Genomic DNA, 72,089 nt, shown 5'->3' with positions numbered 1-72,089 from the left:
TCTTGGGCTAAGAATGATGGACAATTCAAATGAAAAAAACATTGTAAATAATCTAATGAGTGCATATGACAAAGTGGGTTCTAAATCAAACACCAAAGATAGTGTTAGGATTAACCTTAGACATAAATAGTAGTTACATGCAAATATAACCAATATCAAAAAATAGTAGATTGCACATAAGAGAACACAAGACACTAAGATTTAACATCATTCAGCCAATCCCTAGGCTACGTCTACCAACAACAAGTCTAATATTATTATGATCCAATGATTACAACCTAATTACAATATGTAATCCCTTATAGCTTAATACCACCACAAGAACCAATTTTTGCATCACACATCATGAAAATTCCTAACCCTAAGCCTTTTTATACAATATTTTTGCCACTTACAAAATTAGGGCTAGAATAATAGAAAAATAGTAGCCCCAAGACCCCGTAAGGGCACTGCCCCTTGACCCCATCTTAGGGGCGCTTCCCCCAAACCCCTGTAGACATAATCTAGAGGGAAACTAGGCTAAATAAACATTTGAGTTTGATTAGGCTCCACATCACAATAGATAGTAATATCATAAGATGCATACTTACATTGAAAATAGTAAGTACCCAAATGAAGAAAGATCGACTCATGAGAAAGACAAGAAAACCACTGAAAAATTGGTAGAGGTAGTCTAAGGAGAGCCATGGTAAGGTGTAAGAGATTGGAAGATTTAACAAAAAATGAGTTATGGACATTTAACGGTAGACTACTACAAAAGGATAAAGAAATTAGTGAACTTTGGAATAATTAATTAAAGATTTTTGGACAAATAACACGTGTGTTTCCCTTAATCAAAGAGATGTTGTAAGAAAGAGGATTGGTAGCTGAAATTGTGACCCACATGTGAAATATTTTTTGGACACAACTTAGACACATTTTTTTTGCAAAATTTATTGGTATGTTTCCTCAAATTTGAATAAGTAAAAGATTTTTTGAGATGGACCATTTTATGTGAAGATAAATCACACATGTACAACTTGTTGTTGTAGGATACACATTGAATTTTCTAACCATTTTGATGTTTTTATGCATATATGTGTGCTTTTGCATTCTAAGTTTGTTTTGGAGGATTGTGACATGAATGATCCACCTAGATCTTCAAGGGAAATCATATCCAAAACTTTATGTGAAATAGGGGACAGTCATCAGTTTTACAAGATGCCATACTTGGATGGTACATGCTTATTTTATGGTTCTTTACAACTTTTGTCAACTTATGAACATATGGATAGTACACATACAATTGGAAATTGAATAGTAGATTACAAAAAATATAAGACAGTGACATATGCTCTAAAAGATGGGAAATTGGGAAAAATATGTGATTTAGTCATTGAAAGGATTCTAATATATGAGTTCATGAAGATTTTTTGTGAAAATATTATTTAAAAATATGCAAGACATACACATAGATGGTTGGATTTGCAATTCAAGTTGTACAAGGATACATTTTCATAGGGTACCATTTTTTTGGTTGTAGACTTCACAGAGAACTACACACTACAACCACAAAATGAAGTCCAAGCAAAGTATTATACTTCTCAATAGGTTTCCATATTTTTTCACATAGCATTCATGTGCATTTACCTACAACTACAGAGAATGATAGGAAGATATTGAGGGAGTACTATTTTTACATCAGCAATGATCGATCACATTCTATTGAGTTTGTACATGGTTATTTTAAACTATTTTTATGGGGATTTTCCTAACAAGGGTATACCATATCGCTAGCACATTATTTGGTCATACAATTGTGCATATCAATTCAAAAATGCATGGATGTTCTACTAGTTGAGCAAGATGCATAGGTTGTCTAGAATTGAATATATGTGGAATTTTGTAAAGGTTGGTAAAGAGTCTTAGCTCATGAAGAACTAAAAATAAATGGACCAATATTAAAAAATACAAAATCCATTGTCTAGTGGTGTAATGCTACAATGGGTCCAAGTAAGAAAGGTGAGTTAATGATTCATAGATTTTTTTGGTTGATAGATAATACTAACATTGCGCCATATGAAGATTGTTGCACTCTAACAAGATCAAGTGAGTTGCACTCTTTTAGAAGTTTTGATGTAGGTTCATAGAGTATCCACACACAAAAAATGGCATACTATTTTCCATCATGTGCAGAGGAAAATTGGGATGAGTGTGAGTCAATTGAATGGGTGGACAAATGGGATTTATGGGTTTTGGACCCAATTAACATCTATCATCCCCCACAAGCACTAGAAATGGTAGAGATGGATTCATACATTGAATTTGACCACTTGTCTAATCTAGTGCAACCTGGTAATATATATATCTTTGTAAATTCAATATGTAACTTTATAATTGCTAAATTAATGACCACGTTTTGTACATTTATCACTACATGCCATGTTTTTGTTGTTATTGCACCTAAAGATGATGAAGAAGGGATAGATTTTAATATTTGTGTCATTATGTCCAGGCCAAAAAAAATTGTATTACGTGATAATAGATGGTGAAGGTTTATAGTACCATATAGATGTGGTGGTTGTAATCAGCACATGGCTTAGACGATATTCTATGAAGAACCCTAACTTGTGGTTATTTGAGGATTGGCAATTAGATAAGAAGATTCTTCATTATTATAACCTTGTTGTCATGTCAAATATCTTCTTGATAAAATATGGTGGAAAACCACATAATAAGACTCTTTGGAAGGTTCACAAATCTGACCACGAGGCTATACTCTAGACACTAAAATGTAGAGTAGATCTAGTTGGTTCATTAGGTTAAATAAAATTAAAAAAAATGGAATCCTAAGGTAAAATGTTGTTAGGTTTGGGAAACTAAGCTATTTGGTTACCTAATAGGTCCTAGGAATCCTAACTAGGGTCCTGGAATGGTCTTAGATGGATCCATTCGATCAAAAGATGTAAAGACCAAAAGTTGTTCAAAAGTTGCAAAGTTGCTTGAGCAACTTTTACAATTTTTGTAAAAAGTTTCAAATGATAGTTTTGGAATTTGTAACTATACATGGTTGGGTATTTGAGAATAGGGAAACATGTTTTGGAAGGTTAGAAGGTTTTCAACATGGTTAAGCACTCAAATTATTAGGTTGGTCAAAAGTTTCTCAATGATCCAACATTTGTTCAATAGGATAACTAAGGTATTTGGTTACCTTATAGGTCCTAAGAATCTTAACTATGGTCCTAGAATAGTCCTAAATGGAACCATTTGACCAAAATATGTAAAGAGCCAAAATTTCTCAAAAGTTGCTAATGGAGGTTTGAGAAGTTGTAACTACCCATGTTTTTGTATATGAGCATGGGAAACATATTTTGGAAGGTTATAAGGTTTCCATTAAGTTTTCACACTCCTTTCCAATGAAGTTGCAATTTTGAGCAACGTTTACAACTTTTGGAATTTTGCACAAAAAGTGCAAAATTTACAAAGTTTACTAGATATCACTTCTAGGACTTTGAAAAGGTTACAAATTATTTTAAAAACAACTAAAAAAACCTAACCCTAGGCTATCTTGACCAAAAACTCTAAACAACCCAATTTTTCCTAGTTAGCAACTTTTGCTCGTATCTTGCACAAAGTGGCCTAGGCATACATATCTTGCTCATATCACTCTCAAAATTTATTGTGGCATCAAAATGTCTACTCCAATAGCTCCAAGTGGTTAGGTAAACCTTGGTCAAAACCTCATCCCATCCCATTGATTGCTTGAATGTTCTCAAGCATGCCAAACTAAATTGACTCTAAGAGTCATTAAATGTCATAGGGCATCAATTTTTGATGGGGCAAATGTCAAAGCTCATGCAAGGTATAGATACAATTTTAGGTGCTACAAGATCATTTTTCTAACACCTACAATAACCTCTCTCTCCTTTTGGAGATTGAATTCCATTTTGATTTTGTGGCTCCATCTCAAGTGGTGTTGAAACTTGTAGTGTTGGCTAGTACAAAGTTGCCAAGTACTGAATCTCTCTAACCATTCATCATGGGCTTGACCTATCTATTCCATTAGCTATGGGTGGCCAGGTAAACCCTAGTTCAAAGCTCATCCCATCTTGTTGATCACTTGAATTTTCTTGGGCATGCTGAGCTAAATTGACCCTAAGAGTTACTAAATGGAAAAAGGCAAAGATCTTTGATGGGGCATATCTCTGAGCTCGTGCAAAGTATGGATAAAATTTTGGGTGCTATAAGATTATGTTTTTGAATCCTACTATAACATTTCTCTCTTTTTTGAGATTGGATTCTATTTTGATTTTGCGGCCCAATCTTGGATGATGTTAAAACTTGTAGTATTGGCAAGTACAAAGTCACTAACTATTGAACCTCTCTAACCATTAATTATAAATTAAAATATCTATTTTGTTATCTTCATGTTGCTAAGTCAACCCTAGTACAAATCTCATCCTATCCTATTGGCCACTCAAACATTCTTGAGCATGTCGAGCTAAATTGACTCTAAGAGTCATTAAATGACATAAGGCATCAATCTTTGACAGGGGATATCTCGAAGCTCGTGCAAAGTATTGATGCAATTTTGGGTGCTACAAGATCATGTTTCTAACTCCTAGAATAACCACTCTCTCTTTTTTGATATTGGATTCCATTTTGATTTTGTGGCCCCGAGTGATGCAAATACTTGTAGTGTTGGCCAGTACAGAGTTGCTAACTGCTAAATCTCTCTAACTGTTCATCGTGTGATAGACTATCTATTCCATTAGCTTTGGGTGGCTAGGTAAACCCTAGTTCCAATCTCTTCCCATCATCTTGACCACTCAAAATTTCTTGGGCATGCCAAACCAAATTGACCCTAAGAGTCACTAAATGCCATAGGGTAGCAATCTTTGATGGCGCATATCTTAGAGCTCGTGTGAATTATGGATGCAATTTTGGGTGCTACATGATCATGTTCCTAACAGCTACAATAACCTCTCTCTCTTTTTGGAGAATATATTTCATTTTTGATTTTTTGGCCCCATCTTAGGTAATGTTGAAACTTTTAGTGTTGGCTACTACAACATTGACAACTATTAAATCTCTCTAACCATTTTTCATGGGATCAAAATTTATATTTTATTAGCTCTAGGTAACTGGGTAAACCCTAGTTCAAAGCTTATTGCATCCCATTTAATGCTCAAATTTTCTCATGCGCTCCATGCCAAATTGACCCTAAGAGTCATTAAATGGCTTAAACAAAAATATTTGATGGGGCATATCTTAGAGCTCATGCAAAGTATGGATGCAATTTTAGGTGCTACAAGATCATGTTGTTGATTCCTATAATAAACTCTCTTTCTTTTTAGAGTTTGGATTCCATTTTGATTTTGCAGCCCCATCTTGGTTGATGTTGAAACTTGTAGTGTTGTCTAGTACAAAGTTGCCAACTATTGAATCTCTCTAACCATTCAACGTGGGATCAAATTATCTATTCCATTAGCTCTAGATGGCTAGATAAATCCTAGTCTCAACCTTTTCTCATCCTGTTGACCACTTAAACATTCTTGAGCATGCCAAGTTGAATTGACTTGAAGAGTCATTAAATGGTATAATGCAATGATCTTTGATGGGGCATATCTCAGAACTCATGCAAAGTATGGATACAATTATTGGTGCTATAGGTTTGTGTTGTCAACTCCTACAATAACCTCTCTCTCTTTATGGAGATTAGATTTTATTTTGATTCTATAGTCCCATCTTAGGTGATGTTGAAACTTGTAGTATTGGCCAGTACAAACTCGCCAACTATTGCATCTCTCTAACCATTCGTCATGGGATTGAACTATCTATTTGAAATTAGTTCCAAGTGGCTAAGTAAACCCTAGTTCCAAGCTTGTCCCATCCTACTAACTGCTCAAACATTCCTGGGCACACCAAAGTGAATTGACCCTAAGTGTCACTAAAAACCATAGGTCAGCAATCTCTGACAAGGCATATTTTAGAGCTCGTAAAAAGTATGGATGAAATTCTGGGTGATAAAGGATTTTATTTCCAACACCTATAATAACCTCTTTCTCTTTTTGGAGATTAGATCTAGTTTTGATTTTGTGGCCCCATTTTGGGTAATGTTGAAACTTGTTGTGTTGGCTAGTATAAAGTTGCCAACTATTGAATCTCTCTAACCATTCATCATGGGGTCAAACTATCTTATCTATTATCTCTAGTTGGTTAAGTAAACTTTAGTGCCAAGCTTGTCCCATCCTATTGACTACTCAAACATTCTCAGACACATCAAACTGAATTGACCCTAAGAGTCATTAAATGGTATAAGACAATGATCTTTGATGGGGCATATCTTAGAGCTTGTATAAAGTATGGATGCAATTCAACAAGCTATATGATTGTGTTTTTGACACCTAAAATAACCTCTCTCTCTCTCTCTCTCTCTCTCTCTCTTTGGATATTGGATTCCCTTTTGATTTTGCAGCCCCATCTCTGTTTATACTAAAACTTGTAGTGTTGGCCAGTAAAAGGTTGCCAACTATTGAATCTCTCTAACTATTTTTTGTGGGATCAAAATGTTCATTTTGTTAGCTCTAGGTGGCTGGATAAACCCTAGTTCTAATCTCAAACCATCCTATTGACTACTCAAATGCTCTTGGGCATGCCAAACTGATTTGACCCTAAGAGTCACTAAATGTCATAGGGTAGTGATATTTGATGGTGCATATCTCAAAGCTCATGCAAGGTATGGTTGTAATTATGCATGCTACAAGATTGTGTTTTAGACACCTAAAATAACTCTCTCTCTCTCTCTCTCTCTCTCTCTCTCTCTCTCTCTCTCTCTCTCTCTCTCTCTCTCTCTCTCTCTCTCTCTCTGTCTGGAGTTTGTATTCTATTTTGATTTTTCTACCCCATCTCAGGTGATGCTAAAACTTGTGGTGTAGGGCACCTAGGTGGCAACTAGATATGTCATCTCATTCAATGATGGAGACTCATGATAGAATGTAAAGGTGGGATCATGCACCTGATCTTGAACATGTTATTTTGTTATGGTAATAAGGCAATCATTTTTTTTAAGGTCAAGGAACTTAAGGTCACTTATAAACCCAAGTTGCCTTAGTCCTAAGGATTTTTTCTTTTTTTGTTGTTTTTGTTAATAAGTTAACTAAATAAGTATTTTGAGATTCATTACACTTTATATAGCTTCTATGTGTTACAAAAAACCACTTGGTTAAGTTCTATGAAGGGTTTGTGCAAAAATTGCATTTTGCAATAAAAGATGCTTACAATTTTTTGTCAATTTTAGCAATTTTTTGGAAAACATTGAAATTAACATTGTAACCAATCAAATCAACAAATTTTTAATACCAAATATATGGATTTTATAAGAATTTCCTAAGGTTATGGTAGGTATATTAAGATTCCTAAGTTTCATAGTTTTCTTAGATGATCTAAGGGGTTAATGAATGTGCCCTAGTGTGAAAATATGGTTTTTTTAGTCCTTAAAATGTTGGTTTTGTGTATAGGGCTTGGAGTTGGTGATACAAGTAGATATTAATTTCTTGTTCCTTTTACCAAACTTTTTCCAAGCCTTCCAAACATATTGATTTCATTCCCTTAGGACTCTTCCAAGGATAGAGACTAGGTGGTTGGCCTATTCTTCATGCCAAACTCACCCATTCAAAATATCTCTACCTAAACCTTCACAAACTCAACCAACTATCTCACATAATACAAAACACCTCCAATACCTTACACCCTCTAGGATATTTCACAACACCATGCTCCAAATTACTCCCAAAGGCTTAACTCACTACCAATAAAGTGATTTTCAAACATTCATAAGGTTCTATACACCTTAGTAGGCTCCAAACACCATTACAAGTAAATTGACCAAATGAGGGCACTTCCTTGTAGCCCTAGCTTGGAATTTAGGTAAGAAATCAAAATCTTCTAATCACTTATCAATATTAAACTCTAAAATATAAACTCTCAAATATCTCAAATCTTCAATACTCCATTACCTTATCAAGCCCTTTCCAACTACTGACTTTCGAGCTCCTAGTCATTGAGTAGAAGGAAAATTCTTCAAACCCTTGTCTCCATGAGGGTTTCATTACTGATTACGGTAACTCTCTTCCAAAATCCATTATCTTATTTATTCCCCTCTTCCAAGAGGTTCCTTAACATCTTATGAATGTATAGAAACCTTCCAACACACATGCAAACTCTAACAAAAAATAAATGATTTATTATAAAAATTCACACCATACTTTGTATTTTTCTTCTTTACACCTCTTCCCCTTATCTTCTACATGAGATTATATTTTTTATACCATAAAATGACCTTTCACCTCCTCTAAGAGCTCATCGAAGATGGACAACCTTACATCTTCTACAATTTGTCATTTTTGCAAAAAATGTTGACAACAACTTTTTTTGACAATCTTACATTTTTGCACATTTTGCATTTTATACTTTCACATGCATTTTTTGTAATCAAAGGGCTGAAATTGTGAAAATAGTAAGGATAAAGTTGCTAATGAAGCCATCATTTTTGCAAAATAGCATGATGAATAATCAATATATTGTGTTTGTGTCACCAAGGCAAGGCAAAACTTGGGTGAACATGAAATTGATTGGTTCATGTGGAGCCAAGGTACCTCAAATAAGGAAGCCACTAGAGATTGGCACAATGCTGATCATTCCATTAGTCCAAGACAGAGTTGAAGAATTGAAGATTGCAATTAGGCCTCTAAGAAAGATAGTAGAGATTAGAATAATTTGGGACAAGATGAAGGAGATGAAGGACAATTGTTGGACAAGGTGGCAAGCAAGTGAACAAGGAGGCAACATCAACACTAGACAAAGTCCTAATAGCAAACTCAAGGGACTTGAGTTTTTCTCAAAAATGGGAGTATGGTACATGAGTACCCTGACCATCTCCTTGGAGTTTGGAGTCATAATTAGTAGGTTATGGTGTCATGATAGGTTAGGGAATTAGTTTTTTAAATTCATATATTTAGTGTTAAATTAAGCAATGTGGGTCAAAGTAAGTTAAAAGTGGAAAAATGTCATAGAAGGCCATAAATGGAGTGTAATGAAGTGTTAAAATGTCATGTTGAGATTTTGTACCTATGTAGGGTGTCTAGAAATTATGAAAAATCATAAAATGCAAATATGTGCAAAAAAATGTAAAATTGTCAAAAAGTTGCGATCAACAAATTTTCACAAAAAAATGACAAGTTTTGGAAGGTGAATAATCATCCATCTTGGTTGACCTCTTAGAGGAGGTAAAAATTCATGTGTTTTTATAAGAACAATACATTGTCATGTAGAAGATAGAGAAGAAGAAAGGTGGAGTAGAAAAGTGTTGATTATGATGTATAACTTTGTATAATACAAGTCTATTTTGTTTTTGTGAAAATCAACATATACTGGTATATGAGCTATAGTCTTAGTATATTATCCTTTGTCTCAAGGTGTTGGTGATTATTAAGTTCTTTTTATATGGAAAGGACTCTTTTTTGATGTCAAACTTGTATGTATGATCATTGAGTTATTGTCAAATATCATTACTCCCTATTTTAGAATAGCAAACCCATACTTTGTTAGAATTAAACACCACTTTAGTTGCATGTTATCACTAAATAGAGTTAGTGGAAGATGTTAAGGATCTTCTTGGTTGTCTTAATAGCCATCTCATGGGTTTGAAACATAATCACTTCCCTTTGTGAATAGTTGGCCAAAAATCAGAAAATTACATGTTATTGCAAAGAAAATATAGTTTGGTAAAAGCACAAACCTATGTCACCCTGCTACAAAGGAAAAGGCTAACAAAAGTATAATTGTTCACCTTTAATGACATAAAATTGGTATTATTATTTAGAATTTGTAAATGAAGTAAATGAATGAAATGTTTAGAAATGGAAGAAGTTTAGGATTATAATTTTTAATTATTATTTGGAATAAGAAATGATATATTTTCCTATTTTTTAATGATAACTTTTTAGTTGTTGAAAAATGCTGGAAATCAGGGGTCTAGTTCCCACCACAAACTACATTGAAATAAAATTATATACCTTTGATCTCATATTATGTTATAGATAACATATGTAGCTATAACAATCAAAAATAAAAAAATTTGGCTTTACACCTATATTTTCTCTTTTTTAACGATTCAAACTTCTACTTATTCAAATCAATAGTTTTCATCTCCCACCACATTTTTCAAAATTATTCTATTGCAACCAAAAGAAAACTTATAGATTCTGAAAGAGGACTCTCTCGTCTAGAAAATCATAAAATTTTTAATTTTTATTGATTTGATTTAATATTTTTTTCTTTCTCAAAATTGACATCTTCCCGAGTGTTAAAATGCGTACTTGTAGAATTTTTTAATTACAAAATACTATATCTAATTAAAAAACTATGAACTCTAGATGTGAATATTCTTGAATTTGAGCTCAATAAAATGATGTTTATATGTTATTAAAAAAAGATTATAAAAAATAGTAACAATTATTGAAACATTAGTTTTCTAAAATAATTGTATTTCTTTGGTAATTGGATACTAACTAGTATAAAACATGCATTTAATAGACATTTTCAATTGGAAAATTGTGAGACCACATAATACTTAGCTAGAATAAATTTATCAAGATCATTTTTTTGAAAAAAATTTATTTTTAGATAGAAATACTCAAATTCAATTAGTTTGATAAGTCAGCCTGAAAGGTGACACAACTTTGTACTTTTACCCAATGAATTATCAAATAAGAATGTAGCATAGGTTGGTGTATGATGTGCATGCATGTTGGAAGATTGTTTTCACTCATAGGATGTTGAAGAATCTCTTGGAAGGAAGGAATATATAAGAGACTAAATTTTGTTAGATAGTTATCTTATTCAACAAAGAAACCCTCAATATAACAAGGGTTTGGAGGTTTCTGTATCTCCTCAATAGTTATGACTTCGAAAGTTAGAAGTTTGTAAGTTAGTAAGTTAAAACTATAAAAAAGGTTCATTTTTTATTTTTATTTGAAATTTTAATGAGTTGGGAGTTAGAAGGTATGTTTTAGGCCTATTTGACTAGACTTAGGCCTGCAAGTTACATGCTTTATTAAATAGTTGGGAGTTTATGTTTTTGGAATTTAGTCAAGCTTAGTATTTAGTATCTTAATCCCTCATTGTTTTTGGCAGTCTTTTGGAGAGATTTTGATTTCCTACCTTAAAATCCCAAAGGTAGGGCTACAAGAAAGATCCTCTTTAGGTTTATTTGTGAGAATTGAAGTTTTGAGGCCGACTAAGGTGTATAGCACCTTATGAATGTTGAAACTGCTTAAATGGAAATGAATTAAGCCTTTTGGAAGCTTATTAGGGTATGGTGTTTTGAAAGATCCTAGAGGGTTTAAGATAGTGGAGGTGTTTAGTATTGTGAGAGGTAGTTAGTTGAGTTTGTAAAGTTTTAGGTAGAGACATTTGGAATAGGTGAGGGTGGCATAAGGAATAGGCCAACCACTTGGTCTCTGGCCTTGGAAGAGTCTAGAGGGACTGACGGTAATATGTTTGGTAGGCTTGGAAGAAGCCTAGTATTGAGAGTTTGGTAATAAGAATATAGTATCAACACCTCCTTCCTGCATTAGTATCCAAATACCTATTTTCTTTTCCAGGTTCAATGGAGATAAACAAAGTTGTCTGAAAACCACAAAAAGGGCTACAAGGGAAATTAGACCTATTAAGAGAAATTTTACAAAATACATGCTAGGACAGTAAACAAGTTGTAAAAAACTCATCATTAGGTGTTCCTTGAAGTGTCTAAGGTGATAGTTTGAAGCAAGAAGTTTATTAGGATCAATTTCTCAAATTTTCTCATTTTTCCCTTATTGCTTCTCAAGTCTTGAATATGGAAAGTGATCAAGTAGTTTTGTAAATTTGGGTAGAATTTTTTTTAGTGCTGTAACCAAGTTGGAAAGAGTCTTTGAAGACACTTAGGAGGGTGGGAAAGGTAGTTTTCCTTAAGAGTGTTCTTGTTGGGAATCCACTAGCTTTTGGTATGAGCACTCTGCATCATTTTGGATGCAAATTATATTAAAATGAAAATACATCAAATGTACTTAAAATTTAAACAAGATATATATTACGATAACCAATAATGTCATACATGAACAAACATACAATAAATTATGATAACCAATAATGTCATACATGAACAAACATATAATATATTATCATAACCAATAATGTCATACATGAACAAACATATCATGTATAATGATAAACAATAATGTGATAAGTATAATAATGTCACACATCAGATATATATCATACATCAAATATAAAATGTCATATATACATCACATGTATGTCAAATATGTTCACTAAAATAAAATCTATGATATGTGCCCACTAATGCCTACAAATGTGTGTCTATCCCTATATCTTCTCCTTCCCTTGAGGGGAAGGAAAAAAATCCCTAGAGATATTTGGTCATTTCATGGAGGGAGGTGATGGTGATGACTGGGTTTTCCTCATGCGCTTTCTCATCCTCTTGTTTAGGCTTCTCTCTAACTTGAGCTGATATAAAGTAGATATGAATCAATAATTATTATGAATTGAAATCCAATATATGTATGTACACAAAATTTATTATTTTCTTACCACCATCAAATAGTCACTTTGTACATCCACCTCAAAGGCTTGCAGATGATTAGCAGTAACAAGACCCAACAACAATTCAATCAATATAATCACTCAATCATACTTATAAATACCATTTGAAATTTCAATACTAATTATTATAAATAACAACTAAAACTATGAAAACTCTTTCATACCTTGGTCAATGGATATGAACTAGCCATCATGGTAGCAACTCTATAATCAATGGACTAGCGAAGATGAGGAGTCTCAGACATCAACAACTGTAAATCATGCAATACAATTTACATGTAACATGCAACATGAAACAAATATAATCAAATAAATTAAATTAACATGAAACAAATGTACCTCTACAAAGCTTGTATCATGCCTAGGCTCAGAATCCCTTGTGAATGTTGGTGATCTAGTAGAGAACTAATGCACATGGATAATTTTTGTTTTGTCAATCCTTCATACAATTATTTAATAATTTTTTTTCTTAATTTAAATGGTTAAATTGATACATACCTCTTGACTTTTCAATGAGACATAAAATGGGGTTTGGGAATCTATACTAGGATGATCAACACTTTTACACTAAATTTTGAACAATATCGAGACATGCTAATTAGTTAGTCATTCATTGTACATACGAAATGTGATCAAAATAATTTATTATAATTATAATTTACCTATGTGTCAATGCCAAATATATCACTCAAGAACTCATCAGTGACTAGCCCATCATCCATAGTGTCTCCCACATGACTACCAAATGTGCATAAGGATCCATATGATGTGCACATTTGATTGTGATGCAAAGAAGGATCCTCCTCAAATAATTGACTAGTGTAATGAATGAGGGTCTATGTCAAAGCATTGATAGTCCTTAGAGTACTAGTCTCTACATGTTCCTTCACAACTAAAGGAATAATTACATGCTCACCTTGTGGCTTGACAATAGGTGTCCTAACTACATTACGGTAATGATGTTCCCTCGGCCTCTCAAATGATGGTCCCCCACCTCTACCTTAAGAATCTAACATATCAAAATAATTGGGGATCTCCCCAAGGAAAAATTCATAATACAATTTCTTTAAGAAACACATTGGAACCTCATGATTATTGTAGGGAGGAGCATCAAAGACCATCCACCATCTATCCCAAAAGTTATTTCTAATAATCATCATGTATGCACTAATGGATGGGGAATCTTTTAGTTGTATGTTTAATAGTGTCTTGTTCTCTATGATTTTTAAACAATGCACATATGCTACCTTTTACTATGTCCTTTTTTCTTACATCTTTATAGGGTAATTTATTTGCATAATATCTTCTTTGTTCTTGTTTCTTAACATGCTAAATATCCAACTAACCACTAATTGAAGCTACATGGCTCATAATGAACTCAAGGGAGGATTTCAATTGCACTCTTATCGGATTATTTTTCCCATAATCTTTCAACCTACCAATGATTGCTTCTAATTCATTTTTCTCTCTTTCTATTTCATTCATTATATTGTCTTGGGTGCTAGGAGGAGGCCTTTCAATTGGTGGAGGTTGTGGAATTCCTTTCTCTTCTTGTGGAGGGTTTGGATTTTGATCTTGTGGAGGGTTTTCATTTTGATTTTGCTGATCAGGCTAGGGCTTTGGTGGTTGATTATTCACATTTCCTAATAAGAAACCAATTGCATTTTAAATAAATAAAAAAATTTGAAGCAAAACATATAAAATAATGCAAAAACATATAAAACAATGAAAAAACATACAAAATAATGCAGAAAGAAGAGTAAAATACATACTTGACGATCTAGATCTTGATCTCTCATGATAAGGATATATTTTGAGAAGGAGAATGAGAATATTATTCAAATTCCACAAACCACATGTGTGCTATTGAGGGGAAAGAAGAAACCAGAACAAAGAAATAAGGGAAAATGGAATGGGCCATAGGTTTGCAGCCCATTTATAGAGATCTTAAAATGTATGGCCAAAGTGCATGCACACTTTTAGAAATTTATAGATTTGAGTTGTGTCATCTATTTGGCACCACAACTTGGTGCATTCGCTCATATGTATAGCTAGTAATACTATAATTTTAAATATTTTCCATACACCACTAAGAATGTTTTATAAATATTCTATTTTGTTTGTAATTAAAAATATTATCCATACACCAAGGAGAATGTTTTCTAGAGATAATTTTTTCTTCATTATTTTCTTATTTGATTAATTAATGTTTTTTATGAATTAAATTTGAGTAGACATGAGAAGATCACAATTGTGAACATAAGTTACAATTGGGTTTATAGATGTCACTAGGACTGATGATTTTAATTAAAATTAAGGTAGTAACTCCCACATGAGAAGCTTTATTAAAATATTATAATTCAATATATTGTACATACACCACAAAGAATATTTTGTAAACATATTATTTTAATTTAATTCAAAATATTATCCATACACACATAATGAAGAATGTTTTCTAGAGATAATATTTTCTTTATGATCTTAACTAAAATTAAGTTATTGACTCCTACATGAAAGGTTTTATTAATATTATAATTCAAAATAGTATCCATACATCATGAAGAATTTTTTATAGAGATATAATTTTCTTTATTGTTTTCTTATCTATTTATAATTTTTAGCTTTGTAGGTCCATAGGTTGTTTTCTCATTTTAAATGGAGGTTTTGGGAAAGAATGTGATTGTAGGTAATTGTAATGGAGATTTGGTCTATAACCTAGAAGGAAACTAGGAGGAAAAGGGTGAGGAAAAAGATGATACTTTAGAGGAATAGTCATAGGAGATGCCAAAAGGTGTTGACCTTTGGAGTCGTATGGTTCCTCTATCTAACCATGGGTTTGTTGGGGTCCCACTTGAGTAGTTTAGTGGGAAAGGTCCTTCACATGTGGAAAATTTGGATTTCAAGGTTCTACTTCATTTGGATTAGAAGGACCAAATGCAAGATGCTAGGGGTAGGCTATGGTCTTCACTTTTTGGTAAGAGGCCAATAGGTAAGTCATCTGCCTTGCTTATTGTTTCAAAATCTTGCTAGGAAAAAGGTGAGTTCCAAATATTTGTGTCAAATCCTATTGTTGACCATTTTATATCTTTTATGGATTTTACTCTTCTTCAAAAAAAATTTCGGGTCTGACTGCATATTGATTCTTTAAGGAACATGGTGAAGAGGAAATGGGCCCTCGAGTCAGGTTGATATTGTGGTTGTTCCTAAAGGTTTCTTTTTCTTTGTCTTCAGATGTAAGGAGGACTTGAATATTGTGTAATGTGGGCATCCATGGTATTTTCTAAGAGGCTCCCTCGTGGTTAAGAAATGGGAACAAAACTTAGATTTGACTAATGATTTCTTCCTTACCAAGCATGTATGGATTCATTTACAAGGACTCCCTTTGGATTTTTGGCATGAAGATATATTTAAAGGGATTGTTGGATCCTTTGGAGAACGGATTTCCATTGATAACATAACAATTGTGGGGTTGAAACTTCTATATGCTAGGATCTATGTTAAAGTGTCTCAGCTTAAGGTTATTCCCTAGAGAGTGGATATTTTCTCTAAACAAGGAAAATAGATATAGGAGGTTGAATTTGAAGATCTTCAGAATGTGTCTTTATTCTATAGGAAAATGTGTCACTGGGCCCAAAAATGCCTTAAGAAACCTAAAATCACCAAAAAGTGGCTACAAAAAAGGAAAAATGTCAAAAATAGGTGTGGAGACCTAAGGTTCCACAAGGAAATTAAAAGCTCTACCGTTGGATAAGATTTTCTTAAGGAAATATTAGAAAAGATGGGAATGATGATAAAGAGGGAGTGAATGAAGATGAAGGTAATACTAACTTTAGGATGGAGGATTCTTCTCTTCCTCTTTCCATGTGGAAGAAGAGATTGTGCATAACTAGTCAAACTACCTATCCCAAAACTAGAATGATATGGAGGAAGATAATTGAATGGAGGGTGGTTTGGAGGAAGGGGAAATTTAGTTTATGGATAATGAGATTGAAAATTGGATCCAAGATTCTCTTGAAGAGGGCACCCCTCCAACCTTGGAACCTCTTCTTTCTATTACTCTTTTGGTCGATATGGTTCTTGAGACTAACCTTGATTTTCTTCTCAAGAAATATGAACATAAAGTGGTTAAATAAGAAAAAAGAAGAAGATGGGTATAAGAAAGAAAATTGAAAAGGAAGGTTATTCTTTGGTTTCATCATTTGGAGTTTCTACTAGGAGGAAGAAAATAGAGTTGTCCTCTCCTATACTAAATGCTAATGTTGGATCTCCAGGAAAAGTGGGAAGAAAGAATCTAAAGAACAAGAGGGAAATGGAGAGTTTGTAAAATATAGATGATGGGATGCAAGCTACTATTTTGGAGTTCACCCCTAAGAATAGATGAAGATAATATCATGGAATATAAAGAGGCATAATAGTCTCCATAAGATGGATGTGATTAGGAATGTTTTTTAGGATTATAAATTTAATGTTCTAGCGATCTAGGAAATCAAAATGGAAAAAGAAAAAGTAGAAAAGTTAAAATCTTTTAGAAATTGTGGTGTGATGGCTAGCATCTTTGAAGTTTCCTTAGGAGGTACTTTGATAATGTGTAATCAATTTTTTTATCTCTAGTAATCTTATTTACTCTAATGAAAATTTAATAGTTGTCAAGCTTCAACATTTATGATTATGAACTAGCTGGAATTTAGTTAACATTTATGCCCCTAACAGAAAGAGAATGAGAAAAAAACTATGGGATAGCTTATATAATCTCTAAAGTAAGGATTACAATGATCGTTGGATTATCATGGGGGATTTCAATGTTCCTCTCTATGAACATGAAAAAATGAGAGGCAATCCTAGTCAGTTAGAAGGGAGAATGGATCTAATGGACTTTATTAATGGGAAACGGTTGATGAATTTGGATATCTAAGGTATCATTTTTACCTGAAGCAACAAGAGAGCACAAGAAAATTGTATTCATGGTCAATTTGATAGGGTTCTAAGTTCCCCTAATTGGGCCCAAAATTTCATTTTCTCTTTATCATTTATTCCTAAGGTTGCCTTTGACCACTTTCCTCTAGTATTTTTGGCTAATTTGATTAAAGATAAAAATAATTTCCCATTTAGATTTAAGAAAATATGGATTCACCACCCAAATTTTCTTCAGGAGGTTAAAGGATGGTGGAATATTAAGGTGGATTGAATCTCTTTCAATTTGCTAAAAAACAAAGGTATGTTAAATATAAGGTGAAAGAATGGAATAAGAGTTCATTTTGAGATATCTTTAAGGAGAATTCCAAACTAAAAATGGTGTTAAAAGACATTCAAGATAGTATTCAGGTGGAAGGCTACTCAAAGAATCTCTTAATGAAGTAAAATGCAAAGCTAGTAAATTGTCATGATATTGTTTACAAGGAAGAAGCTTTTTGGAGGCAAAGGTTTGGGATCATATGGCTAGAGGAAGGGGATAGAAACTCTAAATTATTTCACTTAACCACTATGAAGCATAGAGAAACTAATTACATCTCTAGACTGAAGGTGGAGCAAAAAGATATTACTGATGAAAATGAGATTGTTAATGAACTGGTTTTTTTCCCCCCTCTCTTATGTCATCATATCAAGATATTAATAGGGATAGGTGGGGAGAGTTGTTGGAGTTCATTCCACAGGTTACTTCTAGAAAGCATAATAGAATGATGGCTCTCATTGCTTCTAAGGATGAAATCCATAATGTCATTCTATCTTTTGAAGGGGAGAAATTACATGGCCTAGATGGTTATCCCATGTTTTTCTTCTAGTTTGTTTGGAAGGTAGTTGGGAGAGATGTTTGTAATGTGATGAAGGATTTGTTTGGAGATAGAAGGATTCTTAAGGAGATAAACTCTACCTTTTTATGTCTAATTCTTAAGGAGGTGAGTGTAGATTCTTCAAAGCACTTTAGACCGATTAGTCTCTATAACTCAATCTATAAAATTATATCTAAAATTTTGACTTTAAGAAATCTAAATATTATTCCTAATTTGATCTCATAGAAATAGAATGGATTTGTCCTAGAGAGGAAAATGTTGAAAGTCATTATAGCAGTGCATGAAAAAATTCACTATATGGCTTCCTCTAACACTCAAGGCTTTGTGATGAAGATGGGTATTGAGAAAGCTTATAATAGAGTGGAGTGGACTTTCCTCCTAAGAGTGTTGAAGAATTTTTTCTTTGGTGAAAGATACTTACAACTTCTATCCCAATTAGTTACTATGAGCACTTCAGTTGCATTGGTTAATGAGACCTCATCTGGTTTCTTTAAACATTCAAGATGACTGAGATGAGGTAATCCCATCTCTCTAATTTTTTTCATTAATACTCTCATTCCTAGACAACGGAAGATAGCTAATATCTTTTTTTGTTCTATTGTTACATTACTAGTGATCTATCTTGGCCTTCCCTTGGGTAAAAAACCTTCTAATTCCTTTTGGGAAGATCTCATGGAAAATTTTAACAAGAAGTTGGTTGACTGGAAAGGAAATATGCTTAGTCAAGTTGGGAAAGTGATTCTTCTCAAATCTTCTCTTTAAAGCCTTCAAACCTATGCTCTAAGACTTTTCAAAATTATAGAAAATATGCAAAGGCTATTGAAAACATCCAAAGTAATTTTTTATGGAATGGTATTAAATGTTTGAAGTCTTACTGGAAAATGAGATACTAAGACAAGGGAGGTTAATGAGGATCTATAAAACTTTACTATGCTTAAACAATAGATTAGATTAACTACATTCACTTCTAATCCATTTTATATATTAGATCTCATACCATATAATCATAAACTATAATAGTGAAATGAAATCTATCTAATCATAACATCCATGAAGATATAAACACATAACACAAAAAATTTGGTAACCTTGAAACCCTCCAGGGTGAAGGTAAAATTGGGGTGGGGATGAAACACACAAATCTTTATTGTTGCAACAAAAAAATTTGCATGTCAGGGATACAATTTGATCACTTTTGATGATCTACCCTTTGAGGAGTTTTCTTGGTTAAAATCAATATAAGACTATTAAGTCTACCTTGATTAAAGGATTTAAACTCACAATAAAGTAAGCATTTTGTTAGGAGATTTAAACAACATTTTTGAAAAACCACTTTGTTAGGAGATTTTCTCTTATTGACTTGTTAGAATGTCTTAGTAACTAATCCTTTGGTTTTTCCTCACAAATATATTTATGGATCTTCTCACTTTAATGTCTAAATTGATCAACTTATCTGACCTACTCTATACTGCCCTTCACTATTAGGTTGCATTGTCTAATTTCTCTATCAAACTTAGCCTTCCTTGCTCTATCCTTATCTTTTTTTCTCCTTCATGCTTTATTCTCACTCCCATAATTATTTAGGGTTGGATACCTTCTTAAATAGATAATCATAGAAAGTTATACATCGTAATCAATGATCCATAATTGATCCTTTTGTCATTTTACCCTTTTGATTTTCTGATTGGTTAATCTTCCTTTCTTAGGATTAATGCCTTCTAAAAAAATACATAATTTTCTCCTCAACTATCTCTACAATCCTTCAATGCCACATAGAAGTGTGTTTCTTACACATATGTTGAAACTAGTTTACTTGGAAATTGAATGTTCTAATGCTCGGTCGTAACTAGTATTCATGTTGTCTCTTATCTTCAATGGGCTCGACATATACTAACTCAGTAGGCATAAGTTAACTTTACATCACCTAGTCTTCATTATTTTTCTTGGCATGAATGTTGGATTGATCTCTATTGAGGTGCTCAACAACCTTTTACTTGCTCAACATGTAATGAAATATAAACAAGCCTATGTAACTTGGCCTTCTCTAGATAGATCAGTCATAATGATGACTAACCAACATTTTCTAAAGAATGAATAAGTATTTGACACTAATAGGAAACTTAGGCTTAGAGATCAACATCGAAGAGTGGAGGAGGATGGCACTTATTGCATGGCAAAATGTTTGTACATCAAAATGTTAAGGGGAGACAGTTAGAAGTATGAATAAGGCTCTTCTTGCTAAGAAGGAATGCATCTCTATTTGGAAACACAGATACCTTCATTTTACTCCTTCTCTATTATATTTTTTGAATTCTTCAATAATTGTCAATACCTTAGTCATTTGGAATTCGGTTTAAGGGGATAAAAACACTCTTCATAGAGGTTGCAGGTGGAAAGTGGGTGATGGTAGAAATGTGAGGTTCTGGGAAGATACCTAGATTATGGATTACCCATTGCTAAATAGATATAATCATGTATCCTCCATTGAAAGATGTAAGCATATCTTTGGGTTTTTTGTTGTCAACTATTGGAGAAATGATGGTTGCTGAATCTTGTCAAGATCAATCCTAATCTTAAAAGTATCCAAATTTTTCTCAAATCTTTTTATCTGAACCTAGACCAAGAGGACACTATGGGGTGGGGAATTGACCTTAGTGGGAACTATAAGGTGCCTTAAGTTTTTAGAGATGACTTGAATGATAATCCTATAGCCTAGGGCAAAGCTTGGATGAAGGGGCTTGTGCCAAAAGATTGAAATTGTTTCTAGTCCGCTCTTCAAAATAAAATCTCAACTATTGATAATCTTTATAAAAGGCTTTTTTTTATATTGTTGATAGATGCATTATTTGTAAGATGGATGTTGAAGATAGTAACCACCTCTTCATTCACTATAACTTCGACCAGGAAGTTTGGAATATTCTTCTTGGGTACTGGAACATTCACTGGGTCTAGCCTAAGAATCTTATAGAGTACTTTTAAAGCTTGAGATGTATTGTTATATTTCCTAAAGCTCGTACCCTATGGAATTTTTATGTACTCCAACTTTGTTGGGGCCTATTTAAAGAAAGAAATAATAGGATCTTTAGAGATGAAGAGTGTCCTCCTTGGGTGGTAGTCCTATTGGCTATTAAAGATATTTTTAAAATCTCAGAATGAAAAAAAAAAAAAGATTTTAGCATCTCTAGTCCTACTAGAATAAGGTGGTTAAGGATAAAATAAGTAGAGAGGGAGTTATCTAGAAATATCCTCTAATGGGGTTCCTTAAAACTAATTTTTATGGGTCTACTAAAGGGAACCTGGGGAGAGCTGGGTGTGGTGGAATTCTAAGGGGTCACAATAGTAGGGTGGTGGATGTTGTGGTTTTTCCTATAGGCTCCTCTACTAGTCATAGGGTTGAAGTTTTAGGGGCTTTATTTATTGTCAAAGAGGTAGCGAAAATTGGTTATTGGAAGCTAAGCTAGAAGGGAATTCTTCAAACATAATGAAAAGGACGAATAATAATTACTTAGTTACATGGAATATTGAAGTGATAATTGGAGAAATTAAAAAACTCCTTAATAACTTTGATAAAGTCTTTATTTTCTATTATTATCATGAAGGTAACAAGGTTTCTTACTTGATTGCCAACAAAGTTGTTGGTATGAATAGACTGTTGATGTGGGTGGATGATCTATGCAATGAAGCCGATTTAAAATAGCTTATTCATTATGATGTGACTAATAAAATTGATGAAAGGATAAATTAATTATTATTTTTCAAAAAAAGGCTTCCTTAGAATTAATAATGGCCTTAATCATTTTTTGAGGGAGTACCTCCTCATTATTTCCCTCTTTACTTGGCACATTTTGTAGATTATTTTGCAAAGAGAGTTAAATAGTTGTAGGTCTTATTGTCATGAAGTGATTTTTAATCGCACAAGTTCTTTTCTTTAGCTACTGAATGAGATGGGTGGTCAGTTGAGAAAGTAAGAGCCAAAATATTGTAAGCACTGGAAGGAAAAGATTGTAGTGTGGGATATCCTTCAAAAGGGTAAATTTACATATTACCTTGAGAAACTACATGGCTTCAAACCTCATATCACTGAGGATTTTTTTTTAATTGGACTATGGAGAAAGTATGTTTGCATGGGGTTTTTGTGTCTATGCTCAAGGAGTTTATAGATGAGATTACTGGGCTTCCTGGGGGGGTATTAAATTTTTTCAAAAGCCTAAATTTTTTAACATTTCTCTTAAGAAATTCCTTAAAAATCCTGTAGAAGATAAAAAATAGACGAGGCAGATTTCTTTAATCTTGACCAGATTAAGGAAATTTGGCAAGATGTACTTTTATGCATTAATGAGTACTTCATTCTAGATGGGTAGTTAAAACATGTGCATAATTCCCACTTTGTTTTTTTGAACCATTTCAGATACAAGGATAGGGTTTCCTTTCCCTTCTATGTGAATTATTCTCTCTTGACCATCCTTAGTGCTCATAGGAAAAAAGGGAGTAGGCAGGTAATTCGTGAAGAGTTTGTTATGTTAATTGAAGAATAGTGTATAGAGCATGTGGTGAAGCTATCTCCTTTAGCAGGGAAAAGAAAGAAGATTTGTTAGAAATCTTCTCTAGATAAGTCCAATGCAAAAAAAATAAAGACTCATAATGTGAAGATTAAGGAGATAAGTGGAGAGGAAATGGTAACAAGGTCAAATAGAAACTTAGAAGGTGATAAGGAATGTGTCAAGGAAAAGAAAAATAAGAAGTGTAAGGGGGAAGACAAGGTCAAGATTAGTAAGAGCAAAGTAAGGCTTGAAGAAGTCTTGGAGGATGATAAGGGTACCTCAAAAATGAAGGATGACAAGGAAGAGGAGAGGGAGACAAATAGTGGGGATTATAGTTCAAATAATGAGGGGTATTCCTGGTAGTTAGCATGACTCTTTAGTTAAATGTAGTGGTACAAGTAGCAATGTGGGTACTCTAAAGGCAGGGACAAATGAACTGACTAAATCTTTGACCTCCTCTATGGACAAAGACACAATTGTGAAAGAGAACTTGCCAACCCCTAAAATTGGTCAAGAGAAGGGGCACTCTATGTAAACTAATACTGACAAAAATGATATGAGCTCTTCTCTTGTCATTCTTAAGCCAAAAATTGATGATATTGATCTAAAGGTTGAAAATGAAAAAGGGGTTTTGGTAGGGGAGCATGAGTTAATCCCTGGAGATGTCCACGATGATATTGGTTATCTTGACAAAAACATTGCTAATGAGGATTGTGGGGAGGAGAAGTTCAGTAGGAGAATTGTGTTCCTTGGCAAAGAAAAATTGAGGGAAGATGCTTTCCTTCAGGTTGATTCTTGGCTTTATAATGATGTCATCTTCCTAAAGAAAACTACCAAAGAGCTACATGACAATATGAAAAATGATAAAACAAAAAGATCTAAGCTCAAAAGTAAAGTTGGGAATATCCCAAAAAGACTCATGGCCTATGAATTTGGTCTAAGATAATTGGTTAAAAACAGTGGTCAACATATTGACATGGTCACCTCAAAGCATTTGTGTGGCAATGGTAGGTATTGATAGGAGAAGCAATGGAGAATTCATTTCCCCTATGGTTGCCTAGTTGATTGGAGGCCCAAGAAGGACTAGGCAGAGCATGAAAAGGGTCATTCAAGCTACTCCTATGTCAACTATAAAAGAGCTCCTTCTGGAAGTTGTTAATATTGGTAAGGAATTGACTAAGGTTGTGAAGGAGCTTGTGTAAGTGTGCTCAAATTTTTTTTGGTTGTTGGTTCTGGGTTTTGGTCAAGGTTTTGTGTTCTGCCTCATTCTAATGGATATTTTTTCTATTTTTCTTTCCAGTTTTTGATATGTATGTTTGACTATATTTAGGTTTGAGGTCCTTGTAAAACCTGGCATTTTGGCTATGTGTCATTACTGTAGGCTCCAAGTTCCTATTAAACATTGTGGGACTTTTGATTGTTTATCTTAATTTTTAAATTTTTTATATGGAGTTTTGAGTTCCCTCAAAACCTATTTTTACCATAATCAAAAAAATATTTTTTATGATTTAAAATATTATCCATACATGAGAAGAATGTTTTCTAAAAACTAACTATTTTATTATGATTTAAAATATTATCCATACATCACGAAGAATATTTTCTTGACATACAATTTTCTTTATTATTTTATTATTTATTTAATTAATAATTTTTATGATTTTTGTGTTTTTTTTCAAAAGGTGGCAAAGCCACTTTATATTTATAATTTTCTTTTAACAAAAGTATTGATTCTAACATAAGGAGCTCCCAGAGAAATGAACTAGGAAGAAAAAAAGATTTCATCACCCCATCAGGATAAGGAAGAAAAAGAAATTAAGGACCACTAATCTGGGTAGGAAGATAAAATCCCAAAATTAGTGCCTCAAATTTACATCCAATAGAAGAAAAAAGAAGAACCTAAAACTATAGTCTAACTTATACATACAAGTATCCCAAAAAATCATAGTATCCTTGAGACTATGACTTTCTTTACATAATAACCACTAAAGTAGTAAATCTTGACCTCTATCATTGATCAAGAAACATACTACTAAAAAAATCCCACATAGACGAGAGCCTGCACATGTAATAAAAGGCAAAACACAAGTGGCCAAAATTCACCACATAATTAACAGCTTATTCCTCCATAAAACTTGTTGTAGGATCTAAATGAATGAGCTTAAGAGTGAGATGGGAGAGAGGATGGGAAGAATCCAAATTCTGTGGGGAGATAAGTGGTTGAGAGGATGGGACACCAAGCGAATCATGTTCCAAAATATCCAAAATAGAAAAGACAACCTGATGCACACTATTAACACAATCTTTTGACAAATGTGATTCATATTGTTGTAGAGGAAATTTAACTAGATGAAAGAACTGTCCCTTGAGAGCCTTTTTAATCCTCTCAAAAGCCACATAAATACCATGATTGCTTAGAATTACATGATTTTTGTGTTATAAGTTGTTGCCTTATATATTTTCTAGAGATACAATTTTCTAGATTTTTTCTAAAGATGCAATTTTCTACATTATTTTATTATTTATTTAATTAATAATTTATATATATTAAATTGGAATAGATATGAGAGGCTCACAATTGTGAGCACAATTTACAATCGTGTTATAAACTATTGTGTGCTCTGATAATTTGATTAATAAATGTTCGATTTATTATGTTATACGCTGTTGAATACTATGATGATTTGATTAATAAATATTAATATGTATGGTGCTATGAAGATTTTATTAATATTAATATTTATTATTAATTTGATTAATATATATTTGGTTAACAAAAAATTATGTAGGATGCTATGATGATTTGAGTGACCATTTTAATTAAAATTAAGATAGGTAGTGATTATGATGATTTGATTAATCAATATTTATTATTAAATTGATTAATAAATATTTTATTAATAAAATATTATGTAAGGTGCTACAATCATTTTAATTAAAATTAAGGTGGTGTTATAGCTGTCACTAAGAATGACCATTTTAATTAAAATTAAGATAGGTAGTGATTTTAATAAGACTGACCACTTTCAATAAAACTAATGTAGGTAGTGATTCTAATTAAAATTAAGGTAGGTAGTGTTAATTTTGATACGATTGTTTTGATAGAATTTTGATTTAATGGACCACATAGCTAACGAGGGGAAATCTAGAATGAAGATTTTAATAAAATTTATGTGGGGCTATAGCTACCACTATGAATGACCATCTTAATTTTAATTAAAATTAAGTTAGGTAGTGATCATTTGGATACGATATTTTTGAGGGGAGATCTAGATAATGAGGGGAGGCCTAGAATGACCATTTAAATTAAAATTAAAGTGGGGTTATAGCTGTCACTAGGAATGACCTGATAATTTTGATATGATAGTTTTGATGGATGATATAATTAATGAGGGGATAGAATTTTGATTTGATGGAAGACATAACTAACAAGAAGAGATCTAACTCTAGCTAATTTAAATTAAAATTAAAGTACTAATGATTTTAGGTATGATAGTTTCATGATGGAGGTGAGGACGAGAATTGGAACTCTAGTTAACATTGAGGAGAGATCTAGCTATTATTGGAGAGCTATTACTAGAGAATTAAAACACTGATTTACATCAATGAGAGATCTAGCTATTATTTTTCTAGCCAATTTTAATTAAAATCAAATAAATGTTGGTAAATAGATTTTTCATTGTGAAGTTATTTCTAAAATTGACATTGTTCACCCTATGAACTGTAGAATTTGAAACTAGAATAGGACAAAAATAGAATAGCATTCCAAATAGAAACAATAAGAAACAGCAAATACATATATCCAATAACAAATGATATGATAAAATAGAAAACTAAGTCTATTCTAAAACAAGGGAAACTTTATTTTTCAACATAAACACTTGATTTTATTACAGCAGCTCAATAATAATAAAAAAGACTCATTGAAATGTCCCTTTACTGATTTTGCATGGTATTTCCAGCCTCAAATCTGATCTTTAAAATCAAACAACCAATATTACAAAGATCTGCCAATTTCCCAATAAAACCCAAATCGGGTATGTCCAAATTAGTGCCAAAAAACTTCACAACTTCACAAATTATTAATAAATATGAGAATGGGAATTTTTATAGAAATTTCAGCAACATAAAAGCCCACAAAATGACATTTCCAGATTTGTATAGCCTTTACACAACAACTCACAAATGTAGGACAAAACTATGCTCATCGGGCTCCCGAAATTAACACAAAAATGCCGAAAACACCACAAAACACTAATAATCTATCTCAGAAGTTTAATCACGTCCCAATACATATATTCAACTCTATTTTAACACCTTAAAGTCTGAAATAAAACAGCAACCCAAACTGATTTGAAATACTCAACTGGAAACACCAAACTCATACAAAAAAAAACACACCCGAAAACCCACAAATCTGCACTGTTCAGCACAAAGGAAAACTCCGTATGAGCATGCACATGGAATGGCTTCAAACTCCCATCCTTAGCCTTCTTGGAAACCTGCAAACTCCCATTCTTGGGTCTCCCTGGAAACTTGCAAACTCCCGTTCTTGGGTCTCCTTCTCCACAGGTTTGGCAACCTCTGAAGAATAACATAGAATGAGCAAAAATCAAGTTCTGGAATCAGCCCAAAATGCCTCCAAACCCCTTAAAAGAGGGTATAACCGTAACTCATGTCCAAGAGAGGTTAATGAAACATATTTTAATAATAATTTTCATTTATTAGTCCAACGGTTTCCAAAGATTAACCCCCTTTTTTCGAAACTTCACTTTCTTGGGCCTGCTTGCCTTAGCAAAGATTATTATTTTTTAATTATTTGAAAAGGGGACATGACAAGTCCTCCCCTCCCAAACATTGCTTGTCCTCAAGCAATGGCTAAACAATAAACCAATCAATCTACCTGGATCCCAAATGTAGTCATGAACTATACTACTACCAATTAACACAGGCTCCTGCAATATCCTCTGCAATATGACCAAGAGGAATCCATAATCAAACTGACAATTATATCTCAACCAAACTCCAAAATCACCACTACCATAGTCAAAAACCCATGAGACACAAACTCTTAGAACATCAGAACCCAAGTAAAGTGGACAGATCAAACTACCAACACAATAAATACCATCAATGCATCCCACTGGCCTATAAGGAATGTACAATCCAACTCTGCAACAATGGTGAATGCTCTCGAATGAAACTGTACCAAGTATGGAGAATCCACACACTATACAACTCCTGCAGTCAACACAACTCTGCAAATCACCGGCCACTATCTCATAACCATAACTCCCATGCACTGTTGATGGTGAAAAGGCATTACAAGATAAAGAGCAAGAAATGGAATCCAAACCAAATTTTCCTTCCATCAACTCCTCAAACCAAGGATCAAATGCTAACTGATGTACATACCCTGCAATATAATGTTGATTAAAAAAACCAACCTCAGTCAACAACTCACCATGAACAAGTGATACAACCCACTGTGACTGATCACTAGCTAAGTCAAGAGATGTCATAGCCAAAGGAGTAGAATCAATAACAACACCCACTGAAGCATCACTCCCAAACTCTTGCTCTAAGTCACATATTATCAAGCTGTCAATTGTAGAACCTATCACCATGTCATGCCCATCACAACTCTCATCTTGAGGCATCAAACTATCCCATAACTGATGATAAGCACTAGGAACCAAAGTACATCTTTGTATCATCATCTCATCAACATGGTCATCAAAGGTAAATTGATGAGCGTACCTCATAGTGTAATGTCGATAGAATTCACCAATCTTAGTCAGTGGCTCAGACTGTAATCTAGATGAAACTAGTTGCAATTGATCATTAACCATGTTGAAACTGACTACTACCTCCAAAGATATCACCAAGGGAGTAGTATTACTCGCAGGAACCATGCCAACTGCCGACTCACCAACATCACACATGATCTTTGATACATCTCTAGTCTTTGTGCCATTAGTACTAGAGGCCACCACCATGTCAGGCATACAACAATCTACTACAACACCCAACTCAACTGAACCCAACTCTAGTGGGAATGAACTTGATATTCCAATGTTAGTATCAAGGATGGATGCATCCCCATCTCCACTGTCTCTGACAATCTCGGCCATGGACATCCTCGGATCACCAAACACCATAGCTTGTGACTGTATAGAATCAAGTAAAGAATGTAGTCGCTCTAACTCCATGGTCACCTTAGCCAAATGAAACTGTGACTCCTTGAAAGCCAACTGTGTACTCTCAAGAATCTCAGAAGTCACCTCAAGCTGCTCAGTAAGCTCACTCACCTCATCTTCCTTGGCCAACAATGCATCATATGCTGCACTTCCCCACTCCATAAGATAATCTCTGTCAGCTACCAACTGCATATAATTCTATCTCAAAATCCAAATAGCCTCCCATAAAGAGTGGATCTCTATCAAGGAAAGATAACTGTCTTCCTGCTCATCACTAGTAAGAGAACCCCATCCATAAATTGCTAACAACTGACGAGAAGCATCGAAATGCTGGCAAGTGATAGCAATGTCTCGGTCACTAACTCTCAACTGATTAGAAACATGATGGCACTGGCTTGACTGTCTCCTACAAACCTCCTCTGATGCACTGTCTAAAGGAGTATCCTCAAAGTTACTAGTCTCTAGAGTATTACCATCCATATCCTGTGAATCAAATCTAAAGCTCATATCAACATATGGAGTATCAAAAACATTAGCATTGCTGTCCAACTCCTTTATACCCAAGGAAACTAAGTCTTCAAAACTGCCCACTGCATCCTCCTGGATGTCATCAATGCCAATATGATCCTGGGACTCATCTATACACATTGCCAAATATGAAATATCATCAACACATTCCAGCAAGTATGGTCGACTGGATATATGAACAAAGCCCAACATCGGTGTATAAAAACTAATACCAACATCAGACAAGATACTGGCACAAGAAAAGACAACACCGTGTAATCTGCTAATCAAATCCATGATAGCACCCAAACAAACACTGCTACCAAAAAGTGTTAAAGATCTCCAGTCAACTGAATCCCAAACGCCAATATAACAACCTCGAGTCCATATCCGTAAACTAGAATCAACTGGTAACTCAAGAAAACTCCTCACTTGAGTAATATGACCAATACCAACTAACTCCACATACTTGTCATGATGAGATAATGAAGTCACAATACTATCTTTGTTCACCTTCTGCTGGCTGGACAAATCATGTGAAGTACTACCAGCCTCAACCTCATGTGATGAAGCATCTAACTGTGCTTGGTACTCTTTCTCAGCAAAGTCATGAATGCTCAATGTCTGCTCATCTCTACCAGGTATCTCACCATCCTGCACAACAACATCCTCATAATTATCATCTGAACCCACTACACTGTACTCACCGCCTGTTGTAACTATACCATCCTGAATACCTGTGGCATCACCCTTTGACGACCTGTAAAAAATCATCTCAATTTGAGTATCAAGTTGACCGTTACTATCAATCTGTGTAATATCCTTTCCCACCACCTCCTGTGGTAGAGTAGAATCTGAGACCTCTACCTGGCTATCAGCTAGTTTCTCAAACTCCTCATGCAAGTTCTTGGGAATTGTTTCATCTGTCCTATGAGAAAATCTGCCAAATAGAAATCTAGTCAACTTATCCACCTTAGCTAGGTTGGACAACATGTCATTCATTATATGGTGGTGCTCAACCAACTGTTCAGACATGTCATGGCTTATTTTCATAAGTTTATCTTGAATGTCTAAATAACCATCCTTTCTACTGTTTTGACTCTGGATATCAATTGTCCAAGATCGTGTCCTCTGAGACTGTGTACTATACCTGTCCATTCTGGATAAAGTAGAGTGTAACCTCAATAGGATATAACTTCTTCAAACACCAAGAACTAACGTGCAAATGATTAGAAGTAGCATGCAACCATAGATTTTGACATGCAACTGATTAGAAGCAACATGCAACCACCAAATTCACCAAGAACTAACATGCAAATGATTAGAAATAGCATGCAACCATAAATTTTGACATGCAGCTGATTAGAAGTAACATGCAATCATAAATTATGACATGCAAGATCTGGGTAGTTGTCAAAAATGCAAGATCTGGGTAGTTGTCAAAACTGACATGCAAGATCTAGGTAGTTGTCAAAACTGACATGCAAACTTCTACAACCACCAAATTCACCAAGAACTAACATGAAAATTATTAGAAGTAGCATGCAACCATAAATTTTGACATGTAGCTGATTAGAAGCAACATGCAACCATAAATTATGACATGCAAGATTTGGGTAGTTCTCAAAACTGAAATGCAAGATTTGGGTAGTTGTCAAAACTGAGATGCAACTTCTACAAACCCTCAGGCTGGCAAGATCATGGCTCTGATACCATTGAAATGTACCTTTACTAATTTTGCATGGTATTTCTAGTCTCAAATCTGATCTTTAAAATCAAACAACCAATATTACAAAGATCTGCCAATTTCCCAATAAAACCCAAATCGGGTATGTCCAAATTAGTGTCAAAAAACTTCACAACTTCACAAATTATTAATAAATCTGAGAATGGATATTTTTATAGAAATTTCAGCAGCATAACAGCCCAAAAAATGACATTTCCATATTTGTATAGCCTTTACACAACAGCTCACAAATGTAGGACAAAATTATGCTCATCGGGCTCCCAAAATTAACACAAAAATGCCCGAAAATATCACAAAACACTAATAATCTATCTCAAAAGTTTAATCACGTCCCAATACATATATTCAACTCTATTTTAACACCTTAAAGTCTGAAATACAGCAGCAACCCAAACTGATTTGAAATACTCAACTGGAAACACCAAACTCATACAAAAAAAAACACACCCGAAAACCCACAAATCTGCACTGTTCAGCACAAAGGCAAACTCTGTATGAGCATGCACATGGAATGGCTTCAAAATCCCATCCTTAGCCTTCTTGGAAACCTACAAACTCCTATTCTTGGGTCTCCCTGGAAACCTGCAAACTCCCGTTCTTGGGTCTCCTTCTCCACAGGTTTGGCAGCCTCTGAAGAATAACAAAGAATGAGCAAAAATCAAGTTCTGGAATCAGCCCAAAATGCCTCCAAACCCCTTAAAAGAGGGCATAACCGTAACTCATGTCCAAGAGAGGTTAATGAAACATATTTTAATAATAATTTTTATTTATTAGTCCAACGGTTTTCAAAGATTAACCCCCTTTTTCTGAAACTTCACTTTCTTGGGCTTGCTTGCCTTAACAAAGATTATTATTTTTTAATTATTTGAAAAGGGGACATGACACTCATTACATATATAGTCACCAAACAAAAAGTCTAAGGAAGAAAACTAAAATTTTCTATACATAATTGAACAACCATTATTTTATGCAATTACATAAGGGACTTAGGGTGGAACAAAGACTACCTAATCTAAACTAAGAATTCTTAGATACATGCAAATCTAAAAAAAACCTATCACATCCATCAATCATGTTTATTAGAACTAGAGTGGAGTGTTGGAATGGTGGAGTTAGAGTTTTAACTATATGTAAACAACATCAATACTCAACACTCACCCTTGATACTGAGACTTGTAGTCTTATCTAATAGAACTCAAATTAATCCAAACACCTCATAGTGTAAGTCTTCATTAGAGTTGGAGTCATTAATGACTCAACAATGACATCAATGTAATGGGCACCCTAGAATGCCCAAAAATTGAACCAACTGCCGAAATAGATTTTTTATGCAAACTAAAAATTGAACTGATGCTGAAATTATATTGATTCTCAAAATGATGAAATCAAATACAAAGCAATGTACTCCAAAGGCCAAACCCCAAGGGAATGACATCTAGAATGTTACAAGAAAGGATGAATGTCCTCTATTGCCAAGAAAGATATGTGATTCACACATCCAAGCTCTTATCAAATGTCATTCACAAAAATCCCATACAATAATTAATTGCAAGTGCTAGAAGCTTCCCCCTTCCAATAATTAATGCACTCTCTAGAAACTCCTCCCTTGCAATACAATAATTAATTGTGCTTCTAGAAAATTAAATTACTAGAGGCTTCTGCCTTTCCAATAATTAATACACACTCTAGAAGCTTCTCCCTTGTAATACAATAATTAATTAAATATAAATTCACCTTTTAATTTTTAATTTTAATTTATTTAATGACTTTATAAGAAATTAATTTAATTTCCTCTTCTGCTCCACTTAGACTTTGGAGAACGTGAAGGCTAAAAGATGGGGTCATTACAATCAATCTTCATACCCTCCCTTGATGTTGAGACCTTCCTTTGATTGAAAATCATAGTTTGATCTCCATCTACTGAAACTAATCCATGCAACTCACAATGCAACTTTTTATCATTAGAGTCTTATAGACTCGCATGGAACTTCTGATAGAAGTCAACCATCTCTTTATTAATTTCTATCTTTCATGAGAGATCACAAGGTTTAGTCTTCCCCTCCTTTCTCTAACATAGAGAAGACTCGCGACACATCCATGTGCTAATTAGAACAAGCAATCATCAACTACTTCACTCACATATCTAAACCTTGATCCACCATTGTCACTTCTGACATGAAAACTTGGAGGTTTGTACAACCTTCTCAACATTTTTGTCACTTTCTTGCCAACATGATCCATCAATCCATCCATAATCAATTTGTATATAACCTTTTGAAGATTGTCCACTACAATCTCTATTTCAACATGACTCTTCATTATGACTCTTCAACCAATAGATGCTACAAGGGTGAAGATCCCAACATTTATCCTTTGTAAGTCCATCTCTACTACAATGGAAACATAAAATACATTGCTTACACGAACATCATTTGTTCAAACCTGCAATACTACCAACATCAGATCTATCATGAGCAACATTAGATCTCTCTCTTTTACCAAATCCAAGGCCTTCAAATTTTGACCTCCAAATGGGTTTGATGGGCTCCTTCATGCCTTGCCCATGCTTTCCTAATCCAATTCCTTGAAAAACCATTTTCTTCATAATCTTCAAACCAACATTATTCTTAAAATAACATTTGTCACTATCTAGACAAATTTCATCTGTACTTGTAGATGATTGCTTATCTTCATCTTCCACTAAAAAAATAGGAGAAAAAACCAAATCTTGTGTGGTACAAGCAACATCACAAATGGATGGCTTTAATTTCAACATTTCTTTTTCTTCTTTTAAAATTTTTAACTTCTTACTTGAATCTTCATTCTCTTTCTTGATTTCATCAACTAACATTAAATTGTTTTTCAATTCAACATTTTCCATTTTAACATTTTCTAATTCGTTTTCAAGCTTCTCAATTTGACACAGATATTCATATCTTTGCTTACCAAAATTTTTATAATCCTCTAAGAATTCTGAATTACACTTCTCTAACTATCTCAATTCATAATTCAAAATATCTTGCTTACAAATAAGACTTTCATTCTCCTTCTTAACCATCTTACCTGATTTCCCCATTAATTCAAAGAATTATTTTACACAAATAAATTACCTAGGAACAACCTTCTCTCTGCTGCAATTTATCTTTGGAGCTGCAATTGTAGTTTCTTGAAACAAAATAACCGATCTCAACTATGAACCTTCAATTGCCTTCTCTCATTGCTTCATCTCAATTTTCTACAAACACGTTCAAGATCTTATCTATGGCTTTGATACCAATTGCAAAATTTGAAACTAGAATAGGAAAAAAACAAAATAGCATTCTAAATAGCAACAACAATCAACAAAAAATACATATATCCAATAACAAATGATATAATAAAATAGAAAATTAACTCTATTCTAAAACAAGGGAAACTCTAGTTTTCAGCATAAACACTTGATTTTATTACGGCAGTTCAATAATAATAACAAAGATTCGTTACATATATAATCACCAAAGAAAAAGTTTAAGAAAGAAAACTAGAATTTGTTGTACATAACAGTAGTTTGAACAACCATTATTCTATACAATTACATAAGTGACTTGGGGTGGAACAAAGACTACCTAATCTAAACTAAGACTTCTCAAATACATGCAAATCTAAAAACAACCTATCTCATCCATCAATCATGTTTATTAGAACTAGAGTGGAGTGCTGGAATGGTGGAGTTAGAGTTTTAACTGTATGTAAACAACATCAATACTCAACACTCACCCTTGATGCTAAGACTTGTAGTCTTATCTAATAGAACTCAAATTAATCCAACCACCTCATAGTGTAAGTCTTCATTAGATCTAGAGTCATCAACGACTCAACAATGACATCAATCTTCACGAATAGTGACAACCATGCCAATAGTTGGAGAGATTACAACCAATCACTACCAAATTACAATCTTCCTCTGAGTTTCAGAGGAGCAACTACGTATGTGATTTTTCAACATAAATGAAGTAAAACTTTGAAAGATAGAGAGGAAGCTACTGACAATGAATGCACCAAATGACTTCAAAGCTTTCTTAGATTAGCCTAAATTGATAATAAGAGCAATCAAAGGACTTGAAGGTTACCATTAGCACAATGTTGATTCAATATTTCATGAGCATTTGCACAATATCGTGAGAATACCAATTACAGAAAGAATCAACATTTCATATTTGGAGAAAGAGATCCCAACATATTTTTCCTTTTATTTCCTTACACCAATAACATAAAAGAAATTTTTTATTACAAGAACAAGATTTGTGCACACTTTTCAAGAATTGTCTTGCTAATAAATTCCAACAATCCCTTTACAAAGCCAAAATGATTCAAACACTAAGGTTAAGAATTACTAGAATTACTCCTCTGTGGTTAATAACTACTTCCCAACCAAATACATGATTTAGATGAGGTTAATTAATCTTGAGAAAAATTAACTAGAATGACTTGAGACTCAAACATTTTGAAAATAATGTTGAATAATTCATCTTGATGACAGCCATTAGATCTTCTTCTTTTGATCTTGAATGTTGAAGAAAAGTCGGATTCAGCATGTGCTTTTGTTCTCAATTTTAATATTTTTCTTTACATGATTGTATCTTTACAAAACTCTTTTATGCCTTGATCGTATGCTGATATCTCATTCTAGACTTCCAGCTATGGAACTTCTGATAATTAACAGATTGAGATTTGATTCACGGAGACATTTGTACCATGAGATGACCTGTATAATGAAGGACTTTCAAACGATGGCTTTATACATCCATTTAAGCACATTGACTAATTCAAGTCAGATGTTCTATCTGACTATTAACCTGTCGATGTTATTGACCATGAGTTGGAATGCACTATGTCCTTCCTTGCAATATCCATTCTAGACATATCTAACAATCATTGAATTCCATAACACCATATCTTTGTGCAACATTTGATCAAACACTCGCCATGCATTTTTAGTCTCTCGCATTTGGAATATGTTTCAATTAGTGCACTTCCCACAAACAAATCCATCTGTAGACCATTTATAATAACATAACCGTAAATTCCCTTCCCCAAATTAACATTTCCCAATTCAGAACACGCAAAGATAACGCATGCAGATAGAACTGGTAAATTTCCTTCCCCAAATTAACATTTCATTTGCCAATTCAGAACACGCAGAGATAATTCATGCAGATATAACTGAGCTAGACTCCAAAGTAACGAGTCTCATTTCATGAAACAGTCTCATGGTCTTGTAATAAAGGGAGATATCTCAAGCGTGCGGATACTCACACAACACAAATAATCATGGAATCTGTGAGATAATATATTTCATTGCATTCGGTGGAACAATCACAGTGCCATGTTTAACATTTACATTTCTCTGATAATGTGTCCCAAATAGCATCACTTAACCTCGCTGCGGGATGGAGGATATTGGGAGTATTCAGCGAAACACTTCGGGCGCTTGATCATGTTTTGGCACTTTGTACTTTGTTAGACTACATGCATGGTTTGACGCATTCGGTTGAACAAATCTCCCGCGCTCTCTAGAGAGTTGCTAAAGCTCCTCTTGCTAAATCCATATTTTGAAGCCTCCCTATCTATTTGCGCGCAATCTGCAAATGCTTTGATGCTTTCATTTCTCCAAGGTTGTGTTTATAACAAATGATTCAAGCCCGTTGCTTATGCCTCCACATTTTATTTGTCAAAATTCACAGCTTCATGACACTATCTCTTTAGGCATTGGTGGACAAGGAATGTCAATATGCAGAACAAACCATGTGCAAGCCCATCACTGCTATAGTAAATTTTATTTATCAGCTGAATGAATCCACCTATCTTCTTTAACTTTTATCAGCTGAATGAATCCACCTATCTTCTTTAACTTTTATCAGCTGAATGAATCCACCTATCTTCTTAACTTTTATCAGCCGAATGAAATGGTTAACAACAGTTATAGAAATGTATACCAAGATATTGGTCTGATATAACTATTACAACTCTTGTTTAGCAGCTGAGAAATGTATCCATCTATCTTCCAAACTCTTAACTTTTATCAGCTTCAGCTCAATAACTTTTATCAGCTGAATGAATCCACCTATCTTTTAAACTTTTATCAAAATAAAGTGGTTAACAACCTATCTTCTTAACTTTTATCAGAATGAAGTGGTTAACAACCATTTTAGAGATGTGTACCAAGATATTGGTCTGATATAATTATTCCAACTCATAACTTTTATTTATCAGCTGAATGAAATGGTTAACAACTGTTTTAGAAATGTATCCACCTATCTTCCGATTTCTTAACTTTTATCAGCTGAATGAAGTTGTTAACAACTGTTTGCTGAATGAAATTGTAACGCCCTGCCAAGGGATCTAAAAGAATTAACCTAAATTCTTACTAAGTTTGCCAAACAATTTTTTTTTAAAAAATCATGAAAAATAACACATTCACATCTAACACATAGTAGCGGAAGTAATAACATACATACAACTAAAAACATTCATAACAAGTTACATTCCTTAAGATCCCAAGATGTTGAGTTACATTTAATCTAATTAATACTAAGTCTAACAACTACCAAATCCACATGAAAGAATAATTAAAGGTCCATAGTTCATAATAAACATTTGTTCTGAATGCCCATTCGGAATGCTCAATCATCCACTGTACATGTCACATGGTATGAAAGGCTTAAAATAATATACATATGTAAAAATAAAGATTCATCATCCTCATTGAATCCATGATACAAGTACTAAAGTAAATGAAACTAATAACATGTATGATACATCCATCCATCAATAAAGATATAACAACCATCGTAAAAGATAACCATCCATCAAAAAACATAACTAACTAAGTGCACGGTTCCTCCCAACCATCAATAGCATCATTAGACCATCATGGGCCCTAGCCATCCCTCCACACATAACGTCCCAAGTCACCGAAGAGATAATCGGTATTATCATAGTAGGGATGTCACTCCTAAACATACTACAACATATGCATAAAGAGATCTAACATGCAAGAATAAAGCATAAGATAGGTAAATAACATCATCTAACATATGATAATTATCAATATAAGAATACGTGTCCATCATCATAATCCAAGAATAGAATGAAGATAGATGCCAACAAGAATGCATCAGCCATGGTGTCTTAGACGGATTCTCAAATGGTAAGAGTGAAAAAGCACTACCACCTGATTGCATGGAACCTAAATTGTCCACTCCCATTGCACTGAGGAGATAATCTCAAGTTCCAAACATGCTATCAAATCACATAGCACAAATACTCTCTAAGTTCAAGAAATCCTAAAAGTATGCTAACTCAAAGTTCCAACATAAAGGGTCAACACCTATACCCAGAGGCACACACGACACGTAGGAAACCTACTATGTAAGTGGAAAAGTGTCATCACACGAATCACGTTAGAGTTACCTTGGTAGTCTCTCAATAGACCCTAGCTCCCTAGTGATCCCTATGTGGCCACTAGTATCCTCTCATACTGACGAGGCATACTACAGAATGCAAGGTTGCAACCAAGCATTCTCTCTACTCCCATCCTAGTCTGTACTAGCATTTGAGGCATGGGTGAGAACATACAATTATCTTATTAGGTTCATTTTTATCTTCATTTAGTGTAATATTTTTACTTATTAATACAACTTACAATGAGTTACCCTGGCAGCCACTTAGGGCACCGGCCCCCATTGCAAGCCACTTTTCGACACTACAAGTAGATAGCCTACCCTAGGCTCAATAAAAGCACAAATCTATAATCACATAAAATCACCCCAATCCTGAACAAGTGACTAGAAAAATACCAAAAGATAATCCACAATAAGAACATCAAATCTCCATGAGCAACTGAAAAGCATCCATTGATAATCATGACTACAACAGTTCTCTATTAGCAACTGAAGGTATCAATGATAATCACAATATCCATTGGTCCTCATCGAGCAACTGTATAGTATCTCAAAATAAATCTCAATATCCATATCAATGATAAATCATCATATCCATTAGTTCTCAATGAGCAACCAAAAAGGCTTCTCAAAGCAAATAATACTGATCGAAGACTCCAAAATGGTCGAGTCAAAACATGTCACAACATGACAACATCAAGAAATAAATCAACACTTCAGTCCCATCATGGTGACTGGAAATTCGTCCAAGGATAACTGATTGATGACTAAAAAATGGTTAAGTCAAGTGTCTCAAATATATACACCTCAGCTTCACACAAGAAGACTAGAAAGCAATAACAATTAGTAAATACAAACATCTCATAGAGGATGCCATCATATTACCATGGTTGGGTTTTAAAAGAATTGAGACTAAATAACATCAACATGCCATCACATTCGCATAACTCCCAAGCCTCTGGTAGAAATCCTAACTGGTCAACACTCTAGGACCACCCAAACCCCAAACATGCATAGCATAAAGAACAAGATACAAACACATATTTTAGTTTTCTTTTGCAATCACATGGTTAAGCCAAATATTAGGTTTTAGTTTTCATTTTCAAGTACATTTCAAGTGTATAAGATTCTTCATTTCATCTACAACTCAACCTATTTATTTTTTGAATAAAACATAGAATTATCCCTCCATTATTTTAAAATAATTCTCTAAAATAATCATAAGATAATTATTTACTTATTTAAATCATTGAACTAGTTCCCATTGACTTTTAGATAAAATCATTCACATTATTCAAAACATTAGAATAATAATTATCAACTTTCAAATAATTAGTTTACAATTTCCTTTAAACACTTCAAGGACAATCATTTATTAAAAATAATCTTCATTGATTTTAAGTAAAATCAATCTCATTAATAATTCAATTATTTAATTCCACTTATTAATATCTCTTTTCTTTTAATTTTCACTCATTAAAAAATTCATTTACTTAAATTGACTAATAATTAATTACACTTCTTCTACTATTAACTGGTGTAGGAGCACCAGAGCCAAGGACAAAAGGCCTAGAGGAACTAGGCTCACTAAATAGATTCTAGTGGGATCAAAGGATGAACATGACCTTGAAAGGTCATTTGATTGTAATAAGTCCACAATGGTAACTTAAAAATGTTTTGTTTATATTCTAAATGTTTTGATTGATCACTTTGTAAAAGGATCAATGATGTAGCCTTAATGGCATTTTGGGAGTTAGTGTTTCCAAGGTTCACTTTGGGATTCTAAGGTAGATGAGTTATTTAAAGACCTTCAAAGGTCCAATTTATTTTAATATGGAAAGTAGAGCCATTATATGGTGTCAAATGCACTTGAAGTGCCTAAAAATGTAAATTACCAAAAATTGGCAAAATGAAGCCTAGAAGGCCTGTAGAGGGTTTATGAGATTTAAGAGTTCTTTGAGAATTTAAATTTGGGATAGAACTCTTGAAAATACTTTGGAATATTAATAAAATGTATAATGATGTAAGTCTATCAAAGTTGGCAACCATGTTGTCAACTACACAACAAAACATTCAACTAAATGTAAACAGTCATAACTGACTGTAACCGGTTTGAGCAAGTTGCAATTAGTTTGAAATGTATTATTAGCATTGATGAGCATGAGTTTTAGGAGGGGAGGAATGGTAGGGAGTTTTTAGGGTGTCTGTGGTGAAAATGATGCAATGTACAACAAAGTTTCATGCAATACCAAATTAAATTCTCTGCAAAGTCCTAGCTTGCTGCCGTAAGAGCACAATCTACTTTTTGTATTGAAAAGACTTCTCATTTGGATAAAATATTGAGTATAAATTTCTTAGATCTATGTTGGTTTAGTTTTTAATTCATTCCATGCTTTGATAGATTATTTTTGTGAATTTTAAGAACAAAGAACTCATGGTTATGAAAAATGGAGGAATGACTGTCATTAAATAAAATAGTCCTAGTACAGGGGCCATATCTCCCTAATGAACCATTGGATTGGGCCAAATTTGAAATATGTTAGAGAGGGCCAAGTTGTGTCGAATTTGACTAGAGCGATTGAATAAATTTATTCAAGGTAAAAAGTTATGAATGTCTGAGTTTCGGTCTATGTAAGGGACAGTGACAGGGCAGTTTGTGATAAATTTTCTTCATAAATAAAATTAGGGTTTCCTAATGTTTTCTTCGCAACCAAATAAAAATTAACATACATATCTAGATTCCAATTTCAAGATTGAAGATTCATTCATGGAGTATATTCAGACACATATAATAGACATGATGAAGATAGGAAGAGAAAGAGTGTAAATAGAATATGTGAAAATCATGAGTGCACCTGGATACTGATGCTAATTTGCTATGCCTCAGAAGTCCATTAAAAAATCTCTTCCTTCTCCAACATTCATCATTCTTCCAAGAATCAAACCAACCAAAACTCCCAAGTGACTAGAAGTGCTTGTAGAAGCATATGAGCATGTAGAAGCATATGAGCTTCTCGAATGCATGTAAGCTTGTCCAAATACACTAGGAGAGCCTTTATATAAAGGCCTCTAAGATGCATCTAGAATGTATCTAGAAATAAATAAGAGATAAGCATGACAACTAAGCACGTAACTTCCATGAAAATAAGATAGACGTGATGAGGTCTCTAGAATGTTGAGGACAACATGTGCTCAAATAATATGTTAACTCCTAAGTGTAGACAACATGTGCATAATTAGAGTGCAAACTCCTATGTTGTCAACATGACAACTTACAAGAGTTCGCATACTCCTACGTGAATAAATATTAAAATAATATACTTTAATTTATTAAAATTCTTTATTTAATATTCATTTGACTCTTTTTTAAATTAATTTATTAATTTTAAATCTCATGTACTCACTTTATAAAATTCACTTGTTTTATCTTAATATATTTTAATCACATGCATGCATCATGTGATCTAGAATCTTTTAATAATTTTAATACCTTTTCCACTTTTAAATTTATTTTTGAAACTTAATTGATAAAATAAAAATGAGCTCTAAATATATATTATTATTAAATTAATAAATATTATAACGTTCTAAATTCTTCTAACTTTTATCTTCAAATTTAATTATTTTATTTAATTAATTTCTCAATTGATTAAATAAAATAAATATCATATTAATTTTTCATTAAATTAAACCATTAATTAAATATTTTAATTAAGCTTAATTAATAGAAAATACACTAAAGACTCATAAAGTAAAATACAAAAAACTCATCATAGCAAAACACATACAAAATCAAACCAAAAGGGTTAATATCACGAATTACGTCATCCAACGTATTCGAAAGGTACTCAACTCAAATACTTGTCCTAATTTTTAATTAGAACAAATGGCTTAAAGGGTTGAGATTTGGACTTCAGTATTTATCTCCCCTCTCTTACCATTGAGATAATGCGATAGGGTACGCTCATCCTGGCAATTCAGGAAAGTCGATACCCGGTACTTGCAACTTGCATAAAATCCACGCATGTACAAGCACAATATATATACTAAGCTAAACATGCAATGGTAGGAAGTGGTGCATTGTGTAAATCCTAACTAGCATGTGACTACAACTCCCTTCCTTAACCACATCAGAAACGCCATAAATAAAGAAAACAAACACACACACCATACACATTCAAGTATGGGATAAGTATCCATAAGAAAATACATATGATAATAAATCATCTAACTAATCATCATTAATAACTATAAACACTGTAATAATCATCATACATACATGAAATATAAAGTACCAGGTAATCTCATCATATAATAAGCTAAATTTGAAACAATATCTGATAATCTCAAAACAATGCCACTAATCATAAGCATAAAATTGACCTAAAGTGTAAAATAGAAAGTACCAGGTAATCTCATCATATAATAAGCTAAATTTGAAACAATATATGATTGACCTAAAGTGTTCACTAATGATAATAGAAATGTGAACTAGGGGTAGGGACTACAAAAATGATTAACAACCATTTTAGAAATGTATCCACCTATTTTCTGAACACTTAACTTTTATCAAAATCCACCTATCTTCCAACTCTTTACTTAAAAATGTGTATTGTCTCATATGTATCCACCTAACTTCCAACTCCTTACTTTATCAGCTGAATTACCTTAACTTGTTTGGTATTGTCTCATATGTATCCACCTATCTTCCAACTCCTTACTTTATCAGCTGAATTACCTTAACTTGTTTGGTTTAGGATTTTTTCTTCCAACTCCTTACTTTATCAGATGAATAACAACCATTTTAAAAATGTGTACAAACATTAACTATGTATCCACCTGTCTTCCAACTTTGTATGAACTTCCGACCTTAACTTGTTTGGTTTGGGATGAGAGGTTAAGCTTCCAACCTTAACTATTTATTTTGTCTTCCAACTCCTTACTTTATCAGCTGAATAACAACCATTTTAAAAATGTGTACAAACATATTGGTTTGATAGTTAACTTTGGTTTGGGATGAGAGGTTAAGCTTCCAACCTTAACTATTTATTTTGAGTTAAAGTTAAGTGATATAGAACACATGTTTTAAAAATTTATCTGGTTTGGGATGAGAGGTTAAGCTTCCAACCTTAACTATTTATTTTGTCTTCCAACTCCTTACTTTATCAGCTGAATAACAACCATTTTAAAAATGTGTACAAACATATTGGTCTGATATAACTACGTATCCACCTATCTTCCAACTTTGTATGAACTTCCGACCTTAACTTTGGTTTGGGATGAGAGGTTAAGCTTCCAACCTTAACTATTTATTTTGGGTTAAAGTTAAGTGATATAACACATGTTTTAAAAATTTATCTCAATCCTTTGACAAGAACCAAAATTAGGAAATTCCAGAAGACAAGAACCAAAATTAAAATTATTAAAAATACAATTATTGATTGGTCGAAGTGGGATGAGAGGTTAAAGTTAAGTGGGATGAGAGGTTAAAGTTAAGTGATATACAACACATCTCAAACTAGAATTAAAAAATTCTGAAAGTAAAGATGGATCATAAAATTATTAAAAATACAATTATTGATTGGTTGAAGTTGATCATTCAATTAGCCTGTTATTAAACATTTCATTAGAGCATTCCTAGAAATTCATTCAAAAAGGTTGAACATTTCATTAGAACGTTCCTATTAATATTTTGTTACTATTCTAGAGAACTAGGAAATTCAAGAAGGAATATTCTACGGAACTAGGAAATTCAAAAAGACAATTAACCTGTGATAACTAAAATCTCAGGAACCAGAATTAGAAAACAATTATCAATTGGCCCTTTTAAAGTAAAGATGGAGATACATCAAAACAATTAATGGAGATGCATCAAAATCACAAAATTATTAAAAATTATTAAAGATACAATTATCAGTTGGCCTTACAATTATCATAATTATTGATTGGTCCTTTTAAAGGAAAGATGGAGATGCATCAAGACAAGTTTGATAAATTTTAAAACAAAGCTGAAAACAATTAAAAGAGATGCATCAAGATCACAAAATTATTGAAAATTATTAAAAATATTAAAGATTATAGAGCTTGAAGTTTGATAACATCTTAAAACAAAGCTGAAATTTGATAAGGTAGAATTTCCACAATAGCTCTAATTTCTATTTAAAAAATTATTATTTATTATTTTAAAAAATGGTATTCACCTCATCTAATTTTTATAAAAAATTATTATTTAGTATAATTTTTATTAAAAAAAAATATTTATTATTAAAAAAATGGTATTTACTTGATCTAATTTTTATAAAAATAATTATTATTTACTATTTAAAAAATAAATCTATTTTTAAATCTAATTCACCTCTTATTTTTTTATAAAAATGGTCTATTTTCATCGATTTGATTTGATCAATTCAATTTTTCCGGAATATTCATTAACAAAAGAGCTTAGAATATTCATTAGCTTAGAATTGAAAATGAAAGAAAAACATTTTAGAAAAAATATTTCAGAAAATTTGCTTTAAAACTACACGGGTTTCTTCACTCTTCACCCTCCGCCCCTGCTTTTCAAGGCACAGACCCAGAAGAAAAAAACAAAAATCAAGAAACACAAACAACGACGTTCATTTCATTATATAGCACAATGTTGTTACAGACATATTACAGAAGCAAACGGACTTGAAAAATTACAGGCACAGAATAGAAAAACACTTCCTTTAGCCAAACCTAAACTACATCATCTTTTATATACACTATCTACACATGCAACTTCCTTGGTCACAGCTTTTAAGAGCGTGTCTTGTATTTAGATTCATCAATTGGGACGCCTTCTTCAGCTGCCCTTTCACCACCGGATTTATCAGTGGTGCTGAGCCCTCCCTTGCGCCCCATCTCTTGATACCCCTCGCTCCCAATCTGCTCCTTCCTCGTCTGCCCGCCTTTGCTTCGCCCTACAACATCAAACCATCTATAGCGATAAACTTTCTTCCAATTTTAACAGCACAAAGTCCGGATGAATAAAAGTGAACTGAGTATTAAACTTCTTAAACACTCAAGAAAAGATAAAACCCTAATTTATCCAAAGATTTGAAGGAAAGGTTTTTAAAACAACTTTGACCCCTATATAAATACATGCTAACCCTCTTTCTTCTTGAAAAATTTAAAGTGATCTGAACTTTATTTAAGATTAACATTCCAAGGAAAAATTGAAAACCCTAATTTTTATTTCAGAGATTTATCCACTTCAAAACTAAATCAAAGTGAAAACCCTAATCCTTATTCCAAGGACAAATTGAAAACCCTAATTTGTATTTAAGAGATTTATCCACTTCAAAACTAAAACAAAGTGAAAAACCTAATCCTTATTCCAAGGACAAATTGACAACCGTAATTTTTATTTCAGAGATTTATAAACTTGAACACCAAATAAGAGTGAAAACCCTAATCCTTATTCCAAGGATGTGAAGTGTAATTAAGATAATACCTTCAGCAAGGTGCTCTTGTGCTTCCAGGGATATGCCGCCAGTGCCACCGGGCACAACAGTTTCTCCCTCTCGGGCTTTCTGTTCCAATTCCCTTCTATCTTGTCCTGAAGCCATTCTTTTTCTTCTCTTCTCTTCTCTTCTCGTACTCTATACTCTTATTCTTCTCTTACTCTTTCATCTGATTCTCTGGTCTGTTGCACCTTATATAGCTGAAGAAATGCATGACACAGTTGTTAATGGCAATAGTTGCTCAAGACACGTATCATTCTTCAGGGGATCACTTGTCAGCTGGCAACAGTAAAAGATGATAACGTTACACGAAGCAGATCAGTTTATTGTAACTCACAGATGCCCAATTGTTTAATCTTTTACTCCTCCGGCCATGTGTATCTGAATTGTTAGGCATGCAGACACGATATATAGAGGCAGATCCAAGAATTAAATTAGCACTATATGAAAAAATTTCAATTACTTAAATAAGGTTGAAAGTGCTTTATATTTGAAAATTGCTTTACATTTGAAAATTGTTGGAGGAAATTAATTTCTACCAGATCTGTGCTTACAACAAAGCTATTATTATTGAATGAAATTAAAGTTAAGTCACAGGTCGCTTGTTTCAGACATTTACTCCTTCATATTTATAAGTTAGCTGCATATTTATTTTCTTTACTTCTGGAATAGATTCTCTATAAAAGAGAATAATAACGTTGATCGGTAGCACTCCCGCCGGTACAATGGGGACAGGGGAGACTAGAACCTGTGACCAACCCCCTGCAACAGGGAAGATTTAGCCAACCGAGTTAGGACCCCGCCCAAATTTGTTTGTGTTATGCTGTAGCATTTTATTTGTTTTTTATTCTTTCAAATAGTATTTAATTTAATATAGAGACATGCACTCTTTTCTAAGTTTTTATTTATATTACTAGCATATATTTTACAAGAATTTCTTTTGTTGCTGTCATATTAAAAATATTGAATTACAAGGTAATCGTGTCAGCTGAGAATTATGTCCTTGTTCCTTCCACTACTTTGATTGCGCTTTGCATTTTTATCCATTGACAGAGTTGGTGACTTCGTTGGTTCCTCAATGTTCCTACATTTCAAATATGCATGATCTACAATATTAAAACCAAAGTATTTGGGTTTCTCTAATCTTAGGCTCGGAGATGAAGTCCAATGGATGAAGCTAATGTACGGTGGGTTAAATCAACTTCGATTGGAGAGAGCAACGGATATATCTGTGCTGGGAGAGATGTAGAGCGATTGAAACAAAGAGTTAGAGGATGACATCACAATGCTGCTGAGGTTTAGGTGGCTTTTCTTGCATTTTAAGTAGCCTATCAGATTAAAGTGGTAAATTTACATTTAGGAAGATATTTCCAAATCTTTCTCAATGACTAGTCAGTAATAAAGTGTAGCTGTACAGAATTGTTAAGGTCATATCGATCATTCATAAAAAGTTGTCAAATTTTTTTTTAAAAATTAAAAATCTTCAAACTATGCAATCTCTAGCAATATCTCTTCATTGGTTAATTTTCAAGGTATCCAACTGACTTCCTTGTCAGTTTTGTTCTAGGAAGTTGGCACTTTTCTACCCTCTTCTCTAAGGACTCTTCTCCTCCTGATAATGAAGAAAATATTATTTTGTCCTATATTCCTTCCCTTATTACCCAGGAAATGAATGGTTATCTCATGTGATCGTTCTCTTTGGAAGAGGTGGAGGAGATGGTCTTTGACATGCCTAAGGGAAAGCCTCCTCCTAATGGCTATCCAGTTGAAAATACTGGGACATTATTAATCATGATTTTTTTGGAGGTGGTTAAGGAATCCTATTCTAGCAAGCAGATGCTTTGGGCATTGAATTCTACTTTCTTGACTCTTTTTCCAAAAAGAGAAGGGGCTAATCAACTGAAGTTTTTACAGAGTCATTACTAAGTTGATTTATGAGAGAATTAAAAAGTGGCTCCCCATTATAATCTTAGAGGAACAAGGTGGTTTTGTTGCTGGAAGAATTTTTTTGGATGGGGTTGTTATTGCTACTAAGGTCATTCACTCTATGACTAGTTCAAGGGAGTGATCTATGTTTGTTAAGCTGGATATGGCTAAGGCCTATGATGGAGTTAAATAGAGTTTCTTGAGGAATATTCTTCTTACCTTTGGCTTTAGCTCTGATTGGGTGAGTTGGGCTATTAGTTGTGTTACTTCTGCCTTTTTTCAATTCTTCTTAATGATCAATCTTCCCAGGTATTTGATGCCTCTAGAGGTCTCTGCCAAGGTGATCCTTTCTCCCCCTATCTTTTCATCATCATGGTTGAGGGCTTGGGTAGATTCATTAAGTATCAGGTGTCCCAAAATTCTATTCAGGGTGGCACAGGGGTAATGGTTTACCTACTCTTTCTCACCTTTAATTTGTTGATGATTCTTCTCTTGCGAATTTTGCTAGGATCAAGGAAGCTGAAGCCTTTCAGCATACTCTAGATATTTATTTGGTAGCTTTAGGCCAAAAAGTTAATGAGCACAAATCTTCCATTTACTTTTTCAACACTCTTGATTCTATTCAGGATTGGTGATATCCTATGGTTCCAGATTGGGTTGCTTCCTTTGACTTATCTTTGCATCCCTATTGTTGTTTCTAGGCAGCCATGACTCTTTTGGAAAAATTTGATTATCAATCTTCAGGAAAAGGCAAATCATTGGACTCATAGATGGCTTTCTACTGCTGCCCAGGTTACTCTTCTTCAATCTATTATTCAAGCTCTTCTTACTTATAGAAGCATGGTTTAGGCTGCTCCTATTTACTTTCTCAAGGGTTTGATGCTCTTTCTCATCAATTCCTTTGGAGTGGTAATTTGCATAGCACTAATGGAGTTTGATTAGCTAGGAGACTATTTGTAGGCCTAAAAAGGAGGGTGGTCTTGGTCTTCGATCAAATCTCTTGCATAGTCAAGCTTTGGCTGCTAAGCATTATTAATGATGGTTCTTTGGAAAATATCAACTTCGGGCTCATATTACCACCCATAAATATTTTGGAGGTGCTGATCCTTGCTCTATTTCCACACTTCCTCTTGAAGGTTGTGGCTCTATGGTCTAGCACACTCTGAAGACTAGTGTTGTGTTAGTCAAGAGAGGTCTTTTCTGGATATGTGAGGGAGGCTTCGAGGAATTGTTTTTGTTTGATGCTTGGGATGGATTCCCATCCATATTATCCATGTACTCTCATCTTCAAACTCTTTGTGATTCTTTTCATGTTGTTGGATGGGATAAAGTGGCTCATTACAAGACTTTTTATCAATTGGGACCTCTTGTTGGTTACAGATGGAAGAACTCTTCTGATTGGCCTCCTAGAGGCACAAAGGTGGATCATTTGGAGCTTTCTCATATTTTGGCCTCTAGGGAGTGTTCCTCTCTACTAGGACCATATGTTTTGGCTTGGGGAGGTACCTTGTCTGGTAAACATCATGTCTCTACTAGGTGTCAAGAGATAACTAGACAATTATTCAAGGATGTTGAGGTCCCTTGGTGGAAGCAAGTTTGGAGTAAATTTTCTTGATCAAGTGCATTTTTTTCATGTGGCTAGTGGCTCACAACCACTACCTTACATGGGATAATCTTTGTAAATGTGGATTTCAGGGCCCCTCTTATTATGTTTTGTGTGGTAATGGGGAGGAGTATGTCTCCCATCTATTCTTCTATTGCTCCTTTTCTACTTAGTTATGGTACCTTTGGTAGAGTGCTTGGGGTTTCTCTTGTAGACATGCTTCCTTTTTGCTTGAGTTTTGGGCCGGCTTGGGAGGTGCTCCCTCCAAGTCCTTCCTCTATATGTTGCTTGGATTGCTGGCACACCTTTCATTCTTCGGCATATCTAGCTAGAGAGGAATTGTCGAATATTCCAAGATCATCTTTGGTGGAAGATCTCACATTCTCTTCAGGAAACTATTCAAGTCAAGTGTGCACTAGATGGGGGTATGGATCCAATTGATCTTGCTATATGTAATTGCCTGAATTTTCATCTTTAGGATGGGGTCGTAAATCAATGGTATCAAAGAGTGTCTAAACATTCTTGGCAGCAAGGGAAAGGATACGTGAATTGAGAGTGGCATTGGATTCATCCTCCTCATTGAATTTTGAAAATTAACACTAATGGTTCTTCCAGAAAAAATCTAGGCCCTAATGGTATTGGGGGAGTGGCTCGTTACAGTTCTGGTGAAGTTAAATTATTTTTCTTAGTGCATAAGGGTTACCATACTAACAGTCTCATGGAGGCTCAAGCCATTTTATATGCCATGAAACAGTGTTGTTTGCAGGGATGGTGTAAGATTATCTGTGAGTTTGACTCCCAAGTGGTGGTGAACTTGCTTTCCTCACAAGAGCTTGAAAATGTTAGCTCGTAGTTGGCCACTATTATTAATTAGACTCTTCTCTTTTGTACCTCTCTTGAGTTCATTAGATTTAGTTACATTCCTTGTGAATGGAACAAAGCTGGTGATTTTTTGGCCAAATAGGCTTCTAGTCATGCTCTGCACTAGAAGATTATGGATAGGGAGTAGCTTCCCCTTGACCTATAACAAGAATTTGATGAACTTGTTGCTCAGGATAGAGCTACTTGTTGAGCTCTCCTTTTTGTAATCCATTTTTTTTTAATAACTTTTTTCCAAAAGATCTTGTGCTATACTAATAATCATAAAATAAAATGTAAAGCATAAACAATGATCAACTAAAATTAGAATAAAAAACTTTATTTTTATTGAATGTGTTATAATTCTAAAAATAAGAATGCATTATAAAGAAATCAACTAAAGAATAAAAACTCTAAACAAGAACATGTAAAGAGATTGCATACTATGCAAACTAATCAGAAAATAATTTAAAATGATGCCTACCTACAACATGCAGTTTTATTAAGTATGAAATAAATATAAATAAATAAATTTAAATTAAGACTGATGCACATGCTTCACACTATAAATTCATGAATTTAATGCATGCATTCTTGAGTGGTGAGCGATGCATGCTATGAGAATGCATAACACATGCCTTCAATCTCTCCCTACATGAACAATGAGAATGAGACCAAGTTGTGTTCTCTAGATGTAGAGAGAGCTTTGGTGAAGATATCAACAACTTGCTCAGAAATTGGGCAAAATTATAACTCCACTATACCATTCTAAACTAAATCTCAAATGAAGTGATGATGGATCTTAATGTGGATTGTTGGGGATTTTTGGCCATTGCAATGGCACTGCTATTATCAAAAAAAGTAATTGTAGGATGTTCTTGAACCAAATGCAAATCTTCTAGAATCCTTCGAATCCATATCACTTGACAACTAGTTGGTGTAGCTGCAATATACTCTACTTCTTCTATCTTTTAGAGACAACTAGATGAAGACCCTACTATTATCTCAATATCTTTGGGAATTAGTAGAAGGAGGATACACTGATCCTATAGACCTGAATGCTTTAAATGCCTTAACATAGGCTCAACCAAATTAGTTGAAAGAAGACAAAAAGAAGGATAATTGAGATCTTTTCCTCATTCAAACTACATTTGATATGTTTATTTTCCCCATATAGCTGGTATGCCAAAGTCAAAGGAAAGTTGGAAGAAAATTTTGATTTAAAGAATTCAAAGCAATAGACTTCTAGAATAAGATTTCGAAGGAATGTCTCAAAAATATTTTCATGACAGATGAATTCTTCATGTCAGTTTGACAACTCCTACGTGATGATTTTATATAGTCCAAATTCAAATATAGAACCAATGTAGATGTTTCCTCGATGTTTCCTCAATGTTTAGTGCATGGGACCTTTAATTGGGAAGGAAGAAAGAAGCGAAGTGGATCATAGAGAGATGCATAAGGCTTGAATAGAAGAAGGTTTGGAGGCAGTAGTGGCCTTGGCAGAATCCACCTATAGCTTTTAGTAACAAGAGGAGGTTGTAGTGCACTCTCAAGATCTCTGTCTCATATTCTTCATCTTTTATCTTTTGGCAAGCATTAGAAAACTACAATGACAAAAGAGACAAGATGAAACAACCTTGGGGTAGAGATCTTGCATTGGGTTAATTTGAGAAATGCAAACTAAAATTGCATCTGGCATCCCACAAGTGGTTGATTGTGGTGCTAGTGGACAAGTATTATTTGCATGTAAATAAATAACTAATTAAAATACCTTCTATGTATTGATGATTCTTTTTATAGATGAAAAATCTAATACAGATGTTATATTATAGATGAAAAATCTAATATAAAATATTAACAGGTCAAAATATTTAATTTATTCAATATCTAGTGAATCACACCTCAATACAGATGTTATATTTTTATCTATATTAATATCTATATTAAAACTACAAGAATGTAGTGTTTTATATTTGGCATTACTAATTCCATTTCTAGTGACATTATTATTATTATTTTCATTACTTATATTTTTAGGAAGTGTGGGATAAAGTGTTTATTATTATCAATGTGGATTGGGTAGTAAAAAATTATACGAATCAATTTATGAAACAATGGAGCTTCATCCCATCTAATCACCCCATCCTTAAATCTATAGACTCACATCCACTCTTTTCTTATTCAAAATATTTGGAATGAATACAATAATAGGTTTTTTAGGTATTAATCTATGACTAATTGTACCCTATTCAAAATTATTAGGTAACAAGTCAAATAAATCATAAATGTCATTTCCTTAGGTAAGGTGAAGATGAGCTCTACTCTCCATGGAATTAGAGTTAAATAAGCTTAGTGATTTATTTTTAAATCCTCTTAAACATCAATTAGGATAGTATAATGATAAGAAAACTTACTAGATGGATTCCCCTATCTACTAGCTAAATTAAATGCAATGTGGATGGTTTTGCAGGAGGAATTTTGTGTCTCAGGCATCATAAAATTTGGGCAAGGTCTTCTTATTGAGGGCCTTTGCAAAAATTTAGGCATTGGATCAAATAATAGGGTTGAAACCAAAACTACTTAGAAATCTATTACAAGAATGAAAGAACTAAATTTGGATTATATCATCATTGAAGGAGACCCAAAGATCGTAATACATTACTTTAAAGGTACAATTGGATACCCTTGATTATTATTGTTGATCATGAAGGATTATAAAAGAATGTTCACAACCTTGAATCATATTGAATCTTTTTGATTGATAATATGGATATATTACATTAGAATCAAAAAAATATTACAAAAAGCCACTAAACTAGCAGATAGATCAAACCCAACCGAACACAAATGCAAGCTTGTGTATATTTGATCATTACAATTTTTTTATAAAAACATATGAAGAAAATAAAAAACAACATTAGCCCTTATTACCAAAATGAGCATGCCAAAGACCACTGCCACCATACCTCACTGGAACTAACTTGCCACCTCCTCATGTGAGAGATTTGAAAAGAAAAACCTACCACAAGCACCAATGCCACCACAAATTGGTTTCTTTAGTTAAAGTTTCTATCTTGGAACTAAGATATCATCTCTCCCTATAGGTATAGTCAAATTTTCGCATATTCTTCATCTTCCTTCTCTCTACCACTAGTTCTATCCCTTCCTCATGCTTTTTTCTGCCAAACGTTCAAGAGAACCTATCACCCAATGTGCACATCTACCATTTGGACATCTTTTGGGCAAGTTGAACTCTATATAACTAGGGGCTACAATCCCCCATCACCTCCACCAATGAGAAAGCAAGGCCCTCAACTCATGTCCATACTAGAACCCTCTTCTGCTTTGTCAATAATTGACTGTAGACGACCAAACTACTTGGGCTACAAACAAGCAAACACAACACACAAGACTTCTTCCTTTTAAGGACCCAAACATCAATGTCAATGCCAAGAAAAGTGAGGAGATGTCCAAGTTTTTTCGTATCTTGAGATCAATGTTCAAATACTCCTCCCCATACATCCAAGACAATGATGTCCCTATAATTCCACATTGTCATATTTTAAAAAAATTGCATGCACTCGATCGAGATAGCCCACCTGAATTCTGGCAACTAGTTTGACAAAACCAGAGAAAAGTTTTCCTTCATGGGAACTATTAAGTATTCCATTTCCAAACCCCAATCTTGGGAAATGGAAAACATTGAGCTTCTAAACCACAATACACATCATACAAAGGATGGTAAAGCATCCAAAAATAAAACACATCACCAAAGGTTGTTGGGTATATATGTGAAGCTCAACAGTTTTCATTTATTATTTCCCCCCCTTCCTCTCTCTCTATGTATATCTATGCCTGTATGTATTAGAGGTTCATTATTTCATATTGTATTTGAAGAGCTGAAGCTAGAGCTATGCTGTAAAGTTCAAACATTAACATTAATAAGAGATTTTCCATGTAGTGTGGACGTAGCCACAATTTGTGGTGAACCATGATAAAATTGTGTGTTTGTGTTTTTTCTCTTTCTTGTTGTTTTGTTATTTCTTAGTTTGCAGTTCTAGCAAACTTCACAGTTGGTATCAGAGCTTGGCATAGTCACTAAAATTGACTTCAGTGTTTAAAAATTTTGAGTCATGGAAGATTTGTGAGTGCAAAAAATCTTATGATAGAATTTCAATTTGTGGAAAGCACAGATGCATTTTTTTCTAGTCAAGCAAGACTTGGGGGTAGCAATTGATGGAAAAGCAAAGAAATTAGCTGCAATGAAGGATGACGACTAGGATAAAACTAATGAGAAGGCAAAGATAACAATCTTTTTTTCTTTATCAAAAAACATTTTATTCAATATAAAAAATGAATCTATGACCAAGGAAGTTTGGGATAAACTTCAAAGTATGTACGAAAGGCCTCAGCTACAAACAAAATATTCATTATGAAGAAGCTTCACAAGCTGAAAATGAAGGATGGGACTGCAATGTCAAGTCATATAAACAATTTGAACACTTTTATTATGTCAAGCATCTTTGGTTGGCATGACATAAGATGATAATTCTAAGGCTATCATCTTGTTGTGTTCATTACCTAACATCTCGTTGTTACAGTAGTTAGCACTTCTAACTCCTTAAAGAGCAAGTTGATCTATGATGAAGTAATGACAACTCTACTTTGCGAGAATATGCGAAGAAGCAATAAAGAATCCTCATCTAGTGAAGCTTTGATGGTTGTCAGCACCGAAACTAGAGGAAGAAGCCAAAATAGGGGAAGGAGAAATCATCATAGAAGATCAAAATCAGCTAGATGCTTGAAGTCAAAGGAGAGGAAAGGAGGAGACTATTGGTTTTTTGGGAAAAGTGGTCACATGAAAAAGGATTGTAGAGGTTATAAAAGAGCAAAAGAACAAGTGTAGGAAAGTCAAGCTAACACCATCTATGCCAAATATGATAGTGTACTAATTTTATCTATAACTAAGATTACTTCAACCTCATGGGTTTTGGATTCCAGTGCATCATTTCACACCTCTCCATGTACCAAATACTTCTCCAATTATCAAGAAGGTAAGTTCGATGAAGTATAATTAGGTGATAATAAAGCATGTGAAATAGTAGGAAAAGGAGATATTTTATTATCTTTGAAAGGAGGTGTTAAATGGCTTTTAAAAGATGTGCATCATTTTCCAAAATTAAAGAGAAATTTGATTTATGTAAGTCAACTATATGCACAAGGTTTTGTCACTTCCCTAACCAATTCATGGAAAGTCACAAAAGGATCCATGTTAGTTGCAAAAGGAGACAAGATTGGTAGTTTATGTATTGTTGAAAATATTGGTGAAGTGGGGGCTACCATGACAGTCAAAGATAACAATTCAGAATTATGGCATCAAAGGCTCAGTCACATGAGTCAAAAGGGCCTTGCTATTATGCATAAAAGGGAGCATTACCAGGGCTGAAATCATTTGACTTACAATTTTGTTAACATTCTCTCTATGGAAAATAGAAGTGGGTTAGCTTCTTGAGGATTGGACATGAAAAGAAAGGCACTCCCTTGGAACTTGTCTATTCTAATGTGTTTGGACTTGTCGAGGGAAGCTCTATTGGAGGAGAAAACTTCTTCCCCACTTTCTTTGATGATTGCACAAGAAAGGTATGGATTTACATATTGCATAAGAAATCTAATGTTTTTAGCAAGTTTCAAGTTTTGAAGGCTTTAGTTGAGAATCAGATTGGACATACAATAAAGTGCTTGTAAATGGATAATGACAAATAATTTTTCTCATTGGATTTTGATTCATTTTGTGCAAATAAAAACATCTGTTGAATTAAGATTGTTCCATTTGCCCCGCAAGAAAATGGAGTAGCAAAGAGGATGACTAGAACAAGCTCACTATATGATTTATAATATCAGTTTAGGCAAGGAGTTTTGGACAGAGGCATGTAATACAACTGTCTACTTAATCAACCAAAGTCCCTCTTCTTAGTTGGATTTTCACATACCAGAGGAAGAGTGGTTGGGAAAGAAAATCTCATATTCTCACATCCGAGTGTTTAGATGTGAAGCTTGTGTACATGTCTTGAAGGAGAATAGAAGGAAGCTTGATCCAAAATCACAAAAAGGCATATTTGTGGGCTATGGTGAAGACTAGTTTGGTTTCAGAATTTGGGATCTAGTTGGGAAGAAAATTATCATAAGTAAAGATGTCATCTTCAATGAGAAGGTATTTATGGTTCTCAACATAGAAGAAAAATCTATGAGTGAGTATATCCTTCTCTCTATTTTTGATAATAATTCTAATGCTGACAAAGATCAGAACAATGTTTCTTCAAGTATTTTATCTCCTAATTCAGTTCTAGCTCCTGCCCTTTTGTCCACTTCATCCACTAGCATGTGGAGTCATTCCAATACTATTGGTGAATAGGGTATTGATGAATTAGATAGTCAAAATAGAGATGATAATCCTCTGTTTGAGTATAGAGAAAATTGAAATTGTACTAAGCAAGGCACTCTTTCTGCTGATGTTTTTGGTCATAAACATTTTAATTATGTGAACATGCCACTCATAGGTGAGGTGGACTCCACACAGGAGCCTCACCCATTGTCTTTCCTACACTGCACCATGCAAGGAGTTAACCTTGGGTGCAAACTACCTCATGGTAGACCATCCAATTCAATATTCCATGTAGGGGATGTGCACACCAAATAGATTTGGCAATAAGTGACACATGGTGAAGAGCATGCTTACAATACAAAAATTCATACTCCTTCCACCTATCCCCTTCTGCAGACTCAAACATAGGAGATCACATCTCCCTTAGACTAGACACTCCTTTCTCAATAGATTGTCCAAAACAATGATTCAAATTCATGTAGCAACAAGGGTGAATTTCATGGTATCACTCATTGTCACACATATCAAATAGGGCATGAATCTAGTGGTATAGCATTGGGTAATAGAGTCATCAGACTCACAGGTAATAACTCTCCATCTCCTTCTCATGATCGACCACATTCCCCCATGACTCAGCATGAATCACACCATTGCAACACATCACATTTGCTGACTAAAATCAATGATGCAAAGTGTTCAAACTATCCTCATGACACTCATAAAATCTTTATGCAGGAGTATCCTCTACATTCCTCTTGCTCCCAATATCATACACCTATTCATGGCAGAAGCCAACATCATATTGAAAAAGGCTATATAGAAAAATGTGGACACTATCAAGACTGTATCTTTACACCCATTGGTAGAAGTCATACTAAAAATTTTAGTAGCAAACTTCCTTCACAATAGAGAAGTCAATTTGATGCAAAACATGGATTTCAAAATGATCAAACACATAATAGAGATGTGGTTTTTTAGGAAGGCCAAAATTCATAGAGCCATGATCCTTGTATGGGGACTGTAAAAGAAAGAAATTGATCAAAACCAAACTCAAAAGAACCATTACACATCTTCAAAGGTTAGTGATTTTGAACTCCAAACACAAAATTCCTAAGATAAAGAAAAGGGACATTCTAATCATAATGATAATGCTCAAGGATGGAGGAAATCAACTAGACAAAGAAGGCTTCCTACCATATTCTCTTATTATGAACTATTATATTTTGAAGAAGTAGAGGTAGAATGCTTTCTTTTAGACCAAGTTGAACCAACGAGCTTCAAAGAAGTTCAAAAAGCATCAAAGGCACTAATGTAGGAAGAGGTGGATTCTATGTTGCAAAATAAAACTTGGGATTTAGTTCCTTTTGTCACCAAATAAGAAAGCACTAAAAATTGATGAATTTATCAGTTGAAAGAGGAAGGTAAAAATTAGAAGCACCACAAAGCTAGGCTAGTTGTTAAAGGTTTCAATCAACCAAACAGCATAGATTTCAATGAAATCTTCTCACTTGTAGTCAAGATGATTATAATCTGGGCTATTCTTGGTTTATTTATTTCTCATGATCTTGAACTTGAATAGCTGTATATCAAAATGACATTTCTCCATGGTGATATGAATGAAGAAATCTACATGATGTAGCCTAAGGGATTTATTAAATGTGGTAAAGAAAACTTTATTGTAGATTGAGTAAGAGCTTGTATGGTCTCAAGAAAGCTCTGAGGTAGTGGTACCTCAAGTTCAATCGATTCATGACTGAAAATAACTTCATTCACTGTGAATCTGATCTAGGTGTCTACTATAAGAAGTTACCTAATGGTTCCTTTTTTCTTTTATTTCTCTATGTTGATGACATGCTTGTTACCGACTCATCTATGAAGTTGATTTTAGAATTGAAAGAAAAGATGTAACAAAGGATTTTCATGAAGGATGTAGGGGTAGTGAAATGGATACTTGGCATGGACATTATTCGTGATAGAAACAAGATGGAAATAAAGCATTCTCAAGAACACTATGTTCTCAAGGTGTTAGAAAGATTTGGCATGGCAGATGCCAAACTGGTTAGTACTCCTCTTGTTGATCATCTCAAATTATCTTCAGCCATGTATCAAGACACAAAAAGAACAAAACTACATGAAGAGAATCCCATATTCTTCAGTAGTGGGTAGTCTTATCTATGCAATGGTTTGCACTTGTTCAGCTATCACCCAAGTAGTGGGGGTTGTCAGTAGATTTATGAGTAATCTAGGTAAACAATATTGGGATGTATTTAAGTGGATCTTAAGATATTGTAAGGACACTTATAATTTTGTATTGTTCTTTGGTGGCAAAGACACTTCACTCAGAGGTTATACCAATTCAAATATGGCTATAAATTTAGATAATAGAAGATCTACTAATAGTTATGTATTTACTTTTGTTGGAGTAGCGATCAGTTGGGCATCAAAGTTGCAATAAGTGGTCTCACTTTCTACTACTGAGGCTGAATACATTTCTCTCACTGAAGGAGCAAAGGAGTTGATTTGGTTGCAATGTCTATTTGGTGATTTTGATTGTCCTCAACAAGGATCACCCTTGTATTGTGATGGTAAAAGTGCCATTGAATTACCAAAAAATGTAGTGTTTCATAGTAGGACTAAGCATATTGAGGTATGTTATCATTTCATTCAAAGGAAACTTGACGAGGGAAAACTTTAGGTCTTGAAGATTAACACCAAGGAGAATCCAGCTAATGCACTCACAAAGGTTGTTCCATGAGAGAAGTTTGAGTTCTACCAAGTTTTTCTTGGCATTGTAAAGAAATAACAGTAGGGGATTCAAGGGAGACTCATACATTATAGCAGTTGGATTTCAAGTGGGGGTTTGTTGGGTGTATATGTGAAGCCCAATAGTCTTTCATTTATTATTGTTTCCCTCCAATTGATTGTTGTCTCTTCATTTCTCTTGGGATTCTATATATATGTATTGGAGGTTCATTATTTCATATTGCATTCAAAGAGCTGAAGCTACAACTGTGATGTAAAGTTTAGAATTTAACGTTAATAAGAGATCTTCCCTTGATGTAACCACAATTTGTGGTGAACCACAATAAAATTGTGTGTTTGTGTTTTTCTTTTTTCTTGTTGTTCTATTCTTTCTCAGTTTTCACTTTCAGAAAACTTCACAAAGGTGATGTCCAATAAAAATAACTTCTTCTCATCCTCTTACTAAATGTAGATTATAGGAAGTCTCACAAAGTACTCATGACATGTTTCAAGCACATCAAAAAGTTTCCTATCCACCTAATCCAAAATCAAAATAACTCATCCTATATGTATAATATCACAACCCTTCCAATGCGAAATCAACACCATATACGACTAAACTAGTTTTTAAAACATATTTCCCTCCACCACAATATCTTTGACATCCAAATTCCTAAAAAATCAAAACATTTCAAATTTTTATACCAATGACCTATGGGTAAAAGTACAAAGCTATGTCACCTTTCAAACTAACTTATCAGAATGACTTAATTTGAGTATTTCTTTCTAAAAATTATTTGTTTTCTAACATATGATCTAGATAAATTCATTCTAGCTAAGTTATATATAGTCTCACACTTTTTCAATTGGAAATATCTATTAAATACATGTTTTTATACTAGTTTGTATCCAATTACTAAAGAAATAAAATTATTTCAAAAAAGTGGTGTTTCAATAACTCTGACTATACTTTATAATATATATTTTTATTAGATATAAACACCATTTTATAGAGCTCAGAGTCAAGATTATTCTCATATACAGTTTATACTATTTTAATTAGATATAGTATATTGTAATTTTAAAAATGTAGAAGCATTTATTTTAACACTTGAAAAGATGTCAGTTATGAGAAAAAAAAAATATATTAAATCATATAAAAAAAAAATTAAAATTATATGATTTTCTAGAGGAGAGAGTCCTCTTCTAGAATTTATAATTTTTCTCTTGGTTATAAGAGATTTGTTTTGAATAATGTTGTGGGAGATGAAAACTATCAATTTTAGGTGAGTTGACATTTGAATCATTATAAAAGAGAAAATATAGGTCTAAAGCCAATTTTTATTTTTGATTGTTCTAGCTATATATGTTTTCTATAATATAGTTTGAGATCAAAGGGAAATAACTTTAGTTCCATATAGTTTTGTGGTGGGAACTAGAACCCTAATTTTCAGCATTTTTCAGCAGCTAAAAATTTATTTATAAAAATTAGGAAAATATATCAATTCTTATTCCAAAGAATTATTAAAAATTACAATCCTAAACTTCATCCATTTCTACTCATTTAATTAGATTAATTCATTTTTAAATTCAAAATAATAATACCAATTTTATGTCATTGAAGGTGAATAGTTATACTTTTGTTAGCATTTTCCTTTACAAAAGGGTGACACAGGTTTGTGCTTTTACCCCTATCCACCTTTACATTAGATATTTTTTCTACAATAACATTGGCCTTTTGAAGTGAATGGTATACCCAAAATTTTGTGAACTTCTCAAGGAGATTTCAAATCCTCTAAGTGTGTCTATTAAAGTACCACATTGTCCATTTCTCTTTTCACTATGCCACGAATCACTACCAAGTGTGAATCATTTTCCAAATGTATCCTTTGAACTCTAAGTTTTTTGGCCATCAAAATCACACCTACTTCCACCAAGAATTCATCTTTTCCTTTATTCCATTTACCAATTTTGTCATCCCTAAAGTGATGATGCTTCCTCTCTCATCTCATGCCACATATCTAGACCCTAACCATCTGGGATTGTCCTTTAAGGTGCCATCAAAGTTGATCTTCACCCACCCCTAATCCACTTTGTGCCACATAGCCTTTTTTAGCATCATTCTATTGAAGTTGGATGTGGCTATCCTCTAACAGACTTTATAGTTACCAATTTTCAAAAAATCAAAAAACATCAATATGTAAAATAAAAAAAAAGTTTGACTTTGTTTTGTCTTTAGTGCATTTTGTTTGAAGATTAGGTGAACCATTAGAAATTATTTATGAACCTAATCATATTAAAATTTACCACACTCTAAGAGAAGATAATTGTATTATATGAATGAATTGTTATAAATTATGACCAATCTCCTAATATTCCTAAATAAATCTTTGATAAAGAAAGAGAAAAAAATATCTCTAACCAAATTCAAGATGAAAAATACATGTATTATTAATCATTTGGGTCTTTTTATTCTTAGTTAAGTCTTGGGAGAATTTTTCATCTACATAACTCATTTGAATAATTGGTCAACTAGATATTTTGTTCCTCAAAAACATCATTTCACTTATATAAATGATGACTAAAGTGTTGACAAGAAAATTAAAGTTATAATTAGGAAACCTTAGATTCTTAATCTTATCAAAAATTACATGTTGAGTTTTCCTAAGATTGGGATTTTTATTAAGATGAGTAAGAAACCCGTTTTAACTAAGTTCCTCAACATGGTAATGTATAATTATCTAGATGTACACCTAGCATTTCAAAATGGAAATGAAAGTTAATATAGATAATAATCACCACATTTATTATAATGTAAGGGGATATTTTTTTCAAAACTCTTTTAAATGCTCCCATAAATGTAAATGTCAATAAATAGTGAGATAAATCTTGGTCAAATCAATTGTAAGATTAAAAATAGAAGTATCATTATTATGGGGCATGATTCTAAGTTTTTTTGGCTAATTTAAAAATCAATTAGACTTAGTGTTAAAAAAACTTCATTGTCATTCCAATATAGAAAAAGGAAATGGTTTTTAATTTCTTACTACTTTTAGTAGTAGTGATCCTTTCATGTCTTCAGTTCATTACTCTATCCTATCTAAATCAAAAGTATTTTCTAGTTTATTTAGAGAGTTCAACATTTTTTGAGTTGGATCTATAATTTTTTCAAGCCATTTAGGAATGAACAATTCTTCTATCATATGGCCTTGCTAGATAAATAAGTTCCAAGGCCCTTGTTTCTCTTCTAGTGGAGGTCAAGATGGATGGCTTGTCACTCTACCCCTTCTCCTTGGCATCACTCTTTTTGGTCCCCTACTACTACGTCTATTGCTCTTGATACGTATTCTACTTGGTGGCACTCTAACACCAATGATAAATGGTTTCCTTGATTAGTACTTATAATTTTACCTAGTAGGAGGGAAGAAGGATAAAAAGAGAATGAATATGATGGGTGATCTCTTCTTGACCCACCTACAAACCCCACTAATGTATTAGGTTCTTATGACCAACATGATCCTCCTCCTTCAACTAGAATTTCTCATGGATATTGAAGGCTTTCATAACTTCTTTATAAAAAAAAAAAAAAAAGTTTCTAGTTTCTATTTTCTAGCCTGTGTGTGATGCAGACTCTCATTGGGTGATCTTGTATCCCCTAGCTCTTTTGTGAATATGTAGCTTTATACTTATATTAATAGAAATAGACTATTCATAAGAAAAGTGTGGGGGGGCTTTGAAAAGGTTAAACCCTAGAGATAGTTTGGAATTGATTAAGAACTAAGAGCTATGTGGCATACCTAGTAGAGGCATCATGAAATCATACTTTTAGGCCATGAAGGGGTTATAATGCCACATTATTTTTAGAGTTTTGAGTCTCTTAGAAGAAATGCAATCTGACTATTGATAGTATTAAGTTTCAAGTGACTTCTAAACATATTATAAAATCCACTAAACTCATGTGGAGGGTAATAATATGGAATGGGAAAATTTAGACGATTATAAATTTTATATGAAGAAATTCCAAAAAAAAGTGGAAAAGCTAGTTGTTGTGGCACATAAGGTATGATTATATCTATCCACCTCCCCTTTATGGTCTAGTTGATCTCATTATTATAAAATATTTTAACTTGGAAATTATGTATATTGTCTTCCATGACTATATTTTCCTAATACTTAACCATCTAAGGAATGACCACAAAATTATTATGCCCCACTTCCTATTTTCCTCTTTAAACTCTAGTATTACCGATGGATTTTTTCCTCCAACCTATCATGGTTTTATTTACATCCTCAATCAACATGTTTTTTATAAATATTCATTTATAAATCATATATAATCTTACTAAAAACTGGAGTAATTTCATTTTGTGAATCTTGCTAAAACCACCATCAATATTGAGTTTCTTGAATCAAACCCTCTCCTTGAAAAATCTGCTCATAGTGGTAAAAATAACAATTGTCTTGTGAAAAAAGATAAACCTTAAAACCTTGAAAAAGATAAAATCCCAAAGAAGGAGATCTCTTTAAGGAAGCTCTAATTGAAACAACTCCTAGAAGAGAAAAAGTATGCCAAGTCCACTAAGGCTAGAAATAAAGGAGTTAAATGAAGAATCCCATTCATAGATGATGACAAATAGGAGAAAATATATAATGAAAGGGAATTTATAAAAGAACCTAAAATGAACAAAGCTCTTCAAAAAAAGGTTAAGTTTGGCTAGACAATAAAGATATGAAAGGAAAAAATATTGAGGAGGAAATGTTTTTAGAAATGCTTAAGGAGCACTAGCTTTAGAAGGAAGAAGAAAGCACTAATAATTATGAGGATGATTATTGTTGGATGATTCTAAAGAATTTGAGAAAGAGTCAAAATCAAAATATATGGAAATAATGGGGAAACTAAATTATTTGGATGACATCATTTTAATATGGCTAGTAATTCCCATCCCTAATGAGCCATCATTTTGTATGATGACAATGAAAAAAAGTTCCTACAAATTTATGTCTTGAAAAGTTGACCAAGTCAACCAACTCCAAGGTTCCACATGGTTGGTTTTCAACCTACTAGGTAGTTCAATTGAAGATAAATGTGTTTGTTCACAAGGAGGGCTTTGCTAGTATCTATAAATCCTACATAACTTTGGAAAAATGTGACCACAAACCAATATATTTTTGTATTTTTAGAATTTATGATTAATGAAAACTCTAACAATGCAACTATATGAATTCCTATTCTAACCACGTGTTCAATTTTTTTTTTACTGAGATAGGGTAACAAAAAATTAAAACAATTAAAATAATTTGCTGAAACTAAAATTCTTAATAGACATAAGTCATAGTAACAACACATCTATGAAATAAATTTTCTAAAGGATCAAGAAGGAAACCAATGAAATCAGGAGAAGTGTGTATGTAACTCTACCAATTCAATTTTCAAATGAACTAATAAAAACCATATGATGTTTCATGATTCATCAAATCATGACGTATGGAAAGTGTGCACACACAAAACAAATATTTATGCAAAAACTATAGAGTGATCCTTTCTCCAATTCATCACAATAGAGAAATTCACTAACAAATATGACAAACACCATAACTAATTGATTGCACAAGAATTAACATACAACAAAAATCTTGGCTTCATCAATATTCATGAACATAGAATCCATAAAGGAAACACACATCCTAGCAAGAAATATTACACACATAAATAAAGAACCTATAGAATACTTTTTTGCATCAAAATACTAGCGAGTAAGAGAAATGACATGACTCTCGATTTTGTGAGAGTCTATTTTCTAGATCGAGACCTCTTCCAAATTGAGTGCCCAAATTTTAAGAATGAGGCACATGATTAGCTTTGGTGGTCCAATCCATAGTAAAAAATTGGTCACCCAATTTTAAAAAATTGCGTGCTCACTTTATGAATATAAATTAAGTAATCGAAGCTAATTGAGTGCCTGATTATAAATGAATTAGGTGTCCAATTTGTTAATTCATAAACATATTAAAACTGATTTTTTTGGCATTTTTTTAATCATTTTCACTTCTTCCAAATTGTGATAGCCATATTAAAGAGATGGGACCCTGGTCCTTAAAGCCCTACCCACCCCCCAAGCTGATTTTTTTCATTATTCTAAGTATGTCTATTTATTTTCAATTATTTTATTTTTTGCCCAAGCTGATTTTTTTCATTATTTCACGTATGTCTATTTGTTTTCAATTATTTTATTTTTTTCTTACAAATTAGATTTATTTTATTGTTTTTGTTCATCATTAGTATTTAAAATTTCATTGTATTTACTTTTTATTTATTTATTTATTTATTTTAAATTAATTTATAAAACATAGAATAGGTAAACTATAAACAAAAGCCACCATGGGTTCTTTGTGAGTCATTCAACTTCACCATAGACCAAGGGCCTATTGACATCTTGTTAAATTTTTAATAAAGAATGATAAAGAGAAAGTAACTATATAATTAGATTATTGATCTATAAGATTAACAAAAGTTTGAATTTACTTATATAGAGACAAAGTATTTGTGTTTCTCTAATCTTAGGTCCGGAGATGAAGTCCAATGGATGATGTTGAATGTAAGGTGGGTTAAATCCACTTTGATTTGGAGCAACGGATAGGAATGTGCTCGGAGAGACGTAGAGCGATTGAAACAAAGAGTTAGAGGATGAGATCACAATGGTGCTGTGGTTTAGGTGGCTTTTCTTGCTGTTGAAGTAGCCTATAAGATTAAAGTGGAAAATTCACATTTAGAAAGAGATTTCCAAATCGTTCTCAATGATATAGTCAACAATAAAGCGCAGGTGTACAGAATTGTTAAGGTCATATCTATCATTCGTAAAAAGTTGTCAAAATTTTAAAAAAATTCAAATTCTCATGTTTTAGGGAGGGAAAGAAAGTTGGAAGAAAATATTAATTGAAGACAGATGCCCTTCTAGAATAAGATTTCAAAGGAATGTCTTAAAAATATTTTCATGACAGATGAATTCTTCTTGTTGGTTTGGTAATTCCTACGAAATGATTTTGTGTTGTCAAATTCAAATATAGAATGAATGCTGATGTTCCCTCAATGTTTAGTGCATGAGACCTTTAATTGAGAAGGAAGAAAGACGTGAAGTGGATAATAGAGAGATGCATATAAGGTCTGAATAGAAGCAAGAGTTGTAGGCAGTAGTGGCAGAATCGACCCATAGCTTTCAGTAACAAGAGGGGGTTGTGATGTACTTTTAGGGAAACGGCTTAAACATTACACACTAAGCTTAATTCCTAAATAAATAATGTTAAATAATCAAAGTTAACTTTTGTTTTCGAAACTTAATTCTTCCCTTAATATATGATGTTTAAGGGTAGCCCTCTCACAGTCATCTTCATTCTTTTATCCTTTGGCGAGCATTAGAAAACTAAAACTACAATGACAGAAGATACAAGATGAAGCAAACTTGGGGTTTCATCTTGCATTATATCCATGACTCAGACGTAACTTTGGAGGTGGGTTTGCCAAAGAATTAATTTAAGAAATGTTACTAAAATTTCATCTTGCCAACTACTGAAGAGGCATCGCAAAAGTGGTTGCTAGCAAGGCGTTGCTGGAACGGAGATGATATATAAAATCTTGAATTTCTGTTTGGTATCTTTTGTTTTCGTACCCATTTTTTTCGTAGCTGGGTATGCTATCGTTCATGAGGCATATGATTTTGGTAATGTAATGGGAAAAGTGGGGCATTTAATGGCTAGCATATGGACTTGGTAGCAATGCATATTGAATACACTACTTACCGGGGTTGGAGATAGGGGTAGCTTTTTCTGCATTTAAAGATTTAATTGTCTTTCTTAAATGAACTTAAAAAATATACTTTTTATGTTAACAAAATTTAACCATTATTTTAAAAACATCAGAGTATTTGTGTTTTAAATATGTATTTATATTTTATATAGAGAAAAAATATTTGCATCATCTTATATCAGATTGTGGTTACAACTATTATCTATAAATTGTTATCTTTGTTAGAATTGAATAGGAAGCTTCTTTAAAAAAAATCAGAAGTACATTTTAAATCTCATAAAACTATTTGTGCTCCCTTATTATAATTTCTACTTATACTAGTATCCGCAGTATACAATTCAAACTATTTTCAAGTTCTCTAAGTTCTACATTTACCTCCCAAACCTTCAATATTGTATACCAAAATATTTTAGATGGTGCAATTTATTGTTTTCTCCATAATTTTCTAGTAGCTTCATTGAAGATTTGGAAGTGCTCACACTAGAAAAGAACTATTATATGTAATATCTTATAGTGATATATTATATGTATCTTTATAATTTATAAGAATTAAATAAATCTTAATTAAATTGAAAAATATATATAAATAATTAAACAAATACTCATTGTATAAAACTAAATATATTATTTGTATGCAAATAAATAATTAATTAAAATACCTTTTATGTATTAAGTGGTATGTGGGAAAATAATTAAATAATTCTATGTATTGATGATTCCTTTTATTGATGCAAAATCTAATACAAAATATTAACAATTTTTGAGCCAATAAGTTTGACTCAAAATCACAGAGTTAAATTCTGATAGCAATATCACAAGCCAAAATATTTTATTTATTTAATACTTAGTGTATCACACCTCAATATAGATGTTACATTTATTTTATCTATATTAAAAGTACAACAAAGTAATGTTTTATATTTGACGTTACTAATTTCATTTCTTGTGACATTATTATTATTGTTTTCATTGCTCATATGTTTAGGAAGTGTAGGATAGAGCAATTATTGTTATCAATGAGGATTGGGTAATGAAAAATATATGGATCAATATATAGAAAAAAGGAAGATTTTATTTTTATTTTTATTTTTTGACAAAATTGAAGAAAAGTTTGCCTCCATGGGAATCATCAAGTATCTCAATTCCAAATCCCAATCTTGAGAAAGGGGGAAAATGGAGCTTCTCAACCACAATGCCTAGACCCGCCCGACTCTTGAAAAGGATGGTAAAGCATCCAAAAATAACACACATCACCTTTGGTGATGTCGAAAGGACTTCTTCCCATACTCTTACTAAATGTAGATTGTAGGGAATCTTACAAAGTACACATGGCATGTTGCTAGTACATCAAATAGTGTCCTACTTACCTATTGAAAAATCAAAATAACTCATCCTATACATCCAATATCATAACCATTTTCAATGTGACATCAATAGCATATATGAGTAAGGTAATTTTTTAAACATATTTCCCTCCATCTCAATACCTTTGATATTCAAATTCCTAAAGAACGTTCATTTGATTGCAAGCATAGGAATGGAGAATAGGGATGTAATATTGGGAATAGGAATGGCTATTCCAATAGCAGTTATTTTTTGAAATGGCTATAAGCTCATTTTAGAGGTAAAATGAGAATATGTATTCATATTCCCTATTTCATTTGACAAAGAAAACAAAGAATAGAAAAGATATTTCAAAATTTCTATTCCTATTTCAGCAACCAAACTAGCTAAGGGTCCATTTGGTTGCTAGCATAGGAATTGAAAATTAGAATAGAAAAATAGAATGGGAATAGAAAAGGAGAATTCCAATCCTATTTGGTTCACTTGGAATTCAATTGTGAATATGTTAATCCATTGTTTGGTTGTACAAAAATGGAATTGGAATAACGTTAAGTTTTATATTTTTAAAAATATTTTCCTTAAATCTTTTTTTTAAATTTATTATTTTTTGGTTAATTTTTTCAATAATGATAAAAATGTTAACTTATTTTCATATTTATTTTATTCATTGAAGTTAATGAGAAATATAATTTATTTCATTTTTAAAAAAAAGATATAAGTAAAAAAATGTTTTAAAATAATATTTTAAAAAAATGTTTTAAAAATTTAAATAAATTTTTAAAAAATAAATTAGATTGGGAATAAGAATGGCCTATTCTAGTAATAGATATTTTTTAGCATAGACATATGCTCATTTTACAAGAAAAATTGGAATTTTTTTGGCATAGACATATTCCTAATTCTGATTGAGCATACCAACAATGAATATAAAACATATTCTAATTTTCTCTTCCTATTTGAGTCCTATTCTAGGAACCAAACAAGCCCTAAAGAAATTTTATTTTTTCTACCAATGACCTATTCACCCATAGATTAGACATTTTTTATACAATAGCATTGCCCTTTCCAAGAATATGGGATAGCCAAATTCTATAAACTTCTGAAGGAGATCTCGAATCCTCTGAATGTGTCTATTAAAGTACTACATGTCCATTTATCTTTTCACCATGTCATTTAATACTAATTATGAATCACTTTCCAAATGTAGCCTTTGAACTCTTAGCTTTTTGGCAATCAAAATGACACCTACTTCCACAAAGAGTTCATTTTTTTATTCCATAGATACCAACCTTTTAGTCCCTAGAGTGGTGATACTTCCTCTCTCATCGCATCCCACATATATAGACTCTAATCATCTACTATTGTCCTTTGAGGCTCCATCAAAGTTGATCTTTACCCACCCCTAATCAATTGGGTGCCATGTAGCCCTTTTCCACACTGCCCTATTGAAGTTGAACAATTAGAAGCCCGTTATGGGCCTAATCATATTATAATTTACCGCACTCTAAGAGAAGGTAATTATATTGTGCATCTTATACAACATATGGGTATTATGAATGAAATTTTATAAATTATGACCAGTGTCCTGATATTCCTAAAAAAATCTTAGATAAAGAAAGGGAAAGCAATATCTCAAACCAAATTCAGGATGAAAACTACATGTATTAATTTTTTGGGTCTTTAAGTTATCCTTACTTAGGTCTTGGGCAAATTTTTCATCTACAAATTCATTTGGATAATTGCTTGACTAGATATTATATTCCTAAAAAATATCATTGCACTTGTTTAAATCATGACAAAAGTTATGTCTAGAAAATTAAACTTATGATTAGGAACATCAATTTCTTCATCTAATCAAAAATTACATGTTGAATTTTCCTAGGATTGACATTTTAATCAAGATGAGTAAGAAACCCATTTTAACAATGTTCTTGAATGTGGTATTCTATGATATCTAGATATAGACTTAGCACTTCAAAATAGAAATGAAAGATAATATAAACAATAATTACCAAATTTATTATAATGTAAGGGGATATTTATTTTAGTGCTCTTTTTAAGATTCCAATAAATGTAAATGTCAAATAAATAGTGAGATAAATCTTGGCCAAAATAATTGCAAGATTCAAAATAAAAGTATCATTATTGTGGGGCATGACTCTAGGTATTTCAGATAATTTAAAAATCAATTGGACCTAGAGTTAAATTTTTTTTTGAATTGTCATTCCAATAGGAAAAAGGAAAGGGATTTTTATTTCTTACTACTTTTTGTAGTAGTGATCCTTTCATGTCTTCATATCATTACTCTATCCTATCTAAAATTAAAAGTATTTTCTTATTTATTCAGAGAGCTCAAAAATTATGGAATTGGATACATGATTTTTTAAGCCTTTTAGGACACAATAGTTCTCCTAGAATAGGTCAAGACAAATGGCTTGCCACTCTGTTTCTCCTCCTTAGATGGTCTCTAGTTGGTCCCCCACTACTACTATTACTACTCTTGATAATTCTACTACTAATTGGAACTCTACCACCATTGATAAATGGTTTCCATGATTGGTACTTATAATTTCACCCAGGAGGAAGGAGGTAGAAGAAAAATATAATGATTATGATGGCTGGTCTCTTCTTGACCCACCTCCAAACCCCACTAATGTATCAATTTCTTATGATTGGCATCGTCCTCCCTCAACTAGAACTACCCCTATAGCCTAAAGGCTTTCATAATTTATTTTTTATGAATAGTTTCTAGTTTCTAGTTTCTAGCTTCTAGCTTCAGTGTCATGCATTCTCTCATGGGGTGATATTGTATCTCGCTGCCCTTTTTTGTGAATATGCAGCTTTATACTTATATTAATAGAAAAGGACTATTCATTAAAAAAAAAGTATGATGGGCCTTTGAAAATGATAAACCCCAGAGATTGATGAGAACTAATTTAGAAATAAGAGCTATGGGGCATACTTAGTAGAGGCTACATGAAATTGTATTTTTCAGCCATTGAAGGGGTATAATGCCACTTTTTTTCAAATTTTTGAATCTCTTAGAAGAAATGCAATGTGACTATTGGT

General features: G+C 33.0%; 1 protein-coding gene across 1 annotated transcript; it reads right to left on the bottom strand.

Annotated features, from left to right (window-relative positions):
- Positions 1-45,473: 45,473 nt before the first annotated feature.
- On the bottom strand, positions 45,474-46,538 carry LOC149531439 (late embryogenesis abundant protein EMB564-like). The gene is made up of 2 exons (XM_089808707.1): positions 46,352-46,538; positions 45,474-45,818 (listed from the first exon to the last, which is right to left on the bottom strand). Exons 1-2 carry the CDS (start codon positions 46,464-46,466, stop codon positions 45,655-45,657), a joined length of 279 nt encoding a protein of 92 aa, XP_089664833.1. The 5' UTR covers positions 46,467-46,538; the 3' UTR covers positions 45,474-45,654.
- Positions 46,539-72,089: the final 25,551 nt, after the last annotated feature.

The sequence above is a fragment of the Cupressus sempervirens genome, chromosome 11, assembly GCF_028749045.1.
Source record: "Cupressus sempervirens isolate cs-2001-9-10 chromosome 11, ASM2874904v1, whole genome shotgun sequence".
NCBI lineage: Eukaryota > Viridiplantae > Streptophyta > Pinopsida > Cupressales > Cupressaceae > Cupressus > Cupressus sempervirens.
The sequence above is the reverse complement of the archived record's forward strand: the minus strand, read 5'-3'. Positions and strand labels throughout refer to the sequence as shown.

Bases quoted from the DNA above. Each gene is read 5' to 3' on its own strand.
- LOC149531439 (XM_089808707.1), bottom strand. From the start codon at position 46,466: ATGGCTTCAGGACAAGATAGAAGGGAATTGGAACAGAAAGCCCGAGAG. The intron at 45,819-46,351 runs GTATTATCTTAA...TTGATGTTGTAG, and splicing joins ACAAGAGCACCTTGCTGAAG to GGCGAAGCAAAGGCGGGCAG.